Here is a 72,089-nt window from a genome sequence, read left to right on the forward strand (position 1 = left end):
CTTCGTGCATTTCCTTCAGCATAACCGGGATTTCTACCCCAGCCAGGCACCGCAACAGATCACCTCTGAAGCTTTTGCGATACAGGATCCCTTCGTGAAACACGAACTGTTTGGCCTTTTGCTTCATCTTGAAGGCATCCTTTTGTCTAGCAGGAGTTTCCCCGTCGCGGAGATAACTAACATATGGCTCTCTCTAGTCCCCAGTGTGGCTCACACTAAAAACCTTCAATTGGTGTGGTGGCGCTTGACAATTCGAGCAGGACTTCTGAAGTAGTCGAGACTGAGTCTCCATCTCTGGCCAGTAATAGCCCAGGTGTTGAAGTCGTCGATAAAGCGTTACCACTAGTGATTGTCCACAAATTTCGTTGTGAACGCGGTTAAGCTGCAGCTATGCTTCATCATCCCCCAGACATCTTGATAGGGAACCGTCCGGGTTTCGATGATATAGCATACCATGAAGCATGAAGAAGTTTTGCAGGGTTTTGAGACTGACCTTTCCTTGGAAAAGTGAGATGCTGAGCTCCTGAATGATCGGAGTTCGCCAATCGCAAATCTCGGTGCCTTTGTATTGTGACAGCCATCTTTACTGTCAGGGTTTCTTTTAATCTTTCGAACATCAATTTAGACGCCAGCGTTGCTAGACAATCGGCGTGTTTGTTGTTGCTGCGACCAACATGGGTTATGGTTGCATCATAAAAGTAGTTTAGTAACCTTTGTGCTTCTGATCGGTATGAGCTAGCGTCACTTCCTTTAATGCATATAATCAATTCATCTGATTCACCAGTAGCTTGGAGTCACCTCTTATCTCCAGGCGCGTGACTCCTACTTGCTTGGCTATTGACAGCCCTACGAGGAATGCTTCATACTCTGCTGAATTTTTGGTACATTGAAAGTCCAGCTTGAAGGAGTGCGAGAATACTTCCCCTGTTGGAGATACTAAGACTGCGCGTGCCCCTCCGGTGTTACTGCTAGGAGTGGCGGAGCCGTAAAAATATAATAGCCACACTTCTTCCTCGATAACGGAGATGTCTGGAAATTCTCCAGGAAGATCCTCGTGTAGTCCCGTAGTGCCTTCCCTAGGGAATGCTGCTAGTAAGTCTGCGACTACTTTCCCCTTGATAGCTCTTGGTGATGCACACGTTATGTCTAACTCTGACATTTGAAAAAACCACTTGGTCGTCCTTCCCATCAGGACCGGTTTTGAAAGTAAGAACTTCGCAGGGTCAGATTTAGATATGAGTACCACCTTGTTGGACAACAGGTAATGTCAGAACTTCTGAATGGAATGGATTAGAGCTAAACATGCTTTCTCCGCCTTGGGATATCTGAGTTCAGCATCTCTTAATATTCGACTGAAGTAGTATATGGGACGTTCGATTCCCTCATCGTCTTCTTGAGCGAGCAAGGCCCCGACGGCGGTGTCACTGAAGGAGGTGTAGAGACAAAGCGACTTCTCTTTGACGGGAGACTTCATGATAACTGGAGATGACAATATTCATTGAATCTTTCGGAACGCTTCCTGTTGAGTTGCGGTCCAAACGAAGCTTGTTCCCATCTTCAGCAAGGGGATGAATGAGGAAACAAGATGGGCCAGGCCAGGTATAAAACGTCGAATGTAGTTCACCTTGCCCATGAAGCTTTGGAGTTCCTTCACAATTCGTGGTGGCGGCATCGTGAGGATGGCTTGAGTCTTGGACGGGTCCACCTTGATCCCTTCTGCAGTCACTTGGAATCCCAAAAATTTGCCTGAAGAGACACCGAAAGCGCATTTCAGAGGATTCATATTCAATTTATATTCACGACACCTCTCGAACACTTTTCGTAAGACTCCTGTGTGGTCTGCTCGAGCTCTTGACTTGACCACAATATCATCCACGTAGTCTTCTACTTGTTTATGCATCATGTTGTGGAAGATTGCCGTCATAGCGTATTGATACGTTGCATCGGCGTTCTTTAAACCGAATGGCATAACGGTATAATAGAAATTTCCAAGAGGGGTTCGAAATGCTGTCTTACTTGCATCGTACTCAAACATCCTTATCTGATTGTAGCCACTGTAACCATCCATGAAGGAGAACATGCCGTGTCCACTGGTGGCGTCCACTAACATGTCGATGTTGGGCAGAGGAAAATCGTCCTTGGGGCAGCACTTGTTCAAGTCTCTGAAATCCACGCAGCACCGGATCTGTCCGTTTTTCTTCTTTACCGGAACCACATTATCTAACCAGGTCGGATGATGAATAGGTTTGATGAAGCCGACAGCTAGCAACTTCTGAATTTCGGTTTTGATTTGCTCTTCCACTTCGTGTCTAAATTTCCTCAGAGACTGTTTGATCGGCTTGGATCCAGGTACGACATGTAGATGATGGGTGACCAATTTTTCATCCAGACCAGGCATTTCCTCATATGTCCAGGCAAATACATCTTGATACTCCTTGAGAAGTTGGACAAGATTCGCGCGTTCGTCCATGGACAAAGTCGAACTGATAGAAACAGGCCTGGAAGATTCTTCATTCCCGATGTTAACAATCTCGAGCTCGTCAGTTGTGGAGTTGGTGCCATCTTGTAGCTGTCGTGGAGCGTCCAATACCTCCTCTTGTGGCTCGCCGTTCTTGAAGCACTCAATTGGGCGGAGAGACTGGGTACCAGTCTCCCCTGTTAATTGCTAACAACGGCGTCGGTATATCGTTTTCCCCTGCTGATCAAGGCTTGCCTCGAAAGCTCGTTCCCTCTTGGTGTGGACGTGGGTTTCGGTTTCACCGGATAAAGAAGAGTGCCTGGGCAGCAAAGGTGCATCGTGGTGGATATCCCTCAATGATGCAAGTCGGTCCTCCTCCTGGATTAATGCCCACGTGGGGAGTGGGGTGCACAAGACTTTGTCTGATCCTTCCCGCGGAGTTTCCCTTGGCTCGAACAGTTCCACCCCGCATATTGGTGCGTAAGGAGACAATGATGCAGGAATACGAACGACTTTCTTATTCAGCATAGTCTTCAGGCACTGGTGATACGTTGAAGGGACGACCCTATTGTCATGAAGCCACGGTCTCCCTAGTATCATATGATAGTCTGGATTCTTCTCTATGACTTCAAATTTCAATTTTTACTGAACGATCCCTACAGATAAATTCAGATTGACATACCCGTATGTGCTGGTCTGGTTTCCTTCAAAGTCTATCATTGTAGTAGGCTTCCGTATGATCTTGCATGGGAGAACCTTGGCTGTCCTGAGAGTCTTGGGAGTGATCACATTCGAAGATGCTCATGTGTCGATGAGGGCCCTCTTGAACTCTGAACCCTTGATGCGTCCGGTAACATGTAGGGCCCGGTTGTGACCTTCCTCCACCATCACGTCGTCCTCTGTAAATGTAACATTATTTACGAATGTTTCTGATGCGTTTAGGACTTCTGGACGTGAAGGGGCCAGGTGTACGTCCATGGCTATCTGGTTAGTTGCAGCAAACGTCTCCGCCCGCTGATTCTTCGAGAGGTGTAAAAGTTCACACAAACTTTCCACTAGAGATGTCGCTTCCTGAACCACTGAGCTCTGTGCTTTTATGAATATGGCGAAATTACCATGTTATTTCTAACACCTGAGCTCTGTGCTTTTATGAATAGACTCTTTAGGTGTTTCCATCTACTCAGATTGGTTCCTCAACTCCTACAACCAAGATGCTTCCATCCAATTAGATTGGTTAGTTCCATCCTTAATATGCATAAATTTCTAGGCTCTGGAGTTTTATTTATTTATTTTTATAAATTTATTATTAAAAACTAACTCAAAGTTTTTCCCTCACCCCCAAACTTAAATCTAACATTGTCCTCAATGTTTCAAAATGAAAGTGCAGTACCAAAAATATAAGTAACAAGAGGAAACAGTAAAGAGAAAAGTCACAAAGATAGTACCTGGATGAAGCGTAACAATCCATCCATGGGGAATAAGACAAAAATAAAAGCAAAAACAAAACTATTGTACAACAAGAGGAGGGTCCTACAGAGGGACCTTAATATCACCATGTATGGGTTGCCTCCCTACAGCGCTAAGTTTATTGTCTTCAGCCAGACTTCGGTAAAATTATTAGTCACCACATAAAATCATAAAGTAGTAGTCGGAACATATGTGGGTTATCAAAACCAAATAAAGCTACCACAAAAAGAAGAAAACTGCAGCAGACTAAGAAAGTGAACCTACCAAATGCACCCTTATCAAGTTTCCTATTTAAGAAAACTATATCTAGTTGTGGTTCAGGTTCGGGTTCTATAAAAGGATCTAGATAAAATATTTTCATTGGCTGAGTTTCCTCATAAGCAGGATCTGGGGGATCAGGTTGTATAGTCTGGAAAACTCAAGTAAAAACTTAGAAGCACATAATAATAACCTGAACAATTGTGGATCCTCAAATTCAATTAGATTTGACTTACATAGTTGACAATAATGGTGGTCATTCTTAAGAAAATGTGTCGAAGATTCTAATTTCCTAAAACAATTAGGTTCAGCTCTAAAAACTACATAATGATACATTTAAAATTGAGATACTCCAACATTTGCTAAATAAAATCTTGGTGGGACAACAAATTCAATTAAGGTATCATGGACCGGATTAACCACATCAACCAGAGGATGGGTTTCTATCAACTGAGTTTCTTTCTGGACATAACTAGGTTCAGGAAAACGTAGATGAAGATAATCTCTTAAGATAGTAGAGGCATATACGTCGAGTCCCAAGTTAGGGATTTTTATAAGAGTCAAAGGTGAACCACGCGGAAAATGATATTCACCCCCAAAGCTAGAGTTGTCAATATCCTTGGATAAACTAGTCACAATTTCCTTAATTTCTAAATTATCAGATTTAGGAAAATGGTCTTTTATTTCTTCTAGGTTGTAATCATGTGGTTCTACATTTCTATAATCCTCAGCAGAGACTATTGTTTCCAAATCGGTAGACTCTAAAACATTAATCTCGGGATAAACTCTTTCCTCTAAACCATCATCGGTTTCATAATCACAATGATATACTACACCGTCTAAAAAAATGGTATCCCTAGTCAAATCCCTATCCTTTTGAATAGGTGAATAATTATTAATAAAATTAGGATTTGAACTAGAAACAACATTATCATCATAAGGCTCAATTGGTGTAACAATTTCCTCATCACTATGACTATATATTTCAAATTCTTCATCGACACTATCCTCATCATCATAACAATACGAGGATGGTTGAACCTTGTCTAAACATGCAGTGTTATCAGATCTAACCTCATCCTTTAAATTAGGTGAATAATTATATGTATTATCAAGGGTAAGATTGGAAACACTATTTTTGAATTCAAGGTCATTATGAGCAATATCCTTAGGTGTATATTTTTCCACATACTTATTAACAGTCTCACACATTCTATCCAGGATTATTCGAGATTGACGCGCAAATTCACGTGTAGTTTCATTGAACTTCTTAAGTGATTCCTCTAAAGAAAGACTTGAATATTCATCACTACGTGATATACCAGTCACTTGTTGAAACTGTTTGAGTGCATCTTCTAAGGAATGAGTTTTATATTCATTAAGAACTGGTGGAAATTGTTTTATTAAATCCTCTAAAGATGGAGAACTCCCATTTTTTCATTATAATAATGCTCATCCGCCCGCTCGTATGATTGGTGGACGTGCGAATAGTAACTGGGATCACCATGGTATGAACCATAACCCTCAGAAGGTCGGTAGTGGTCCCAATTACTATCCACACTACAGGCATAGTACGGATACTGTCCATCTAGATACTCGGTTGAATAATCACTATATTGGTCTTTATAATACCATCTTGACATTTTTTTTTGTGCACGTGCAAATGTTGGGTCGACTAAAATTAGTAGGCTCAGGTTACCTTAAGCTGAATATACCTACAGTCAAAGACTGGTCAACGGTAGTGGGCTAAGGTTTGTGGAATTTCGGCTGGTAACTCCTTAAGGCCCAAGGCACGGGTTCAGCGTACTTTTCCACGGGTTTTCCTAAAATCGGTTGTCTGACGATGCAATTGGTGTGTGCAACGTGTTTTTTTATAAAGTAAACAAAAATATTTACAAAGAAAATAAAAATTCTAGACTAATTATGTACAAATAAATAAAATATCTAAAGAATCAGTATATTTCCTAAAATGAATATTTACAAAAATAAATAAAAAAATAAAAATAAAACTTGGATACTTACCTGTTTAGTGCGCAAATCTTATTTTCACTTTAAATCTCCAAGTATCCTGCACAACAAAAATAAAAAGATACCCAAGTAAAATCTAGCAAAAAAATATCTAAACTATCCTAATATTTATAATTTAATAGAAATTAAAAACAACAACTTTTTTTTTAGTCCCCGGCAGCGGCGCCAAAAAACTTGATGGGATTTTAATTGTGTACCGCAAGAGCACGGCAGTCTATTGGAAAGTATGCAAGTACAGTTCGTTCCACAGGGACTAAATTTGTGTTACTTTCAAATCTAATAAATATTAAGCTAAAAAGATTAAATAGTAAAATATCAACTAAGGCTAATAAAATTAATAAACCAAATTGAATGAAACTAGGGTTTTAGGATTCCACCTGATTAATTATGTAAAACACCCAAACAATCTTCAACAAATATCCATTTTTATAACTCAAGACTATCGAGACCCAACCGATACATCTCGGAAGATATAACTATTAAAACAAATAGTACAACTTTTTTTGTAAACCAAAACATTATAATCTCCTTCGCTTATAAAAGATCAACAACCTAAGGCTATTCAAAAAAAATAAAGAACGAAGCTCATATGGAAGAGAGATTAATAAAAAAATTATTGCTCAAAATAATATTTTATTAAAAGATTACCTGAATATTGTACATAATAACTCGACTTCTTCCTCAACCCCAATGGAGAAATTACTCCATTATTACAAAAGAAAATTAAATGAATGAAATAAAAACTCTATTATTTTTCTCAGACTCCGGACTCCCCTCCTTGATTGAATAACACTGTATATATAGGGACAAAAGAATTTTACCTTCCATTTTAATTCCTATTATTACATCGTCAACCCAATATAAGTTTGCCACGTGTTAAGTGATAAAGTAATTACCAATTGTAGTGTGCCACATCATCCCTTTCTGCATCACTTTACACCATTTAATATGTGAGAAAATATTTTGGATTAATTCTCATGCAAACTTATTTTCTCAAATCTCCAAATCTTCGTGTATTTATTTTCGTGATGCATGTAGGCAATTCCTTCCTAATTCATCCTTTTTTCAACCATAACTCCTTTGGATTTCCTTAATGCGATAAAGGGAAGGATAAATTTTCATGGTCAAGGTGTCGACATTGTTACAGTTACGTCCACGGTTCGACCCATTTGCTTCAATATTTGTTCCCTTCCAAAGTCCATATTTTCTGCGCACAAGCTCAGTTTTAGCCGTTTTTCGAGTCATAGCCCATTTTATTCATGTACCTACAAAAATAAGCACCAACAATATATATTACCAGGACTAGTTAAGACAAAAATATGTCTCTATCATCCAGCAGGAGAAGAAAGCTCATGCATGTTGCATTGGAAGATATCGCATTCAGCAACAAACTTGAAAATGTCTTCTTTCATCTTGGGCCAATAAAAATAAGATTTAGCTCTGTTGTAAATCCCCATCATGCCAGAATGTCCTCCTACAGCTGAGGAATGTACCGAGTGCATAATTTGATGCCTAATATGATTGCCTGAACCCACATACAATCTTGTCTTATATCTCAGAATGCCTTGCTTCAAAGTATATAAGGAATCAGATGGAGAAACAAGTAACTGTGACAGAAGCTGTCGAGCATGAGGATCTTAAAAATAGCTAGAGATAATGTCTTGAGTCCACTGAGGTTAAGCTACTGATAAGGAGTGACAAACTGATCCAGAGTGAGGCATTCTGGACAAGACATCAGTTGCTTTATTTTCCAAACCTTTCTTGTATTTAATCACATAGTTCAAGCCCAATAATTTCATAAGCCACTTATACTGCAACACAGTAGTAATTCTTTGTTCCATGAAGTATTTAAGACTCTGATGGCCAGTATGGATAATAAATTGGTGCTGAGACAAATAATGCTTCCATTTTTGAACAACCATGACAATGGCTAGCAACTCTTTTTCATAAGTGGATAAAGCCAGAGCTTGAGGGACTAATGGTTTACTGTAGAAAGCAATTTGCTTGTCTTCTTGCATTAAAACTGAAAAAGCGGGGGTCTAACAACACCACCCAATATTTCGCGTAGAAATCTGTAAGGACTAACTCCGAAATACTTTGCTAGAGAATCAACTAGACAGTCATACTCAATCTAGATAAAAGTATCTCAAGGAGTTAATATCTCTCTCTTGATTTGATTTTTACTCAAGCTAAAAACAATAGCGAGTCTTTATCAAATACAAGGAATACTTGGACGGTACCAAAGACCAATGTCCAAGGATCAATTAATATCAATCAACAACCAAAGGTTGGATTTCAAATTGATGATCACGAACGCACAACCTATATTATTTCAATTATATATAATATAATGCGGAAAAGAAATAACACAGACACCAAAAATTTTATTAACGAGGAAACCACAAATGCAGAAAAACCCAAGGACCTAGTCCAGATTGAATACACACTGTATTAAGCCGCTACAGACACTAGCCTACTGCAAACTAACTTCGGACTGGACTATAGTTGAACCCCAATCAGTCTCCCACCTATCCAAGGTACAGTTGTACTCCTACGCCTCTGATCCCAGTAGGATACTACGCACTTGATTCCCTTAGTTGATCTCACCCACAACCAAGAGTTGTTGCAACCCAAAATCACAGACTTGATAATAAACAGATCTGTCTCACACAGAAAAGTCTATCAAAGGATAAATCTGTCTCCCACAGATAAACCCTAGGTTTTGTTCTGTCTTTTGATATAAAATCAAGGTGAACAGGAACCAATTGATAATTCGGTCCTATATTCCCGAAGAACAACCTAGATTAATCAATCACCTCTCTACAATCCTTCCTGACTACACAAGAGGATTGTCGAGGAATCACTAACAGTGAGACGAAGATGTTTGTGACTTCTTTATCTTGCCTATCAGAGAACTCTCACAATCTCAAGCCAATCAATCGATTGTACTCATACGATAAAATATGCAAGATCAGATCACACAACTACGATAAAGTAGTATCGGTCTGGCTTCACAATCCCAATGAAGTCTTTAAGTCGTTAACCTGATTTTAGAGAAGAAAATCAAAGGTGATGGAGATCGACTCTAGTAGCACACAGACGTGTGGGGATTAGTTTTGCACAATGCTGGATGTCTCCTTTATATAGCCTTCAAATCAGGGTCTTGCCTTAGTTACAAAGCAATCCTTATTCACCGTTAGATGAAAACCTGATTTAGATTCAAGCTAATATTTCTCAACCGTTAGATCGAAAACTTAGCTTGTCACACACACTTGGGTAGACGTTTACTGGGTTCGTGAAAACGATGCCCAAACGTGTACGTGTATGTTGGTTCAATATAGTAACCCAAAAGGTAACATATGAGCATTTCATATTAACCTTGTTCTTCTTCACCATAACTAGTTCAATTGACTCAAATGAACTAGTTAAAGAGTTGTTCAATTGCTATGAGATCTTATGTAACTACACAAGACATAATTGAAACAAAGATGATTCGATTCGATTGAATCAGATCATGAACATTATAGCCACGGTTTGCATAAAGCATTCCTTAGTAATTTAATGTTTCATGTTCAGATCACATCTTTAGATCATAACCTCTTAAGTTCACAAACAAGTTCGCAGACTTAAGTTAATCGGTTGAGTTTTCCAAACTCGACAGAAATTCTCGGAAAGAGAACTTCCGCCAGTTCGCGGACTGGGTTCACAGACTGAGTTCGCGGATTAAGCACACAAACGAGTTTCGGAAAATCCCAGCAGAAATCCTCGGTCGAGAACTTCCGACAGTTCGCAGACTGAGTCTGCGGACTGGGTTCACGGACTTGGCAAGCCAATTCCACAATCCTCCCAATTTCTCTTGAGCAACAAAGTTCAAAAACTTCGGTTCAAGGAATACATGGTTATGTAATCTAAACTCTCATTTCAATCATTGAGGCATTCTCAGAGGACGCTATGTAGCCTTTATTCACAGACCGATTCACGTCAGATCAATTCTCAAAGTGATTGAAACTTTTCATGACTTTCGTCACTAGGTGAAGATAAAATTGATCAAAGCGAAACGCCTTACCAACACACGATTTCGAGATAAAAGATAAGCAATGAATGCTCAGCTCGAAATATCAAATGTGTCTGATCTAGTCTATATAGCATACGACTTTTGTCTCACAAGAAGTAGGATATACAAGAGATAGACTTTTGAGTGATAGATAAGTTCAAGTCTCCACATACCTTTTTGTTGATGAAGTTCCACGGTTCCTTGTATAGATCTTCGTCGTTGTATGATGAATCGCCATGAAGTCCTTGAGCTCAACTAAAATTTTCTATCCTAGTCCGAGACTTCGTTATGTAGGCTAGAAATCAAGACTTATATAGTTTTGATCACTAACATTGACAAACATGCTTGAGATAGCAACGCATGCGAGGTTGACCGAGCTATGCTCTAACAAAAACTGCACCCACACCTGTAGAACATGCATCAGTTTCTAGAATAAAAGGTTTGGAAAAGTCTGGTAAGGCGAATACTAGAGCAGTGGCCATTGCAGATTTTAGAGCTACAAAAGCTTGGAGTGCTGATGGTGACCAAGAAAAAAGAGTCTTTCTTTAGCATATCAGTTAAAGGTTTGTTGATATTGCCATAAACTATTAATACATATGGAATACAAAAAATATAAACTTTAGTGGCTCCTATTCCATAGTCTAATCTTCAACGTTCCTTGAAATCTTCGTCTTTCCAAGTACTCCAATGATCCCAAAGGTTGTAAGTTTAGCACCATCGTTGTTGAAGGTCCGTAGCTATAACAATGAGAGAAATCGAGATTCTCGATCATTATTATACAGTGTCATAGTATTATTATATAACATCAACGTCCAATTGTATCACGACTTTAACAATAATACTACGGCGATATGTATCACTCCCTCTTAGTCAATACTCCATCTCGATCATGGAAACCACTCCTCCTTACACAATGATCCGAAAACCATATGTATTTGTAGTGTGAACTACAATATTTCTCCCCCTTTTTGTCAATAAAATTGGCAAAGTTACAAGAATGGGATCATAATGAAATTTCCACAAGAGACATTTCATGACCAAAAGAAAAATACATACCAACTTAATTTAGATGCAATATAATAGCCGAAGCTAATAACATTCATCAAGGAGTTTTAAGATACAAGATAACCCCTATAAAATTCCACATCCGCACTCCCCGCAAGATATTACCATTAAGCACAAGTTCAAAAGAACTCTCCCCCATTTGATGTCATTCCCGAGAGAACAACAAGAGCGACCTTAATTTCGAAAGAAAAGAAGGATTTTTTATTGGACACCAAAAACCGTAGGAATGATTTTCTATATCCAAAGCTCAACCAAATTAACCACAATTAAACCCATGATTAATTCAATTGGAATACGCAACTAAATCAAACCACAAAAGTGATCAATTTAATTGAAAGTGCTCAACATAAGTAAACTCACGGAGCTACGACTAAGTCAATCACACGGAGATGACTAACTTAACCGTTCAAATACTCAACATAAGTAAAACCTTACGAAATATATGACTGCATTAACCAAAGAACATGATAGCGTAGCCTTTCATATACTCAACACAAGAACTTGTGGAATATATGAAAACTCAACTAGATTAATTACAAGAGAACCTATAATTAATCTAATTGGAATACAAACAACCAAACTAATCACTGAAGTAATCAATTTAATTATTTTGGGCTCAACATAAGAGAACTTATGGAACCCCGACTAAGTTCATCATAGAATATGACAACCTTAACCGTACATGTACTCAACATAAGAAAGAAGACTTATGGAGTACTAACTAAATAACCAAACTAGTTGATTAATTTAGTTCCTAATGCTCGACATATAGCATCTTATGGAACAACCAACAAAGCCAAGGTAAATCGACTTAGTTGTAAGGTGCTCAACATAAGACACACAATGGAGCCTCCACGGTAAAACATAATAAAATGGATCAATGAAGATCAATACCGTGGATAACATACAAGGATCTATTCTATTTTCCATCATTACGACATAATAGACTTTATCCTTGTTGAACAAAAGATTTTATCCTATTTTCCATCAAATACATGATTGCATAGGCATAACTTTTGTATATGTTAAAAGTCCATTCGTCCTTTCATCAATACGAATATTGATTCATGAACGACTTTACTTTTGACTGCAATATGGGACATTCAAGTTCATGGACGTAAACAATACATATCCCACAAAAATATTGCAATATCACAAACCATTAAAATACTGCAATAAACATCCTCCTCCAAATATTTTTAGAATTTAATAACCAATAAACCTAAAAAATAACATAAGAAGATGAAGACAAAAATAGCTATGTGTAGTCACAATCATCGCTATTCAAAAGTTATTCTTCCAACTAATCCAAAAAGAATACATACTAGATACCTCTTATCAATCATGTCACTTACCTTGAATATTCTTCTCGTATTCCCTATATTTTTCAAGCTCATCTTCGATTAGGTCAATCCTTGATTCAAGACTATCCATTTTCTCCTCAAGTTTTTTGGAAGACACTTCAAGTTCATTTTTCAGAGCACGAACTTGTTTCAAAACGAGATTCATGGTTAGAGAGAGCTTATCAAACTGAGAGACAGAAGGGTTCTCATCAGAAGAAGAGACATGTTTGTCATAGCACATCTCATTGTCAGAAGAATCGAAATGAATCTTCTTTGAGGGAAATAGAACTGTCCATACATCACTTTATTTACTTGAAAGACTAGAGGAGGACATGATAGAGAGGATGAAATGAGAGTGCTGAAGAGGTAGAGCCTTTTAAAAGGAATACAGGTATAGAATTCCCAAAAACACCCTTTTTACCAAATCCTAACAGAAGTTGGTTATCAAAAAAGCTGAAGCCGTTCACGAACAAGACCTGAAAAAGCACAAAAAAAAATGTTACAGTCCCCTTGTATATTATGATTCTTGTATAAGAGGAAGAGAACACAAGAATCATTTTTCAACAAGATTACTGAGCATAAGGCCTCCAATCCAAGATTGGACTGGGATAATCTTTGCAAAAAGAGAAACCACCCATTTCACTAGGTTTCTGCTTATCCATTGTGATCAGAGTTTTAGAAAACTTGACTGCAGATCTTTGCAAATTCTGCACCGTTTTTGAAAACACCTTTTGATGAAAGGTAGACTTCCTTTTTGTTTTCAGCATACTACGGTTAGCCAGGAATGACTGTTTTTGATTTGACGTGCTAAGATGATCCTGAGGTGAACTCAACTGAACAAAGCGATTTCGTAGAATCTTTTCCGATAAACTCCTGGAGTTTAACACAAAATCAGGAGAGGTTTGTTGATCCAACACAGGCGGACATGTCACGAAGGAATCATGAGAATGATTTTCAACAAAAAGACCGAGAGAGCAATCATAGATTTCCTCAGGACAATAATCAAGAGTATTCATCCATGCTTTAGTTATCTCTCTTATCTCCGTTTCAGGATTTTTCGAAGAGGCTTGAACACACATAAGACCAGTTTCATTAGTACGGGTCTTCTTGGTATTCTTATCCTTTATATTGACTAACGAAGTTTCCTTTTGAGACTTTCTTTTACTACGTCTGAGGATCTTCTTAAGTTTTTGTATAAACAAAGACAACGTAGAAATAAAGAAATTCTCACTTTTCTCTTTCGTCAATTTTGGATCACAAGATTTATGATCAGGAGATGTGACACGGTTTCCAAGCAAATGATGATCGTCTCTTGCCATATATTCGCGATCGAAAATTCTAATTTTTCCGACCAGTGTGTTTCGTGAAAGAGTATTACGGTTATTTCCTTCAACGATGGCATGTCTTTTAGATTCGTATCTGGATGGTAGCGATCGAAGGATTTTCATCACAATTTCCTTTTCATGAATGTCCTACCCAATGCACATAATGCATTAACAATTTCAGACAGTTTGTGATAAAAATCGTCGAACAAATCTTCTTCTGCTATAGAAAGGTCTTCCCATTCGGAATTAAGGTTTTGAATCCTAGCTTCCTTTTCACCGGGGTTACCTTCAAATACGCTTTCTAAAGTATCCCAAGCTTCTTTAGACGTAGTGCATGAGATCACTTGATGTCTAAGGTTTGGGGAAACAACATGTAGGATGGCGTTCAACCCGTCGGAGTTTTGCCTTGCAGCAACTAACTCGGCAGTATTGTACATACATAAATCTTTTGGTACAAAAACATCTATTTCCATAACAACGAGAGTCTCATATCCATTCACAACACATATCCATGATTGGAAGTCACGCGACTGAAGAAAAGTGTGCATAACAACTTTCCACCGTATATAGTTTGAGCCATCGAGGACTGGTGGTACGTTAATAGAGATAACACTTCTGTCCATAGAGTCAGATCGCTACAAACACAGACTTGTTAGGTCTTAAACATGTTTTCCTGCTCTGATACCAATTGAAAAAGCGGGGGTCTAACAACACCACCCAATATTTCGCTTAGCAATCTGTATGGACTAACCCCGAAATACTTTGCTAGTGAATCAACTAGACAGTCAGACTCAATCTAGATATAAGTATCTCAAGAAGTTAATATCTCTCTCTTTATTTGATTTTTACTCAAGCTAAAAACAATAACGAGTCTTTATCAAATACAAGGAATACTTGGACGGTACCAAAGACCAATGTCCAATGATCAATCAATATCAATCAACAACCAAAGGTTGGATTTCCAATTGATGATCACTAACGCACCACCTGTATTATTTCAATTATATAACATATAATGCGGAAAAGAAATAACACAGAAACCAGAGATTTTGTAAACGAGGAAACCGCAAATGCAGAAAAACCCCGGGACCTAGTCAAGATTGAATACACATTGTATTAAGCCGCTACAGACACTAGCCTACTGCAAACTAACTTCGGACTGGACCATAGTTGAACCCCAATCAGTCTCCCACTTATCCAAGGTACATTTGTACTCCTACCCTCTGATCCCAGCAGGATACTACGCACTTGATTCCCTTAGCTGATCTCACCCACAACCAAGAGTTGCTGCAACCCAAAATCACAGACTTGATAATAAATATATCTGTCCCACACAGAAAAGTCTATCAAAGGATAAATCTGTCTCCCACAGATAAACCCTAGGTTTTGTTCCGTCTTTTGATATAAAATCAAGGTGAACAGGAACCAATTGATAATCCGGTCCTATATTCCCGAAGAACAACCTAGATTAATCAATCACCTCTCTACAATCCTTCCTGACTACACAAGCGGATTGTCGAGGAATCACAAACAGTGAGACGAAGATGTTTGTGACTTCTTTATCTTGCCTATCGGAGAACTCTCACGATCTCAAGCCAATCAATTGATTGTACTCGTACGATAGAAGATGCAAGATCAGATCACACAACTACGATAAAGTAGTATCGGTCTGGCTTCACAATCCCAATGAAGTCTTTAAGTCGTTAACATGATTTTAGAGAAGAAAATCAAAGGTTAATGGAGATCGACCCTAGCGGGCGCACTAGTAGCACACAGACGTGTGGGGATTAGTTTTGCACAATGCTAGATGTCTCCTTTATATAGCCTTCAAATCAGGGTTTTGCCTTAGTTACAAAGCAATCCTTATTCACCGTTAGATGAAAATCTGATTTAGATTCAAGCTAATATTTCTCAACCGTTAGATTAAAAACTTAGCTTGTCACACACACTTGGGTAGACGTTTACTGGGTTCGTGAAAACGATGCCCAAACGTGTACGTGTATGTTGGTTCAACATAGTAACCCAAAAGGTTAACCATATGAGAATTTCATATTAACCTTGTTCTTCTTCACCATAACTAGTTCAATTGACTCAAATGAACTAGTTAAAGAGTTGTTCAATTGCTATGAGATCTTATGTAACTATACAAGACACAATTGAAACAAAGATGATTCGATTCGATTGAATCGTCTCATGAACATTATAGCCACGGTTTGCATAAAGTATTCCTAAGTAATTTAATGTTTCATGTTCACAGCACATCTTTAGATCATAACCTCTTAAGTTCACAAACAAGTTCGCGGACTTAAGTTAATCGGTTGAGTTTTCCAAACTCAGCAGAAATTCTCGGAAAGAGAACTTCCGCCAGTTCGCGGACTGGGTTCGCGGACTGAGTTCGCGGACTAAGCACATAAACGAGTTTCGGAAAATCCCAACAGAAATTCTTGGTCGAGAACTTCCGACAGTTCGCGGACTTGGCAAACTAATTCCACAATCCTCCCGATTTCTCTTGATCAACAAAGTTCGAAAACTTCGGTTCAAGGAATACATGGTTATGTAATCTAAAGTCTCATTTCAATCATTGAGACATTCTCAGAGGACGCTATGTAGCCGTTATTCACAGACCGATTCACGTCAGAGCAATTCTCAAAGTGATTGAAACTTTTCATGACTTCCGTCATTAGGTGAAGATAAACTTGATCAAAGCGAAACGCTTTACCAACACACGATTTCGAGATAAAAGATAAGCAATGAATGCTCAGCTCGAAATGTCAAATGTGTATGATCTAGTCTATATAGCATACGACTTTTGTCTCATTATAAGTAGGATATAGAAGAGATAGACTTTTGCGTGATAGATAAGTTCAAGTCTCCACATACCTTTTTGTTGATGAAGTTCCACGGTTCCTTGTATAGATCTTCGTCGTTGTATGATGAATCGCCATGAAGTCCTTGAGCTCAACTACACTTTTATATCCTAGTCCGAGACTTAGCTATGTAGGCTAGAAATCAAGACTTATAGTTTTGATCACTAACATTGACAAACATGCTTGAGATAGCAACGCATGCGAGGTTGACCGAGCTATGCTCTAACAAAAACTGCACCCACACCTGTAGAACATGCATCAGTTTCTAGAATAAAAGGTTTGGAAAAGTCTGGTAAGGCGAATACTAGAGCAGTGGCCATTGCAGATTTTAGAGCTACAAAAGCTTGGAGTGCTGATGGTGACCAAGAAAAAAGAGTCTTTCTTTAGCATATCAGTTAAAGGTTTGTTGATATTGCCATAACCTTTAATAAACCTCCTGTAATAACCAGTTAATCCCAAAAAACCCATGAGTTGTTTAAGAGTAGTTGGTTGGGGCCAATTTTGCGTAGCTTCAATCTTATCAGGGTCAGCAACAACTCCCTCAGAAGTGATTAAGTGTCCCAAATAAGAAAGTCTTGGTTGTGCAAAGCAACACTTGTTCTTGTTAGCAAAGATAGAATGGTGTCTTAACAATTGTAATGTTTGAGAAAGATGGACAACATGCTCTTCAATGGACCTATTATAAACCAAGATATCATCAAAAAATACAAGGATGAACTTTCTTAAAAATGGTTTGAATATAGTGTTCATCAAGGACTGAAAAGTGGCAAGAGCATTGGTTAAACCAAATGGCATAACCCTGAATTCATAATGTCCTTGATGGGTTCTAAAAGCAGTTTTATGGATGTCATCTAAGTCCATCAAGATTTGATAATAACCAGATTTCAAGTCAATCTTAGAAAAAATGATTGCACCATTTATTTCATCTAACAAGATCATCTATCAAAGGAATATGGAACTTATCTTTGATTGTCATATCATTGAGTTTTCTATAATCACCATTTTTTCTTGATCAACAGAATAGGTGATGCAAAAGGGATGTGACTCTCTTGTATAAATCCAGCATCTAACAGCTCTTGTACCAGCTGGTCCACCGCTATTTTTTGTAAATGAGGACATCTATAGGGCCTTTGAGAGACATGCTCAGAATTGGGATTTAAAGGTATTTTGTGATATAATTCCCTTTGTGGTGGTAATGATGTAGGGGGAGAAAAAACATCTGAGAAAGACTCTACAATTGTAGCAATGCTGGGGTGAATTGGCTCTAGAGGTAGAGCTGATATAGAAAAAAATTGACCAATAAATGCAGGGGTATTGTCCTTGAGAAACTGTAAGAAATTATTACCACTAATCATATTACAAGTGGGTAGAGAAGAGCTTCCCTGATGATTAATGTGTTGGCCCTGATAAAAGAAGGAAATCCTTAGCTCAACTAAACTGAACATAACATCACCAAGCTGCTTTAGCCAATCGACTCCAAGAACCATGTCGCAACCTCCCAGTGGTAAAATGCGTAAATCACTGACAAAATCGTATCCCTGCATATCCCAAGCTAATTTAGGGAATATACCTTTACTGATGGTAGTATCACCATTAGCCACTGTCACCAGCATGTGACCAGTAGGGGAAACTGGCAGTTGTAGTTGCTCAGCCAACTTGGCATCCACAAAATTGTGGGTACTACCAGTATCGATCAGAATGAAGATATCTCGCGACTGCAAATGACCAGGAACTCGAATTGTATTCTGTGTAACCAACCCTGTCAATGCATGAAGCGAAATCTCCATAGGAGAATCCAAAGACGATGTTGATGGAGAGGTAGTATCATCTTCGAGCTCTTCAACTGAATATGGAGAGCCGTTGTCTTCTGAAGCAACCAACATAAATAACTGCTGAGTCTTGCAAATGTGTCCATGTTTATAAAACTCATCGCAATTGTAACATAACCCTTTTTCTCTTCGAACCTTCATCTGAGCTGGAGTGAGTCGGTTTATAGGGGGGAGTGAAGGTTCCAATTTAGTGGGTGTTGCTGGAAGGGTAACAAGTGGCTTAGAATTAGTAAAGGGTGGTTTGGGAGGAGTAGTAAGTGGAGATAAAACAGGTCTGATAGAGTGGGTGTTGGAGGAATAAGTTGTATGAGAAGGTGGAAATGCTTTAGAAAATGGTCGAGAACGATTCGACTGAAAGTCGACTGAAGCCTGTTGCATTCTAGCCAAATAAAAGGCATCTGTATCTGTAGAAGGTTTAAACATCTGAACAGGGTGGCGGATCTCATCTTTGAGGCCACTGATAAAACTCATTGTAAAGTAATCATCAGATAAACTTGGATTACGAGCTTTCATTATGGCTTTTAAGGATTCGTATCTATCAAAATACTCCTCTACAGTTGTGAGTTGAGACAATTTGTTAAAACTTCCTACATAATTATCAGAAGCTATATCTTCAAAACGACAACAAATATCAGAAGAAAATTGATGAGACCATTCTATCATGGGTTTACCTTCTTGGTAGTCTAAAAACCATGAATCAGCTCTACCATCAAGATGAATGGATGCTAAATCTACTTTATGAGCATCAACAACCATATTCAACTGAAAATATCTAACACATTTACGAATCCAACCTCGAGGGTTATTTCCATCGAATATAGGAAAGTCAATCTTAGGGTGACGAGAGAATTTACCAGGTTGAGAAATCATTGCAGTAAGCTCAGGAGGAACTGCATCTTCACCGGACGGATCTGGCTCAGTCTCAGAAATTGGATCAGTATGAATACCCATCCGTCGACAAAACAAAACAATAGTAGAGAGTGATTCCTTGACATGAGTCATCTCAGCAGAAAGAGCACGAAATTCAGAAGTAAGGGTCTTCGCCGATTCCTCCAAAGTAAGTAATCGATCTGAATGAACCTGCAACTGAGTTGCAGCTTCTTTTACTGTAGTAATCTTTTCTCCTCCTCCGGTCATTACTTAAGGTAATCAGGATCGTTAATGGCTGATACCAATTGTCATGAACAGAATTACATATTCAATTACTAACAGTAACCTACTCTCCTAACTTAAGGAAGAGCCTATCAAATTTCTTCATTAATTTCAACATAATCTCTTACACAATTATCTGGACAATAAATAGCCGCAAACACACACAGTTCACCATTGGGTGATAACAAAACTACTAATCTCACCCATGGGGTGGTAACAAACAAACCAGGTGCCCTAGAAAGAAAATAAGCTAAATGGGTATTGCTGATGCTAATGCGTTTATAAGGTCTCCAGGCCCATGACAGACTTAACAACTAATGACCCCTTTAGTTACATGACATGCCGATTGTAAAAAAAAAAAAAAAAGGATGAGTTTTTACATAAAAATACATCCATAATCGGTGGATAAAGTTCCCCCCGTGTACCGATTATAAAAAACTAAAATTAAGAGTTTTTCTGTAATTTATTTTTTCCATGGAAAAGCGGGGGTATTACAACCACACCCAAGAATTCGTTTGGCAATCTATATAGACTAAACTCCAATATAATTCCGAGAGCACCAGCTTAAAAGCGAGCTCAACCAAGAGTTATATCAAAGAGCTTTATCTCCATTTCTCGATATAACCAGAAAATCGAACAAATAGAAATCCGTGAGCCTGATTGATGTGAGAAATAACTTGGACGGTACCAAAGACCAATGCCCAAGTGTCAATCAAGTTATATCCAACAAACAAGGTCGTATTTATCAACTGATTGAACTACGCACAACCTGTGATATTTTAATTATATAAACAAATATAATGTGGAAAAGAAATAACAGAGACACCCGAAATTTTGTTAACGAGGAAACCGCAAACGCAGAAAAACCCCGGGACCTAGTCTAGATTTGAATACCACACTGTATTAAGCCACTAAAGATACTAGCCTATTACAAATTAACTTCAGACTGGACTATAGTTGAGTCCTAACCAAGTCTCACGCCGATTAAGGTACAATCGCGTTCCTTAGGCCTCTAGAACCACGTCGGATTCTGCGCACTTGATACCCTTAGATGATCTCACCCAAAACAGAGTTGCTCCGACCCAAAGTCGAAGACTTATAAACAAATCTGTCTCCCACAGATAAGTCTATTCTGATAGATAAATCTGTCTCCCGCAGAAGTACCTATGAAGTTTTGTTCCGTCTTATGATAAATCAAGGTGAACATGAACCAATTGATAATCCAGTCTTATACTCTCGAAGAGCAACCTATAAATATCAATCACCTCACAATAACTTAACTATATGGTGGTAGAAGAAGTTACTGCAGAACCACAAAGTCTGAGACGAAGAATTTTGTGATTACTTTTTATATCTTACCCATCGGAGATAAATCTCTAGCAAATCTTAGAGAAGATAATACTCAACACGATAAAACAAGTAAGATCAGAATACACAACTACAGAGAAAATAGTTGGATCTGGTTTCATGAATCCCAAATGAAGTATTCAAGTCGTTAACCTAATATGGTTTCGGAAAAACCTAAGTTAAAGGAGAATCGACTCTAGTTTGCAACTAGGACACAGGAAAGTACCGGGATTAGGTTTTCCAGTTTCTAGAGTTCTCCTTTATATAGTCTTTCAAATCAGGGTTTGCTTACAATCAAAGCTAAGATAGCTTAGTAACAAAGCATTCAATATTCACCATTAGATGAACTACTGATTTAATATTCAAGCTAAGTCTGCTTTAAAATAAAGCAATTAATCTCAACCGTTAGATGGTCTTAGCTTGTTACACACAAATGAAATATACCTTCATTTAGATATGGGTAACTGTACCTAAACGTGTACATTGAGTTGGCTCAATAACAGTTAACCGAAGTTATCCATATGAACACTTTTGTCTTAACCACATTCATCTAAAATTTTTAGATCAAATATGATGATCAATCAATCATGAAAGATAATCAAATGAATCTAATTGTGTTTCAAATAGAGTTGTCCAACTGTTCACTATCTCATAAAATATATATGAACAAATTGAAATAAAATCGGATTGATTCGTAATTGTACAAAGTACTTATACAAGAATCAATTCATGAACATTAAGCCACGGTTTGCAAAGATTGCATTCCTTAATTCATAAATATTTTATATTATGAGTATGAGAATCATACTTAACCGATTTTAGAACTTAACCACTGTGTTTGCAGACCAGGTATGCAAACAACAACTCTGGACCTTGGTCTGTCCAGCCGTTCGCAAACCAGGTACGCGACCAGCTGTCCCGGACCCAACTCAGGTGAAACCGTTTGCACACTAGGTACGGAAATAAGGTTCCCGGACCTTTACAGGTAAAACCATTCGCATACTAGGTACGCAAACAAGGTTCCCGGACCTGAATCATACCAATACAGTTTGCATACTAGGTATGCGTACTATGTTGTACCCAGACATGGTTAATTGTTCAAAACTCCCATTTCAATCATTGAAACATCCTTGAAAGACGACAATAGCTGTCTCACACAAACTATTAGCTTCAAGTAATTTTCAAGTGATCGAATGATCAATACGAAACATTCCAAGTCGACATCAAATGATTGTCTCATACAAATCATGTAAGATGTTTCAAGGCAATTTCCACATGACCATATTTTGACTTAATATTTAGTTTCCAACAAATATATTGTTTCCAACTAAACTCATCAAGAATATGATGAACATAGTTAAAGTAAAAAGCTTCCAACACATATTTCGAGAAATAGATAAGCGAGATAAACTTAGCTCGAAATATCAAATGTGTATAATATAAAAGTTTATATAGTTACACGACTTAGTCTCATTAGGAGATAGAATAGAATAAACTTCTGAGCGATAGATAAGTTTTAGTCTCCACATAACTTTTGTTGATGAAGTTCCTCCAATATATCCTCAGTAGATCTTCGTCTTTAATCGATGAACGCCATCAAGTCTAAAGCTCAACTACACATTCTATCATAGTCCGAGACATAGCTATAAGTAGACTAGAAATCAAGAATATAGTTTTGATCAACTAAACTTGACAAACAAGCTTGAGATAGCAACGCTTGCGAGTTTGACCGAATAGTGCTCTTACATGCCTGAATCAGATTAGATAAATGTCTTTATCTACTGATTACAAATCTGGACATTTCTTCAATTGTTTAGATCATAACTTTTTCATCTGACGTCGGAGTGACCTCATTCTTTTTGGAGTGAACTCGTGTTTTTATTCTATATAATATAGAAATAAAAATCATGTTGGACAAGTCCTAAATTATTCTTGGATCCAAGGATTCCATATTTGCATCTCATACTCTTAAATCAAGAAAAAATGGGCACTTCCTTTAACCATAACGGTTTATATTAATGTCCACATCAACCGATTCTGGGTTTGATGTTCTTCGTCGGTCCACGTGGTCATGAACATCGACTGGTTATAACAAACATCGGTCAATGCGGACATGAACATCGACCGATTCTGGTTAAACACAGAAAACCAAGATTCTTTGTGAATTCCAATTTTGAATGGATACATCAATCACAAATATAATTAAGAGTAATGGGTTGCAGTCGACAATGTTTAGTTTGTTTTTCTTAAAAGAGATGATGAAATTTCCTTTAAATCGATCAATATATAGTTAGAATTAATTGATGAAGTTGGGTTTTCATTTTAGTCTGTGAGGGAAATGATTTGAACAATTTTAGTTTTGAAAAAATTTGAATAAGTTTCAAATTTAGAAAAAGAAAGCTGATGGAATTTTAATAGTGAAGATATCGCTTAGTCCAGGTGGGTGTCGAAAATGGTAGTCCTCCTATAATTCTTATAGGCCTCGGACTTTTTTTTTTTTTTTGATGCAAAGAACCTTTTCATAAATGGAAATTCAAGGTTACAATGGGTTTAAAACCAAAATTAAGAAAATACAAATAGACATGCCATACAAGTATACCGAGAAATCCGACAAGAGAGAAAGAAGGATTGTCGGTGTAGAACAAATACAAGCATGAATAAGAACCGATCAAGTCGGAGGAATAATAGTTTTTTGCGGAATTGTATTCCAACCATTTTGTTTGTTTTTCTTCTTCGTAAAGATGTACTCCAAAAGTTGGAGTGATTTGCTCAAATTTCTTAAAACTTGTGATGGAGATTTCGTCGTAAAAAACATCAATCATGAAGTTTCCGTCGCTGAATAAATAGATGATGAAGATTCCGGTGAAGATTCCGTCGCCAAAGCTAACAATGATGAAGTTTTCGTCGTTGAAAATCATCCCAAGTGATCTTAAAATCCATATAACACAAGAACCGAGATAAACCTCTCTAATAAAGGAGATAAGAACACTATAAGGGTGTACATAACTTACCAAAAGGTAAGAAAAACCATAATAAAACCTAGATTAGAACAAAGATCTAACCTAAAACAAGAAAAAGAAAAGAAAATCCCGCTCAGATCTAGCCCAAAATACCAGATCTGAGCCGGAAGAATTGCCGGTGAGGAGAATTTTTTCTCTGTGAAGAAGAGTGAAAGAGGAGAGAGGGAAAATTATGGGTCGGCCTCAGACTAATAAAGCTAAATAATTTGGAAGTGATTACATCGAGAGAAGATGACAGAAAATCATATCCACCAACTAAAGTAGGGTTTCTCAATTCTCCCACGAGACTCAAAATTCAATGGGGTTCCTGACCTTTCCACTTCATTATTTCTTATCGATTGATCAATATTTCCACGTGTCATTTTGTCATCACATGGGTAACCCTGCTTCTCGTATAGTACGAGTACTAATTAGAGCTTCTCCAATGGATTGTGTGTGGGGAAAAAAGTATTCATCCACGTAGGATGCACTACCATTTTTCCAAAAAGGAATCTCCAACCCTAACTTCTTTGACTAACATGTGAATGACATGGCATATTTTTAGTTATACATCCTCTTCCCCAACCTCTTGTTTTAGAGGTTTACCAAGAGGATTTGTTCCCATCCTAGTCAGCTTTCTGAAATTAAAAAATTGATTTAATATATTAATTAACTTTGATTTTAATCTGAAATTAAGATAAAGAATAATGATTTTTTTCTCTAACTCCCTCATTTTAAGAACGAAAGAAATTTGCTTCTCTTTTATAAAAATATCAAGAGTCATTATCTCGCTACTGTGGCTGGGAATTGATCATATTTCTCCCTGTGAGAACAATTCATTACGTTAGAATTGGTTCATATCACGACAGAACAGACAGGTTCAATGCTACCATCTATAATCTCAACATGTATCAATAGCTTAAACAGATTCACTAACTATTATGTACCCCATCAACCATCCATGATCAATGACTCGTTCATTGTTATGTACCTCACCAATCGTCCATGATCAATGACTATCCGGACAAACAATTTATCTCAATTGATGCTATGTAAATTAGATAGAACCATAAATCTAGTGTTGATTTGCAACATTTGAGTGATCATCACGTATTCGGCATTGCGCAAACTTGGTTTCTTCTGTTCGAAGATGTTAAGAAAAAAAAATGTTAACCAGCAATAAAGAAGAATCCAATGCATACAGTTCAGTTCACGGGATATCGAACAAATTTTTTTTGTTCAATTTGAAAATAAGTGACAACTGGAAAAAAATACAGATGACAATTGTTGAAGAATAAACCAAGATACTATGAAGAAGACAGAAGGGATCAACAAGAGTTTTTGATACAACAGTGTGGATCAACTATGAGAGTTGACGGAATATGGTCGGATCAACTGTTACAGTTGACATGAAGTGAATGGATCAACAAGAGTTGTTGATCCATGGTACGATATTTAGAAGTTTACTTGGGTTGCAAGTATTACTGGTTTTAAGAGTTTGTTTACGTGAGAATTGTCTAGAAGTTTCTTATTAGAGTTTGTTTTGATTAAGAAAGTCTTTTTACTTGAGAGTCAAGTTTGTGAGTCATATAAATAGGCTGTTGAGCCATGAGTCGAAATATATCAATTAAGAGAAGTTTGTTTGAGTTTAGTTTTGTGTTCTTTTCATTAAGTCTTTGATATCAGATTTTCTATATCTGGTATCAGATGGAGAATATTTTCACATACCAGGAAGTATGGGATATTGTGAAAGACGGTTATGCTGAACCAGCAGATGGAGTAGTACCTGAAGGAGCCGCGCTAACTCTATTAACTGAAAACAGAAAGAAGAATTCTAAGGCAACATATATTCTTCATCAAGGTATTCATGAATCTCTCATGGATAGAGTTATCTACATCAAAGAAGTAAAAAGAGCATGGGATGGTTTGATAAGCTACTACATAGGATCTTACAAGGTCAAGAAGGTTAGATTGCAAACTCTAAAGAGAAAGTATGAATTATTGCAGATGGAGACAACTGAAACAATTTCAGAGTTTTTCTCAAAGACATTGAATCTTGTCAATGAGACGAAGGCTAATGGTGATACTGTAGAGGATTCAGCCATTGTGGAGAATATTTTAAGAAGCTTGCCTGAGAAGTTTGAATCAAAGGTTACTGCTATAGAAGAATGCAACACAGTTGCAACAATGACTCTTTTTAATGAGTTGTTGGGTTCATTACAAGCTTATGAACAAAGATTGCTAGAGAAAACAGCTGCTGCAAAGCAAGTTGAAGAGGCACTTCAGAGTCAAGTTAGCTGGATAAGTAATCAAGGAAAACCTAATGCTGGAAGCTTTCAAGGAAGATACAACAATAATGGAAGTTATAGGAAGCCATTAGACAGATCAAGAATACAATGTTATAATTGTGGAGATTTTGGACACATTGCTACTGAGTGTCCAAAACCAAGAAAGACAGTTGCTAATAATTACAAAGAAAATTTCAAAGCTAATATTGTTGAAAGTCAAGAAGAAAAAACAGAAGAGCAGAAGGATGAAAACATGCTACTTGCATGTCATACAGCATAAGAACAACCACAACTTAAGTGGTACTTGGATACTGGTTGTAGCAATCATATGTGTGGCAGAAAATATTTATTTGAGAAGCTTGATGAGTCTGTCAGATCTATAGTAAAGTTTGGTAACATCTCTACAATTCCAGTTATGGGAAAAGGAAGAATTGGAATTGTTCTTAAGAATGGTTCAAAAGCATACATCATGGATGTATTTTATGTTCCAGGTTTACATCAAAATTTGCTGAGTATGGGTTAGTTGTCTGAAAGAGGGTATTCTATGAATATTTATAATGGTTTATGCTTCATCAGAGATAGAAGAAGAAGGTTGATAGCTAAAGTTCAGATGACCAAGAACATGTTATTTCCTTTGAATATTCAACATCAAAAGGAAAGTTGTTACAGTAGCAGTGTTCATGATGATTCTTGGTTATGGCATAAAGGATGGGACATGTGAACTTTAACAGTTTGCAAACTTTAGCAAAGAAGGATATGGTGTCAGGATTACCCTTTATTGAGGTACCAGAATCAAGATGTGAAAATTGCATCTTTGGCAAGCAGCACAGAGATCCATTCCCAGTCAACAAAGCTAGAAGAGCTGATCAACAATTGGAGATTGTTCATAGTGATCTGTGTGGTCCTATTGAAGTAACTTCACATGGAGGTAATAATTATTTTATAACTTTCATTGATGATTTTAGTAGAAAGGCATGGGTTTATTTGCTTAAACAAAAGAGTGATGCATTTCAAGCTTTTAGAAGTTTCAAAGCTTATGCTGAGAAGCAAATTGGTAAGAGTATCAAGATCTTGAGAACTGATAGAGGTAAAGAATATACTGTTGTTGACAAGTTTATGGAAGAGCATGGCATTCAACATCAACTAACTGCAAGACATACACCACAACAGAATGGAGTTGCAGAGAGGAAGAATAGAACCATAATGGAGATGGCAAGAACTATAAGAAGAACAAAAGATTTACCAAATTTTTTTTGGGGTTTTGCAGTTGAAAAAGCTGTGTATTTACTCAACAGGTGTCCTACAAATAGTTTGAACAATATAACACCAGAGGAAGCTTGGAGAGATGTAAGACCAAGTGTAAGACATCTGAAATTTTTTGGGTGTATTGCATATGCACATGTACCCAAAGAGCTAAGAAATAAATTGGATGACAAGAGTGAGAAGTGTATCCTTGTTGGTTATAGTTCAATAACCAAAAGATATAAATTATACAACCTGGAAACAGGAAAAGTGTTTACTAGTAGAGATGTGATCTTTGATGAAGATTCAAAATGGAACTGGAATAATGGATCAACAAATAATGTTGATCCACATAACAATGGATCAACAAGGGATGTTGATCCACATAGTATTGGATCAACAAGGAATGTTGATCTACCTGCTGCTGTCAGAACAATTCCAATTGTAGTTGAGGAAGAAGTGCAAGCTCAAGACAATGTTGAAGAACAACATGAAGAAGCAAGAACTGAAACAACAACACAATAAGAAAATACAAGACCAAGAAGAAAATATATCATACCAGCTAGGTTGAATGATTATGTTTTAACAAGAGATGATGAAGATGATGATGATGTAGTGAACTTTGCATTATTTGGAGATTATGATCCAGTAGCTTATGAAGAAGCATCAAAAGAACAAGGTTGGATTCAAGACATGAATGAAGAACTAAAGTCAATTGAGAAGAATGATACATGGGAATTAACAGAACTTCCACCAGGGAATAAACCAATAGGTGTTAAGTGGGTTTATTAAACAAAATACAAGTCAAATGGTGAAATAGATAAACTGAAAGCAAGGTTAGTTGCTAAGGGATATAGACATAGACAAGGAGTTGATTATTCAGAAGTATTTGCACCAGTTGCAAGACTTGATACGGTAAGGATGATCATTGCTTTAGCTGCACAAAAGCATTGGAAGATATTTCAAGTGGATGCGAAATCAACATTCCTAAATGGAGTATTAGAAGAAGAAGTTTATGTAGAGCAACCAGCATGTTACATTATGGAGAGGAAGGAGAATGAAGTATACAAGCTAAACAAAACTGTGTATGGTTTGAAACAAGCACCAAGAGCTTGGTATACAAGAATTGATTCTTATTTCATTCAGAAAGGGTTTAAAAGATGTCCACATGAGCATACTTTATATTTGAAAGATGATGCTCTTGGCAATCATATTATAGTATGTTTGTATGTGGATGATCTTATTTTCACTGGAAATAGTTCTGAGATGATCAAGGAATTCAGGGAGGATATGGTGAAGGAGTTTGAGATGACAGATCTTGGTTTGATGTCGTATTTTCTTGGTATTGAAGTATAACAAACTGAAAGAGGAATTTTTATTAATCAACAAAGATATGCTGAAGGAATTTTGAAGCGTTTCAAGATGGATAATTATAATCCAATTTTAACACCAGTAGAAGAGAGACTAAAGTTAACAAAAGATGGATCAGGAGAGCTTGTGAATTCAACAGAATTTAAAGGTCTTGTTGGATGTTTGAGATATTTGACTGCTACAAGACCTGATATCATGTATGCAGTTGGGTTGGTTAGTAGGTTCATTGAATCTCCTAGACAATCACATTTACAAGATGCAAAACGTATCCTGAAGTATGTAAAAGTAACAACAAGTATGGGAATCTTTTATACTGTCTCAGAAGATCCAAAGTTAGTTGGTTTCACTGATAGTGATTGGGCTGGAGATACAGAAGGTAGAAAAAGTACATCAGGATATAGTTTTCAGTTGGGAACTGGTTTTTTCTCTTGGTCATCTAAGAAGCAACAAGTTGTTGCATTATCTACAACAGAAGCTGAGTATATAGCTGCTAGCAACTGTGCTACACAGGATGTATGGTTAAGAATGACGCTGAAATCATTATTTCAAGAACAAACAACACCAACAACAATAGTTTGTGATAATAAGTCGACAATTTCACTAACTAAGAATCATGTGCTTCATGGAAGAAGTAAGCACATTGATATTAAGTTTCATTACATCAGAGAGCTTGTAAGCAATAAGGAGATAGCTGTGGAGTTTGTTGAGAGTGAAGAGCAAGTGGCCGATATTTTCACCAAGTCTTTGAAGTCTAACACCTTCTTGTACTTGCGTGGAAAGTTGAGAATGATTAGCAAAGAGTATCTTGGTTTAAGGGAGGATGTTGAAGAATAAACCAAGATACTAAGAAGAAGACAGAAGGGATCAACAAGAGTTGTTGATACAACAGTGTGAATCAACTATGAGAGTTGACGGAATATGGTTGGATCAACTGGTACAGTTGACATGAAGTGAATGGATCAACAAGAGTTGTTGATCCATGGTACGGTATTTAGAAGTTTACTTGGGTTGCAAGTATTACTGGTTTTAAGAGTTTGTTTACGTGAGAATTGTCTAGAAGTTTCTTGTTATAATTTGTTTTTGATTAGGAAAGTTTTTTTACTTGAGAGTCAAGTTTGTGAGTCATATAAATAGGCTGTTGAGTCATGAGTCGAAATATATCAACTAAGAGAAGTTTGTTTGAGTTTAGTTTTGTGTTCTTTTCATTAAGTCTTTGATATCAGATTTTCTACAACAATGCATATGGGTTGGAGAAGATTTTTCTTTTTCCCTTATAATTTGGAAAATTGGTCACCAAATAAGATAGAGGAAGTCTTTCCATCATGCCACATATGAAGCTGACCACATGACCATTCGAGAGGCTCTTAGTAATTAGTCAAGCCACTTTCACATCCTTCACGTGGCACCTTATTATTGGCTATATGTCTAAATTCAGAACGACCATTAATTGATGTGTCCCACATTCAGTGAGTACCGAATTAAAATGAGACACGTAGATGCTAAAAAGGATGCTTTACGCACATTTGTTGTACACAAAAGAGGTTTGAGTGTGTCAGAACTGTGTCAGCTCAACTCTTGTCTTTAAATAATACTCCAGCTGAGGTAGAAGTTTCTGTCTCTCTCCCTTTAACTTTACATACTCACCGGAAATTTTACATCTTCTCTGGCCGAGAAAACCAACTCATTTCGACGGTAAAAGAGTAAAATACAAACATCATGGATGTTGATTTCTGGGGTTCTAGGGTACACTCTTCTACACACCACCTTACTGCTATGCAATCCTCAAGATTCCACTCTGGTATATACCCTCTCTCTCTATCTCTGGTAGCTTTAATGAATTGTTCATCTGGTGAAGAATATCTGATTTTGATTAATTTTGTTTTCTATTTTTTGTGGGTTTCTGTGAATTTTGGCTGTTTTTCGTTCATAAAAGTGGTTCCTTTTTCTTGTTTCTTACTTTTGTTTCTTTCTGAGATCTATAGGGTTTTCTGTAAAATTGTACAATAATTCATATGTGAATTTCAGTAGATTGTTTATTTAACAAGGGCTTGTACTGATTCTTAGTGGTTTTTGATGTTGAACAGAGAACAATTTGGGAATGGTTGATTCTGACGTGGATGAAGATGCTCAGTCTTGTTTCCCATGCCCTTTTTGTTATGTTGAAATTGAAGTTCCAATGCTTTCTACACATCTCCAGGAAGAACATTGCTTCGACGTGAAAAATTCAGTATGTATTCATCCTTCTTTTTGTTAAGGAATAGTCTGCTCTAATGACAAGTTTGTTTCACTTTATAGGCTTTGTATTTTAGTCTTTTAGCCGATTTGCAGTCGTTTTGGTCGGCCACGGAAGAAAACGAGTAATTAAGAATCTCACGAGTGCCAATCCGGTGCAGTGACGTTTAGTGCCAATACTTGTGATTAGTGCCGTCCTGGTTCACGTTAGTAGTTTCTTAATTGGTTAAGAATCTCACGAGTCGGCACTTAGTAGAGACTACTTAATGGCGGATGGGATGTTATTATCTGTAGTCCACTTCTAATTATTAAGCTTGTTGACGTTCGAAAAGTTAATTAGTTCAAATTCATAAGAGAGTTAGACAGAATTGCCTATTATTTTCCGGTTCCCTTTCATTATTAACATAGGCCACCTCATATCAAACAAACAAAGCATGCTTATGATCTACCGAGGTTTCCCCAAGGAGTTTACTTGATTCGATACAGCTCATACTGTATTTTCTCTGCTAAGTTTCTTTGATAAGTAGCTCTTATCCTACCTACACAGCCGAATTGCAATTTCATAAAACCATTGTTACTTGAGATGAGCTTTAGTATTAGACTAGTGTCGTACCTGCGAACCAGAAGCATACGAGTTTAATGTTAACAAGGTTTTTACCCTGTTCGATATCTTCTCAATATGGTTCCAAACTTTAATGGCTTGATTAAATCTCCATGTTGGTCTTTGCAGGTATGCCCATTGTGTGCAGAAAATCTAGGCAAGGATATTGTTGGACATTTTATAACCCAACATTCTCATATGCTAAAGGTGTGGTAATTCGCAAGCTAAAGTAAATGAGATTCAGTAAAACAGTAATTTATATCTAAACTATTTGAACATAATGTTTTTACAGCGGAGGCGAAAATCTCAAAGATCAGGGTCATGTACTAATAACAACTTACCAATGGTCGGGAAAGAATTGCGAGAATTGACTTTGTTTCTTGGGGCAAATTCACACATGAGGGGAAACACATTTGATTCAATACCAGATCCACTTCTATCACCATTTCTCTGCGGTATATCTCCAACAGGGCCTAAAGTTGTTGATGAAGATACAAACTCCAGTACAGAAACAACAGTCACTTTGGATGTTAAAAGGTAATTCCTACTAACTGAGAGATTTCATAAAATAGTAGCAGATGATATCTTCTGGATGTATACTTCCATGTTGGTGCATGTTTATCTCATTGCTTTTCAATGTTCGTGGTTAAACAGTTAATGTCTGCTAAAATGTTCCACTTTTTAACATTTATTCTTCTGCCTGTATTTATGTGGTACTTCACTTCAGTTAGCTTTATTTCAGCAATCTATATCTGGCAAACAGTATAAAAATTTAAGTCGAAAAGGATTACCTAACATATCATTGAGAAGCATGAATACAAAATTATGGCATTGAGAAAGCTCATGATTTATATCATTCAACTTTTGTTGCACATGAATTTCTGATTTCGTTCTACAAATATGATCTTGCACATAATTCTTAGTTTTTTGGGTCCACCAGCTCTCTTTTCGTATGATGTGGCAAGTTTCAGCCAAAAATTCTTGTGACCTAGGCAAACATAACATGTTTTCTGAAATTGGTGAAAGATATTATTCCCTTCCCTTATTCAGTTGTTGGAATTATTGCGATGGATGATGAGATAGCAATAAAAAACCATCAAGGACAATATAATATGATTACGTCTGGCGATGTTTGATATCGGTCACCATGTCATGCGGTCAGCTAATTTGGTCTGTAAGCATTACAGAATAATAGCTTAGGAAAATGCTAATTTTAGGTACCATATGATACGATTACGTCTGGCGATGTTTGATGTCGGTCACCATGTCATGCGTCAGCTACCATGTCATGTGGTCTACCAATTTGGTCCATGTCGCATCACTAGATAAGAACCTTTTTTTGACAAGTAATCTTAGGAAAATGCTAATTTTAGGATCCCGATCATGGTCCTGAGACTCATCTACAGGGTGACATTTTTTTTACACCTGGCCTAGGTGTGAGACACCACATTTCAGGAACCTCACCACTCAGAATTTAGACTTGCCTATGTTCACTCTCAGGCTCCAAACCAATACTCGATTATTGTAAGTTCAACATGTAAATAAGAAGCCTAATGAAATGGTCTGAGATTAATAAAGATCTGGTTCATCGTTTATGTAATTGCAGGAAAGAGACATCTATGTCGGATGAAGCTAGAGAACAAGATTATCAAGAAAAAAGTGAGAAAGCAGAGTTCTGCCAGCAGTTGGTTCTGTCTACAATTTTCTAACACCTAGGTCAATTTCATTCCTTATCATCCAGCTCCAAGTGAGCCAGTTTCTACAGGCACCTTATTTTTCCTGCTGGAGTTATCCTTTTAGTAACTCGGATAGCTGTTGTCACATGATATATATGATATGTAATATCTTAACTTCAACAAAAATTATGTGGAAAATATCCGCAGAGTACAATGTTATTCTGGGTCATGTATATCTATGTACGTATGTGTAAAATCTCTTCACGTTGAAACATTACGAACAAGTACAATGTCTCTTTATCAGACGTGAGGCCAATTAGTGTTATTTATAAGCTTCACTTGTTTCAAACGTGAATTCATAGATTCAGTTCTCTGGATTTCATCATATAGGGATGTGATATATGTTCACAATTACTGGTTGGGGGTAATATATGGATCACGGTAGGCAGCATTTAGACTGAATGAGGAGAGAAATGGCATAAAGGTAAATGGATTCCTTGAAAATGTTGCGACCTTTATACATACATGAGAAGAGAGAAAATACATAGAGGTGTATAATCCGCAGAACATTGTTCGCAACAAAATCTAATCAGATAGAGAAACCAAAATGCTTCGTGGACTCCCCAATAGTGGGATGTTCACCATACGTTGCTTAAATTGATCCTTATCCGAGCTAATCATAGCTTCGGCCGCGTCGCAGAGGTTTGATAAATTTAGAATTATGGCTTCCTGTGCTTCAGCCTGCAAGCGACACAAATATTTGGATGAAATCAAAATCTCAAAGAACAAAAACAAATGACATTTTAAATTTGAATGGTGGCGATCAATCTGTGGGAGCATACCTGCAATAGGAGTTCATCTATAAACAAGTTCTGGCAAACGAAATCGTCCGAGAATTTCTGCGATTTTGGCAAATCAGAATCCATTACAGATGATGACTTTTGGATTTGGGTTTTCTCTTGATTTATTGTTGATAGAATATTTGATAATTTTTCCCATTCTTGAATCTCTCTCTTGTACTCGTCTCTCAGCTTCATCAATATCATCATCTTCCTTTTTTTTTTGTTCTTCTTAAGCTGATCCTCAGTTGCGATATGATCAGCTGGTATATTTATCTTGCTTCTTCTCCTCTTGCAGACGAAACCATCATCGTTCCAGATCTCCCACTCATCTCCTTCCGGTTCAGCCATGGCTAATGTAAAATTACAAAATTACGTTTTCTTTACCAGATTAGATTATGATCCAAACGGACACTTTTTCCACCTGAGCGATTTTTGGACTTTTGAATTTGAACCCACTAAGACTGGTAGGTCCCACTCAATAGATCTGATTTCCTTCCCCGGTCTCACCGAGGCGCGTGAAGGGGTTAGATAAATCCAAGAGTAAGGAACTAGTCTGAATTCTTTGCTCTTTGATCTAATTTCGGGAGTTCAACAAGTTTATGTGACATTTTGATGAACCCACATTTTGGGGATGAAATTGGGGGTACTAACGGTTACATGGGGATGGGTTAAGGGTTATTTTTTCTTAGTGATGAAAGATTAAAGGACGACACTGCCCTTTATTATTATAATAATAAAAAAATCCTTAAAACCTAAGTTTAATAGTATCCGTTTTATCTTCTTCTGCTTTCTTTTCTTTTTCACTTCTTTGATTCATTGTTAATTAATTGAGATTTCAAAAATGAAGTAGGATCATGGACACTCTCTTAAATGGACAAGGTCAGCCAAGATTTGCGCAATTTTTTTCGCAAAATGCAAACAACGGTGAATTTAAGTGTAATATTTTGATGATATGTTCCTCTTATAATTTTCTGCATTCCTACAAAAAATGAACGCAATTCGAGATAGCAAACCTCACCATCTACCAATCTTAATTTCAACCGGTAAATTCGAACGACTGATATTCAAAGGGGTAGATGGTCGTTTTATACATCTCGAATTGTGTTCATTTTTTGTAGGAATGTAGAGTCTTATAAGAGGAACATATCATCAAAATATAACACTTAAATTCATTGTCGTTTGGACTTCGCGGAGAAAATGGCGCAAATCTTGTCTGACCTTGTCCATCTAAGGGTGTTTATGGATCCTCCCTCTTCAAAAATTTCTTGGTTGATTAATATTTTTCTTGAAAATGAAATAAACTTTTAGGCCTTGCTTTGATGCTGAGTCAGAATTGCAGCTCAACACAAAACAAAACAAAACAAAACAAAATCTCAAAGATAAAATTGCATGCAATTGATAAATTGCAAAAGCTAGGTATAATTTTCAGTTGCAAAGTAATTAGTGGCATTGATTGGTTGATGAGTGCAATGCCGATTGCAGTAGTCGGTATTATTTTTTGGATGAATGCAGTGGCGACAGTTGTAGTCGGTGTTATTTTGTGGTTGAATACATGCCGACTCCAATGTATGTATCAATTAAAGCTATGCCGACAGAGGTACAATACCTTTGTTATGAAATTACTCTTTGTCGGCACAGTCGCTTTAAATCCACCAATACTGATTATAATTTCCAAATGTCGGCATTGTTGGAAAATTTCCATTCAATGCCGCCTGTGGTAAACGTATCTGTTTTGAAATTTACGAACAATCGGCAACTCGAAATTTCCATTTGTTATTCTTCTTAGTTCTATTATTACATAGTTATGTATCTTATTTGAATGTTGTTGACTTGTTATAATACAGATATGAAAATTGAAGAAGATTGAAGATAAGAGAGTGACAATGCATACTTAGTGTTTCTAAGTCTCTTACTTTTAGCATTTTCTTTTATGTTTCTTTTCATGTGTGTGTGAGACTAAAATACATAACTACTTAAGAGTAATGTTTTTAAGACTATTTATGTGTTTGAATGTGTGTTTGAAGACAATTTGGATGGTATGTCTGAAAAATAGAAATTAAATTTCACTTCTGAATATGTTTTACAGGGTTTTTAGATTTTTTTTTGTCAGAACCGGATATTATCGGATAAATATTCGATATCCAATAACTTAGCCTATCAAAATCGATATCTGATTTTTGATATCCTATAGGATATTATCGGATATCGAATATCCGATAGTAACCTATCGGATATGTATTTCTAAATATCCGATGGATATTCATCCGTTGACAACCCTAGTTCCCGATAATTATTTAACTTTAATAATATGAACATGTGGTTAATTTTTACTTTAATGTTTTTCTTGAATCGTTATCATGTCGTTATATTTTTTATTATTAAGGAATGTTATTAATAAAATGATTTTATTTTATTTGTTCTTGTTGTAGTATTGATAGGCAAGAGAATAAGAATGTCATGTACCCATGGTACTAGTATTGGGCTTGAGCTGGTTATTAGCCTAATGGTTTTCTTGTGAGGGTAATTTAAGGAAAAATATGTTTAAATGTTTGTTAGGTTTCATTTCCTCGAGTTTAATGTTGATGATTGATCATAGATATAGGCGACAATTATTTATGGTTATGTATTAATACCAATCATTGTAAGACTTTTATTTCATCAATCAAAATTTTATTGATTTCAAAAAAAAGTTTAAAGCTCCGATTTCAGAGAGAAAGTAGCTTAGCTACTCCTATCATCACCTTCATCCTGTAATTGTGCCTCAGGTACATTGCATTTGGTATCAAATTCAATTCTGGGACCTAAATCATGCTTATCCCTAATAAAACCTACCGTAAAAGACTTGGCCATCATCGTTCATCAACAAAAAAAATCTTGAATGAGTTGAAGAATTGTTTCACCAGATTAGATTCTACTTTTTCAAACCTTGGATACTAATCTCACTGGTCTCGGTAAAATATTGGGATTCAACCTATATGCATGTGTAACTCCAAATTACACAAGTCAGGTGCATGTGTAACTCATCATTAATCAGATGCATGTGTAACTCTTGATTACACACGCTAAAATGAAAAAAGTTTGTAAAAAGAAAGTACACATGCCAGTACACAAGCTTTTTTTTCTAGAATTTTTATGAATAGTTGTATTTTGTGTTCAGATATATGGAGAACGTTCCTTTTGCATGATTAACTTAGTAACATTTATGAAACATAAGGTCTTAGTACGCGTCATTGTTTACAATAGTTGATGATTTTAATAGTTGTTTACTGGTTTACATCACTGTTTAAATAACGATGGACTGTCGATGTGATAGTGCTTTCCCCTCTCAAGTTAGTAGACCGGCGAAGGGTGTTAAACTGTTGGGTCGGTCGGTAGTTTGGACCATGATTTCTGCAGTAGCATGGTCCGAACTAAAGTACTCAGGGTTAACCGCTTTGATGGATGCAATGAAGAAATTGGAGGATCCGCAGTGCGAGTTACATTTGTTGAGGAGTTACGCCGGTGTGTCTAAGTTGTACTTTTCTATTAGGACAACTATGCCATAATACTTAGATGAGTCTCAAACTATTTTCGACTCTCATCTGTCTCAGCATTTGCGGCATATTGTTACGAATGATGGGTCGGGTTGGGGATTGTTGCAGCAACGTATCGCCTCTATGCCGCTTAGGTTTGGTAGGCTTGGTCTTTAATTTATGGATGATGCGGTGCATTACTGCTATTTGGCGTCTCACATTTAGACTCAGCCTCTCCAGGACATCATTCTTCGCAACGCATCTCTTCAATGGCATGAGTTAGGTTTGCATCGCGCCGTTGAGATGTTCTCAAGTGTGTGTGGCCCTAATGCTAACGTTGATCTTAATGCCCTTAATCCCATGAAGACCTTGGCAGTTAAATATTTCGACATTGTCATGAAGGAGATGCCAACCAAATTCTTTATGACTACACGAGATACTGCGTTTTGGAATTGCAATAAGTCTAGTCATGCTTAATATTTTCTCAAGGCGTTACCTATTGAAGGAATTAACCATAGGGTGGGTGCGAGACAATTTAGTGATGTGCTGAGTTATCTTCTAGGTATCCCCTTATTCTCAGAAAATAGTGTATGTGTCTTCTGTAATAGAGATATGGACTGCTTTGGGGACCATGTTTTGCACTGTGCGTATGAGGTAGGCCTCAAATATCGGCATGACCTTGTTCGTGACACCATTATAGACATGTGTTTTCCTGCAGGGGTCCCAGCCAGGAAGGAGGATGCGTTAGGTTTCATATGTAATGAGGGGAGTGGTTTTCGGCCGACAAATATTCTAGTTAATTTATAATTGGGATAATGGTCGTGATGTGTGTTTGGATGTTACTTGGTTTTCGCCATTCACGGGGGAGGAGTTCGTGCTTTTCAACCCAGGTTAGCTTTGAGCAATGGGATTTCTCGTAAAAATAAAAAATATTTGGATAAGTGTTTGGCTCAAGGTTATGGTTTTGGCGCTTTGGATTTTACGACGTTTGGAGACCTGGGGGAAGATATGGTTGATTTATTAAGAAGATTACATAATCACATTTCTAGGTTTGATGTTAATGTTAAGAAATGTAATTTTTTTTTCCACAGATTAGGCATTGTTATTCAGAAAGGGGTTGGAGCCCAACTTGTTGCAAGGATTTCTTCCAATTTCTTGAAATAATTTCGATTTTTGAAAAGTAGGAATGTTATAAATACCCTCCATTTTGGTCAAAATAAATATTTAAACTCTATGTCTACCATGTAACTTCGGGCATAAGTCAGCACATAACTAAATTGGAAAGAACCACAGACCAAAAGTTCTAATTTTTCTTGTCTCTTGGTATGCTATTATTGTGTGTGTAGATGAAGACATGTGATGTTTCAGACATGTATAAAGTTTCAGACATTATTTCCATGTCCCATATGTTATATGAGTACGAACCTTCTGCCTTATGTCGTTGTTAATAATCTTTTGTTTATCTTTGGTATATAGAATAAAAAATGTTGCTTATTGGAGTAATTAATGAACTCCGCATACACCCACAAAGGGATGACTTAAAACTGTACTTTGTGGACACCAAAATGCATAGTCAATAGACTTCTATTGAACCATAAAAATAGAAACTCGAGGTAGCCAGTCACATTTTTTTGTTCTCTCTATTATGAAATTAGTATTTTATGACTTGTTGGGTTTCTTTTTCCAGACATCCACAACATTCTACAACCAGTTGGAGTATATCAAAATGCCAAGAAGCCTTATGGAAGGGACAGATTTGAGAAAAACCTAGAAGTTAAGCTCACCATTGATGTTACTAAGCCCTTAAAGTTTGGTATTGAAGCTTTTGAAACACCAACTGTTTCCCATTGGCTTGAGTTTGCTTATGCTCTCAATGGTATCAAATTCTGTAAAGTTTGTAGAATTCAAGATCACCCATCTCCACCCTGCCCCATTCCACCTACACCTTCAAAATCTCATTACTCACACTACAAAATCCTACCAACACCCCAGCCTTTACCACTACCACAAACTGCCCTTCAAAAAACTGTTCAAGAAGGAAGAAATGTCATTCACAGAGGTTACACTGATGCTGATGCAGCTCAAGTTTTTGAAATCAAGATGATAAATGCTAAGCAGAAAGAACTAGAAATGACAATAGCAAAAATTTCTCCCTCAACTTCTAAACACCTCACCTTTGGAGCTTCCACTAGAGATGATCCCAACTCACCCCATCCAGATGTCATTGCTAGTCAATTAAGAAACATAAAAATTGAGCTTTCTAAGAAAATCTCTAACAATTATAAGGCACGTCAAGCTAAGATAAGGATCAAGGATGATGCTAGATTCAAACACCCTACCCAAGCCAACACCAGGCCAAACCATAATATAGATCCTACTGGTATCTTTCCAGCCATTCCCTCTCAAACCATACCAACAATCTCTGAAATCAAAGATAGGATGAATGCTGAAACTGCTCAGTTTAAAAAGAAGGCTTGGAAGGATAGAAAGACAATTCATGTTTTTGCTGAAGAACACCATCCGTCAGATTCTGATACTACTAATGATGTTGATAAGCTTAAAGCTTTATCAAAAAGGAAACAATCAACTTCTACTGTTGTTCCTATGTAAACCACCAATACTGATAACATCAAAAGATTCAAGGACTACTCTGACAACTATGTTGAACCTTTGGACTCAAGGACTAATGATGATTCTGGCTCACCAACTTCAGCTTCTGAGGTACATATCCTTATCTTTTCTTTTCTTATAATCTACCCCATGAACCATTCGTATGCTTGTATTTATTGGTGCATTCTAGTTTACTATGATCCTATAACTAGAAGACTAACCTCAAAATACCCCCCAGTTTCATATTTTTGGCAATTCTTTATCTCTATAGCTTGTAATTGTCAAGGTCTTGGGCAGATACATACCAAGAAATACCTTAGTGATATGCTGACCAAGTTCAATCCTGACATCTGCTTTATCTCTGAAACCAAACAGAAACATGGAAAACTCTTAAACATTATGCAACAGCTTAATATTCAGAACTTCTGGCATGTCAATCCTGGAGGGGCTAGTGGTACTGTTGGAGGGCTAGTATTGATATGGAAGCACAATCTTGATGTTGAAATTATGGATTGCTCCATTAACCATATCAATGCTACAATCAAGCATACCAGTGGCCCTTCTTGGCTCTTTACTGGTAACTATGGCAGTCCTTATGATACTGATAGTAAACTTATCTCTTGTAAAGTTTTGGAAAATTCAGCTCTCAATCACTCCCTTCCTTGGTTGGTTATTGAAGATTTCAGTTTCATCTTACATGATAATGAAAAGTACAGTACCCAACCTTTGGACAATATTGAAGCTAATATCTTTAGCAACAAAATTGTGGATTTGGATCTAAATGATTTGGGCAGTGTTGGATGTCCTTTCACTTGGTCTAATAAGAGAAGTGGTCCTGCTCTTACTGAACAGAGACTGGATAGAGGATTAGCTAATGAACCTTGGCTGCTTCTCCATCCAAACTCTACTGTAACAAATCTTCTAGCCATTGACTCTGATCACCACCCCATTCTTTTAAACACCAACCCCAATTGGCGTACTGGTAAAATACCTTTCAAGTTCTTTGGTCCTTGGTTGGATCATAAAGACTGCAAGGGCATTGTCACTAAATGCTGGCAGAGGAATCTATCTGGTTCTAGTGCTTTTCTCATTGCTAGAAAGCTCAAAGACATTAAACTGAAACTCAAAGTTTGGAACAAAGAGGTGTATGGCAACATTAAGACAACATAGAGGAAAGTAAGCAACATCTAAATTGGTTACAAGAACACTACTTCAAACAGGACAGAAGTGAAGCTTTAAAAACTGCTACTCAAGTGCTTAGAGAATGGCAAGACATTGAGGAAAAATTCTGGAAGATTAAAAGCAGGGATCAATTCATCAAGTTGGGAGATAAGAACACAAGCTATTTTCACAGAACCACAAAATGCAGAATAAGAAGAAACAAGATAGATTCTATTCAAGATAGTGCTGAAAACTGGATTGAAGACTACCATGAAATAAAACACTGTTTCACTAAACACTTCTCTAAGATGGCTATTACTGAATCACCTGAAATGAACCTTGAAATCATCAATATCATCCCCACTACTATAACCATTGCTGATAACAACAATCTCAACAGAATTCCTGAAGATCATGAGGTCAAAAGTATTATATTTAGTATGGCAAAAGACAAAGCACCAGGGATAGATGGATTCCCCCCTAGTTTTTTCCAAGCCAACTGGGATATTGTTGGAGAGGATCTAATCAAAATGGTTCAACATTTCTTCAAGTCTGGGCACCTTCTCAAATAAATGAATTCAACTTTCATATCACTGATACCCAAAACTGAGAATCCATCAAACCCCAGTCATTTCAGACCCATCAGCCTCTGCAACACCACATACAAAATCATATCCAAACTGTTAGCCCAAAGAATGAAACCTTACCTCAACAAAATCATATCCCCTTACCAGTCTGCTTTCATTCCTGGAAGGCAAATTGCTGATAACATAGTCATTGCCCATGAAACCATTCACTACATGAGAACTAGAAGAGGTCAAAAAGGCAATAAAGGAAGTATGAGAATTAAGATTGACATGGAAAAATCTTTTGATAGAGTGGACTGGAAATTTCTTATTACTATTTTGGGAAAAATTGGCTCCAACTTTGACTGGTGCAACAAGATTATGCAGTGCATTTCAACCACCTCCACTGCTGTGTTAATAAATGGTTCTCCTGATAAATTCTTCAATCCCTCTAGAGGGATGAGACAAGGGGATCCCCTATCTCCCTACCTATTTCTATTCTGCATGGAAGCTTTGTCTAGAACCTTATCTCATGTTAAAGACCTGGGTATCATTTCTGGAGTTCAAATTTGCAAGAATGCTCCTTCTATAAACCATCTTCTATGTGCTGATGATTGTATGGTTTTCTGCAAAGCTAATCTCTCTGAAGCCCAAAATCTTAAGGATATTCTAAACCTCTTTGGAAATACTTCTCGTCAACTTATAAATTTCAGCAAATCTGGTGTTTTCTTCAGCAAGAATACTGATCCTGCTCTTATGCCTAACATCTACAATCTTCTAGGAGTTCAATCTCTTCCTATAAATGACAAGTATTTAGGATCTCCCCTCTTTACTCATAAAAAAAAAATTCAATCTTTCAAGCCAGGTGTGGAAAAGATGAAGATAAGTCTGTCAAGTTGGAAGAACTCCCCCTTAAACCCAGCTGGAAGAGAGGTTGTCATCAAATCTGTTACTTCCACAGCCAGCATCTACCAAATGGAATTGCTTCAGAATTCCAAAGAAAATTTTCCAAGATATGAACAAGCTTCAAAGAGACTTCTTCTGGGGTACAAACTTATAAAATCCCACAGGTTATTATCCAAAAGCTTGGACAGCTATATGTAAACCAAAAGATATTGATGGTCTTGGATTCATGAACATGGAACTCTTCAATAGTGCCATGATAAAAAAAATAAGGTGGAGTCTGGAACAAGATAAGGACTCTCTATGGTACCAATTGATGGATGCCAAGTATTTCTTGGGAAGAAATGTACTCAACATGGATACCAAAGCCAAAGATGGAGACTCCTGGATATGGAAAGGAATTCTAGAAGGTATCCAAAACATTCAACAACATTATGTCTGGAGCATAGGCAATGGCAACAAAATTATTATTTGGGAAGACCTATGGCTACCTAACTCAACAGACAAGCTTTCAAAACCTGCAAACTGCCCAAATAATACTCAGTTTCTAGCTCATTTAATGACAGACCGAAAGAAATGGAATATGCAGTTTATCCAGCAACTCTTCAGCCCTGACATTGCTCAAGCCATCACTAATCTAGCTATCCACCCCAGGGAAGAAGACAACATACACTGGAATCTCAACAGCACAGGAAAATTCTCTGTCAAAGCTTTGTACAAAGCCAAAATAGAGAACCTGTACAGGAATGATCTCAACACAAGAAATTGGAGTTCTATTTGGAACATGAAAGTGGCACCAGCTATCAAAATCTTCCTCTGGAAATGTGCTCATGAAATCCTCCCAACTAATGCTAAAACTGCAAGCATTCTACACTACATAGATCCCATATGCAAAATTTGCAATAGTGGGGAGGAAACAATGACACACTTGTTCCTCAATTTACCTGCTGCGGTTGAGGTTTGGCATCAAATGCTAGGTGAAAATCATGTTCTCTTTGACCATCACACTCGCTTCATGGATTGGTTTAATACTTGGTTCCACAATCCAAGTAATAATGGAAATAATTCCACTTATGCAACCACCTGCTGGTTCATTTGGAAGGCCAGATGTGACCTGGTATTTCAAAACATCACTCCTATTGCTAAGAATACTTCTCTCAGCATCAAACAACATCTTTGTGAATATAACAGAGTTCACAACCTGCACCATCATGCTCTGAATACCCGGGGCCAAAATTATGATATTGATCCTCAGATAACACCAACAGGAATCCATGTTGGGGTTTACCCACAACAACAGAATTATGGTTACTTAACCAAAATCCGCACTATCCAGAATCCTAACAGTTCTCAGTACTTTTCAGCTCTGACTATAACTGATTTTGCAGGCAACTATGTTGATAGCATAGGACACACATGCCAATGGGGAGCAGGAGGAGCTACAGGAGGATCAGACTTGGCGTTTGCATGGGCAGAGGACAAGCAACACATGAACATTGAAATACATGCTGAAACCACTGACACCCTGGAACACTTCAATGCTCTCTACATCAAAGCAATCAAAGGAAGATTTAGCAGAAACTTCCATAGGGAAAAACAGTTATTGAGTGCCTCTTCAGTTTTAAGCATTAATCCTGTAACTTTTGTCTTAACAGGTCTTAAACTTTTACATATAACCAAAAATCTCCAAGCCTTAAACTTGGCTATTATATGTAAGAACTATAGTAGTGGGTATGATGTTTACCTAAACAACGACACCACTAGCACTACAATCAATCTATGTCCTTAGGCCTTGCCTAAGTTTTCTTTAAAAAAAAAGGTTTCTTTTTCCAAGAAATCGCATGCTAGTTACTAGTTTTGTTGGATTTATTTTTCTTTTGACAAATTAGCTTGGTAGTTACTATAATATAAGTAGTAATTCGAGTAGTTCTTTCTTAAACTTAGTTTTTCATATTTGATTGATAAATATAAATTGATTTTCTTATTAGAACTGCCATAAACTCGTGCATGCTGGTAGTAGCGCGTATAACAGTGTAGTTTGGGTAACATATTTAATACTAGGTTTCTTCTCCCTCATTTGGGTGGAGTTTCCTTAATGTTTAATAGTGAACAACAAATGCAGAAGTTTGATGTGTAATTTATACATGCATTTCGTACGTTTACTTTTCCTTATTTTCGATTTAGATGCTTCCTAGTAGACCTTCTGATATACACAAGTAATATATGCGTCCTATTATACTAGTCAAATACATGTGTAACTCCTAGTTATACTAGTTAAATGCATGTGTAACTCCTAATTACACACACTACACCATTTTTCAAGATTCGCAACAATCCAACAGCTGTTACGAATTTTCCTGTTACTAAAATCCGTTACAACCCAAACAGGCATGAGCCGTTACGAATGTCTTTCATTATTAGTAATAGGGTTCAGCCGTTATAAACCATATTAGGCTAATTTTTTGTGCGTGCCACTCACACGCTTTGGTCACACTAGGGCGGTAACACATGGGTTTTTTCTGGGCCCACACTATCTAATCATCCATCTACACCGTGTATTCCTAAACTAATATCTATACCCACATTATCTAACCATACATGTTGTACGCATGTGTCATGCCATGCACATGTGTAACTGTTTGATGCTATATGGATGTGTAACTGCTGAGTACATATCCATATACATGTGTAACTTCACATTGCACATGTCATATGGATGTGTAACTTTTGGATACACATGACATATGCATATGTAACTTCTGAGCACATATTCATATGTTGGTAGTGGGAGGAAGTGCTCGGTGGTGGAGGTTGGAGGCGGTGGTGGTTATGGTTGTGGGCGGCGGTGATAGTGGTCGGAGGTGGTTTTGGTTGGTGGTGATGGGCAGTTGTGGTTATCGAAGGTGGTGGTGGTACTTGGTGGTGGTTGGTGATGGTGATGGTGGTGGTCGGAGGTGGGAGGCGGTGGTGGTCGGTGGTGTGGACATCGTTTCTCTGTATTTTAATAATTTTAGGATTAAATTTAAATTTAATTTAAATAGAGGCTTGACAATATACATAAGGGTATGAATATTTTTTATTAATTCAGGGTCTAGGTTTAAATTTATTTTAATTAAGGACTTGATATTATGGGTAATTCATGGGGACTTATCTTAATTTCCTCTTTAAATTTATTTAAAGAATGGGTGTCGAGGATAATCTCGTATGTTACCGCAAAAGAAGATACTGTTTAACGGAGTGTTACTCAAATCCATCACATATGTCTGTTGGGAAAAAATATGTATTAGTTTTTATTTTAAAGTTTTTTAACTAACTAAAATTTTTGAATAGAAACTATAATAAATTAATAAATTATTAATCTGATTTCAAAAAATACAATTCAATCCCTTCAAGAAATTGGTTGGAAGCTTCGCTACAAGCTGAGATCCAGCCCCTTTTTGAATAACCACACCAATCCTATGAAAAAGAAAATTCCCAACACGAACGTTAGCATCATGACTAGCCATAAAATTACGCAACTTCTTCAGGAAATCAATGGTTTCGTGGCCTAACTCACAAAGAGTAGTAAAGGCAAGTGTACTAAAATTATAACCTTGAGCACTATACTTGTCAATATACTTAGCTTGCTTGCGAGCAACAACACCATTAACGAACTCCACCTCTAGTGAAGGGTGAGACACCTGTAACATCCATACACGTATCACGGCCGTTATCCAAGTTATAAACCATGATGTCCGCAAGTCTCAAATCTGTCCCATCATTCGCAAGAAGATCAAGAGACACCTCCTTTTTTGCAGGCACACCAGCACGATAACACATATCGACTAAGGTGTATCGAACAAGATCATGTCTGAACTTGAGACCCACCTCACTAGCGCAATGAAGAGCATGATCACCATATGCATCCATCTCCCTGTCACAACAAGGACATGCTCTAGGTTCTTCAAAGAAGGGAATCCCAAATCGGTAGCGTAATATAGCGCTGAACTGTCTAGGCCCAATCTTCTAGTTAAGGCTCTCAATGGGGATGGCCATCAAAAAATTATGCGCATGAGCAGTTCTATTACACTACCATAAAACCATGTCCCGCTAAGTAATGACAAAACTAGTTGGCATAGATTTCTTCACTGCATCTAAGTATAAAGTTTTCAGGGAACTCATAGAGTGATGGGGGTGGGGGGGACCACCAACATCGACACATGGGGAAGGAATTTCCGCTCCACAAATTTTGTTAAAAACCTGTAAGGCCTGATCAATATGTGGACAAGGCCCAACAAGCCTAGCCATCCGGAGAATATGACCTTGTAATGAGAAGGACTGCAAACTAGAGGCTAGAAAACAGTAATTCATGGTGTCATCCATGGTGCAAACACCAAGACTATCATGCTTTACAAGGAAAGTCGTAGTCTTTGCTGCAATAAACCATAACCTGGCCCATCTCCCATGATTATATGCCTCAGGAAACGAAACAAGTGCGCATCAAAAATACTAGCATCATCCGACAGAAAACATGGTTTGGTAGTTCGCATAGTGAAATACAAACGTGAAATACCCGTGCAATTCCAAAGGAGGAGAAGTTCACACTATGGATCTTCAAGCTTCATGACTTCATCCATAAGAACCATAGTTTTCTGAACCCGACCTAGCACCAAATCCATGCAGTATTGAGAATCCAAACTGAGAGGTCCGCCTAATAGCTTAACCCCTCTCTTTGGTCTGCTAATATTGGAAGGAAAACCCCAGCATTAATATTGTTTAGAGGGACCCCAATTTTATTTTATTTTTTGAATGAAAATCTTATTAGTCTCATGTCGTGGAGTTTCCTATCTTAAATTGTTTTACTAGACTATATAAACTTATTAGTCCCACATCGGGGAGATTCCTCTTCTTAAGTTGTATTACATTACTATATAAACAAGTTTTTCTTATCATATATATAATTCAAGGGAAAGGGATTTCTCTATATTTTAGAGGGACCCAAAAGAAAAGTATTTTTATATTATTTTCTTAAGCGTTTGTGATTTTCCTTAAGGATTTTCTCGGAGTTGCCAAGCTCAAGCTGAGCATCCACTATCTATGCTAGTGGTAGGTATAGTAGGGTGTTTTACCCTGGAGGCATCCGCCCTGTGGAGGCTATAACATCACTTTTGGGTATAGACGGACGCTAATGTCTTAAGGACAACGTGTTGAATACGTGACTCACTCTTTTTTCCAAAGTTTTCCATGTTGCTGTTGCGGAGACCTGGGGAGCTCGTCCGTTGCGTCAAATCGATCACTTCCATTATAAATAAGCTAAGTATCATTAACTTTTTATTATTTGATTTTCCTTGTTTTTGATTATTGCACCCAATAATCTTAATACATTAATATTTGTAATAATCTAAAATGGTGGTTCTATATTGGAAAAATAAGGATGGAGTGAAAAACAAAAAAGAATTTTTCGTCAGCTGTAGAGTTTTGAGTTTATCTCTTAACCTAGAAAGATTTTTGGTTAACCCTTTTAACATGATTTAGAAGATATCCTGATAGTTAATCACACAAAATTTCAGAATTTTTGGAGTTGTAAAAATATTTTTTTTGATCTTTTACAAAACCGAAAAACGTTTCTGAAAAATTCCGAAGAGCAGAAAAATGTTGTTGACTAAATTAGATTTTCTGGGGTAACCATGAGTTTTTTAAAATGTTGATTCAAATGAAGTTTGTAGATATAGATGTTATCTTCAGAATTCAAATTTTATTTTCCGATTCGGAACTAAGGTTTGTGATATGTGGTGTTTTAGGTGATTGAGAAATTACAGTCTCCCTAGTCAGAGTATAAACGAAGATTGTGACATGAAACTGGAAAGGGACATGGATAACATGCGCATGTGTATGAACACAAGTATTCCAAAGATGAGAACATAAAACGCAACTCTAAGCGTAGTCTTCAAAAGAAAGGTGTGTTTCGTAAACCTGAATCTAGCATTACTTTAATTAAGGGTGATTATTATGTTTGTAAAATTCATGGCCATACAGAAGTAACTTGTAGACAGCAAAAAAACCTTAATAAGTAGAAAGTTAATTCTAATGTAGTTGAAACAAACTAGAACGAGTTTAGTGGCATGATGTCAGAAGTTATTTTAATAACAAATGTGAGAGACTGGTGGGTGGACTCTGGAGCCATCAAGCATGTTTGTTGAAACAGAGACTTGCTCACCTCCTATCAGAGAACATGGGATGTAGAGAAACTCTATATGAGTAACTTATCTGGGACAGAGGTTGCATAAAAGGGAAAGGTCGATCAGAAGCTTATAGATGTATATTCTCACATTGAATGAAGTTTTCATGTTTCGGACATATGCAAGAATCTTGTATCGTGTTTCATTGTAGATGGTAATATATTTAAGATATTAATTGAATCTGGAAGTTTGTTGTAACTAAGGGCAGTGATTTTTTAGGCAACGGTTATAAGACTTTGGGTCTATAGAAGCTTAAAGGAAAATCTGATGAAGTGAACATAGTTGATTCTTATGCTTTCTTTTATGTGTCTTGAATATTTTGCATGGTAGACTTAGATTTATAAACTTATAGACCAATGCACAAACTAGTTGCGTACCCAAAGTTAGTTTGGATACTTGAGCACAAAAGTGAAAACTGTGTAGAATCAGAATATGCTATAAAACCTTTTAGCAAAATGCACAGAGTAATTCTAAGCCCTTAGATTTAATTCAGTTAGACCTAGTTGACATGAATTCAACCCAAACTAAGGTGGTAAAAAGTGGTTCATAATTTTCATAGATGATTGTACAAAGTACTATCTTGTATACTTGCTTAGGGGTAAGGATGATGCCTTAGAAGTCTTAAAAGTATAAACTTGAAATTCAAAGCCAAGTATATGTTACCACTAAAAGGGTTAGGTCTGAACGTGATGGCGAGTATGAAATTCATATAGGAGAACTTTACTAGTTAAATGGAATTATTCATGAGATCGCACTTTCTTATTCACCACAGTATAATGGTATATGTTGAACGTAAGAACAAAACCATTAAGGAGATGATATATGCCATTATTGATTAAAGGATTAACCGCCAACTTGTGCGGGCAGGTTGTCCTCTAAATTTGTTATGTCATGAATAGAGTATCCTTTAAATGATTAGTTAAAGCTCCATATGAGTATGGAAAGATATATAATATTATTATGCATACGTCAAAGTATGTGGATATTTATATTAGGTAGCCATTTCTCCTACTAAGAGCACTAAGATAGGATCCAAAATTGTTGGTTGTGTCTTCATAGGGTATCATGAGTACACTACTGCACATAGTTTATTGGTTGTGAGTTTTGATTTTTCTGACACTGGTATGAATACTATTCTGGAGTCTAGGGATGTTGAGTTCTTTAGAGATGTCCCTCGTTAGAGATGTGTTGTTGATCCCATGGATTTCTTTTCAACTAGTCAGAACTTACCTTTAAGGAGGATAAAGTTGAGGTTGATCCTAGGAGATGTAAAAGAATTATAATTAAGACTTCTTATGGACCTGAATTCATAATATTTCTAGCTTAGTGTGAACCCCAGACTTGTAAAGAATCCTTGACATCTACTGAAACCCCATTCTGCTAAGAATTTCATTTAGTGAAATTGACTCGGTCTGTCAGAAACATACTTGGGAGATTGCTAGTTTACCTCCAAGGATTAAGACCATTGGATGGGAATGAGTCTTTATGAGGAAACGTAAGGTAGATGGAACTGTGAAAAATATAAGGTTAGGCTGGTAGCTAAAGTCTATAAACTAAAAGAAGGTGTAGATGCTAATTGTTATTGCCTCCATAAACAACTTAGAGATACATCAGATGGATGTTAAAACAGCTTTACTAAAACCGTTAATTAGACAAAAAAATTTACATAGACCAACCTGAGGACTTTGTAATGAAAGGTTGTGAAGACAAAGTTTGTAAGTTGAACAAATCTTTGTATGGTTTTAAATAAGAATATAAACAGTGACATGAAACTTTTTGTTCATCTGATAATGAATAGCGGATTTAAGTTAATGAATCCGACAATTATATTTATAGTAAATTTGTAAGTATGTCTGCGTGATTGTATGCTTGTATTTTGATGATATGATTATACTTGATACAAACATAGATGTGATTAATTTCACTAAAAGCATGTTGAATGAGAACTTTGACTTAAAAGACTTAGGCCCCATTTATGTGATCTTAGGGATGAGGTTTAGAAGATATTATAATGGTTATAATCTTAGTCATTCTCATTATGTTGAATCTGTGCTTAAGAGATACGATCGATTTGATTGTAATCCTGTTTATACTCTATACGCTCTTTCTAGTAGACTCAAGAAAAATAAGGGTATGGATTATCATAACTTGAATACTCAGAGTCATAGGATATCTGATGAATTTAATGAACTGTAAGAGTCCATACATCGCATATAGTGTGAGTAAGTTAGGTAGGTATACTTGTAATCCAGGACATGAGCATTGGGATGCACTTATTAGAGTATTACGGTGTCTAAAATACTTTATGACCTTTTGTTTGAACTATAAAAGGTATCCTGCTGTCCTTGAGGGATTTTGTGATGCAAAGTGGATAGCTGACTCAGAGGAGTTTAAGTCTAGGAGTGGATATGCACTACACCAAAAAACAACCGATTTGAGACGCATATACACGTTGCAATTAACATCAGAATAACATTAAACTAACATTACATACAAACTCCCAAAAGCACCATGTAAATGTGTCTACCTCTTTGGCCAAAATCACTCCATGTTTCGCAATCTTGGGGGAGCCATACTTTCTTTTCAGAACAACATTCCTTACATTAGGGCCACTAGTAACTCTAGCAAGTTAGCTCACACCAAATAGTAAAGTCAAAATACAAACAGATAAACATACCACAAAATTATGTGCAGCTTCTTAGTAGCTGACCCATCCTTGTTGAAATACAGCTTCCGATCTTCAGTAGTTGTGATGTGCAAGTGGGTACAACTAAGTCAATGCGGAAAATTAAAACAACAACATCAAAAGCTTCAAACCTAAATTTGAAACAACGGAGGAGCTGTGAGTCATTAACCAAGTCACCTCTTGGACTCATGAGTGACCTTCCAAGACATTTAGTCCAATACCCAACAAAACAACTTCAATTTCTGAGAAAGAGGAATGTAAAGTCCAAATCAAAGTAAGGAGAAGTCAAATTACAGATAAGAAAAGAACCCTAAGAAAAACAATATCCCTAAAACTAAGAAATTAAGACTAAAAACTACATGGGATAGATTTAAAATAAGGATTGAAAGCTACGAATTGGAATTATCGATCTCCATCTCTTGATTTAAGAAATAATTAGGAAAAATAATTACAAATCTAGGGATTTAAAAGATAATAATAAGAAATAACAACTAAATCTTACAAGGGTAACGGATCACTATAAAATATTTACCTCGTAGGCTCCATTAGTTCATCACTGGAAGAAAAAAACTAGGTTGGAACCAAACACACCATACAGAATCGTTTAACTACACAGTAGAAAATTGAACATCACACACACATACACACTGAATCAATGAATGAACATAGATAAATTAGAGTACCTGTCTTTAAACCATCTCAATTCGGAACGATTTCTACGAAAATGAGGGAAAAAAATTATTCATCAGAAAACCCACAAATCTCATATCTAAAGGATTTCTACGAGTTTTGATTAATGATATTAAGTTTTACGAGAGACATATTTTGATTTCTGAAAATTTGGTTATGATTTCAAAGACCTCGAATTCTCGATCTAGGTTTAGAAAGAAGAAAACAAAGAGGAGAACAAGATAACGTTTTCGGAGAGATAAGAGTTTTAAATCATGAGATTAAGGTTCAGGATAGAAAGACTCTGGTTTCTGCAAACCTTATTTTGGTTTCGAAGATGTCGATTTAGGTTTAAAAAAAGAGAAGGAAAAAAAGGAGCAGAAGAAGATAATATTTTGGGAGAGAAAAAGATAATAGAAGTAGAAGAAAACGAATACTATATTTAGGCTGCAGTATATATTTAAGTCCTCAACTTTTATTATAAAGACAAGCGTGTCCTTTTTTCCATTTTTTTTAATTAATAATCGGGATTTAGCGCAACGAATTTGGTTGATGAGCAACCGAAAAAGGTCTGCAAAGTCTTTCACACTGAAAAACTAAGGCGTTGCAAAAACCTGGATATGTTGTAGTGATGTTTTCACTCCAGCATGAGGGTTTATTTTTGGAAGATTTCTAAACAGACATATGTATTGCTCAATTCATTGTGGAATCTGAGAGTATTGCGTTAGATAAATCACGAGAGGGGGCCGAGTGCATAAGATGCTTTGTAGAAGACATTCCTCTTTGGTATAGCCATGTGCCAACTATATCTATACATTGTGTTAGCCGAGCTATAATAGCTAAAGCTAAAAAACAACTAATCTCAACAGACTTTATTTCCATTGATTGGATAAAGTCCAAGGAGAATATCGCAGACCCTTTGAAGAAAGGTTTGTCTAAGGAGATAGTTAGTTTGGCATCCAAGGGGATGGGGCTGAAGCTCATAAATTAAACTTGCCATGAAGGATACTCAACCTTACTGACTGGAGATCCCAAGATCAAGGTTTCGAATGAGACAACTAATTTTTGGTGGATAGAGGTAAACATTATCAAAGAATTCCATTCTCCGTCCCTTCCCTATGGTGTAGACGTGATAATATGAGTGCATGTGGAGGATGACTTTTAAATAAGTCATAATTAGTTCTATAGTTTCAATTTAAGATTGAAGTGGGGTGTAGCGTAAATACTCTGATGGAACTCACCTATCTGAATGAGGAAGTGGGTCGCTTCCTATGAGTATATGAGCTGATTCTCTAGAGCATTCTGAGAAACGGATTATGTTCAGGGCCGAAATGGACACAACGGCACAAGCTTGGCAGCAACCTTGGAGATACCATGTGTGGTTTTTATCGCGAATTACATCAAATACTAGCAGTTCAAGACATCGGTTCACTGTCTCTAGAAAGTAGTTCATGTAATATCTCACTAAGCAAAGGTTCAATACCTCATGGTTGGATAACAACTAATCTCAATAGGCGTTATTTCCATTGATTGGATAAAGTCCAAGGAGAATGTCGCAAACCCTTTGAAAAAAGGGTTTGTCTAAGGAGATAGTTAGTTTTGCATCGAACGGGATGGGGCTGAAGCTCATAAATTAAACTTGTCATGAAGGATACTCAACCTTGCTGACTGGAGATCCCAAGATCAAGGTTTCGAATGAGACAACTAATTTTTGGTGGGTAGAGGTAAACATTATCAAAGAATTCCATTATCTGTCCATTCCATATAGTGTAGACGTGATAATATGAGTGCATGTGGAGGATGACTTTTAAATAAGTCATAATTAGTTCTATAGTTTCAATTTAAGATTGAACTGGGGTGTAACGTAAATACTCTGATGGAACTCACCTATATGAATGAGGAAGTTGGTCGCTTCCTACGAGAATATGAGCTGATTCTCTAGAGCATTCTGAGAAACGGTTATGTCCAGGGCCGAAATGGACACAGCGACACGAGCTTGGCAGAAACCTTGGAGATACCATGTGTGGTTTTGATCGTGAATTACATCAAATGCTAGCAGTTCAAGACATCGCGTTCACTGTCTCTAGAAAGTAGTTCCTGTAATATCTCACTAAGCAAAGGTTCAATACCTCATGGACACCTCTGCCTAAAATGATATTTCTTGCGCTTTTATGTAATTTTCGTTTTTTCTCGAAATTTAATTCATTTTGATAAAATGAGTTTCATGTTGTTTTGATGGTTTTGGTATTACTGGAACTTAAGACCTAAGGGTTACTAAGGGTTCACTAGTTCATGTATTTTCACTTTGGTGAAAGAAACCTTTAATCTCACATGTGAGAAACTAAAAATGAAAGCTCTGCACACTATTATGATTTATGTAATCCATGGTATGACCCCTGGGGTCAACACACTTTTGTGTGATAGAGAGGAGGTTGAAATGACTAGTATGATTTCAACACACGGACAGTCTGTATGTTTGTTCGGTCAGGCCGGCGCGTGGGAATTGGGGCGTTGATTTACCAAGATGTATCTGTGTTTTTCATGTTTACCGAGGTTTTCATTCATGTGGGGGATTGTTAGGAAAGAATATGTATTAATTTTTATTTTAAAGTTTTTTAACTAAATAAAATAAAATTTTTGTTTTTTCTGTGAATGAAAATCTTATTAGTCTCATATCGGGGAGTTTCCAATCTTAAATTGTTTTACTAGACTATATAAACTTATTAGTCCCACATCGGGAAGATTCCTCTTCTTATGTATTACGTTATTATATTAGGGTATGACCCGTGTTGTAACGACACGGGAATTGATTTGTTCTCTTGTTGCTGAAAGTTAGCTTTTCTACATGTTTGATCAACGTCCTATTAGAACAAATTGCGATTTGTAGAAAGTGTAGAGAAATCATTTTTTTTTCCTTTTTGATTATATAGACCATCAACGTCCTATTAGAACAAATTGCGATTTGTAGAAAGTGTAGAGAAATCATTTTTTTTTTCCTTTTTGATTATATAGACCAACAGTACCTAGTACACCTCCTAAGTCATACATTTAGGATTTTTATACATCCCCAACCTCCCTACTTGAGAAAGCTTGAGAACCACCGGAGCACTTGATAACCTAACAATTTTATTTCTTTGAAAGAGGGGCTACAGATGTGCCAACTATTAAAGATAAGCAGCAAGGCAGAGATGCAGTTCAGCACTAATACTATTAATTTTGAAATATTTGTATTTTGCATATTTCGTTGTTAAGTGTTGTAATCCACACTGCCTAATTTTATTGATAATTGCAGTAACCAAGTATACATGCCCATGATATGGGCAACACTCCTCAGGTTTCACTAATACACACGTCTAAACAAAACATGAATAAACCCTACCGAACAAATTAGTCAGTGCCAGCAAATTAGTCTTAAAGCGGAAAAATTAATGATAAAAGACCAAGCCTCTGCCAAATCACCAGAAAGAACACCAATATCTTGCATCCCAACTTCACCCGACACGGCGGATACCTATAAGGCATGAAAAAACCATAAAATTTGGTGAGCTAGTTCTCTTATTATCTATATAACAAATTGAAAGGACAAATCAAAATTGTAGTAGCCTACCTTGATGATCATCTCTGCAATGCATATAGAGAATGCACCAGAAAGTTGCACGAATCAATCTATCATCTGGAGGAAATGTTTTTATTTGAGCAAGAGTAACTGCATCTCCCCCAACCAAATTAACCTGCTAGTTATTTCCAGTGTGCCTTCTAAGTGTGTGAGGAACCACTTATATGATAAAAATATCATCACATCTTGATTAACTGCCCATCACTTGGTCACCTAAAAATGGTATTAACAACTCTTATTCCGCAAGGATCTCATTAATACAATAATCAATCAAAATCAATCCATTACTCAAAAATACGCAACCATTCTCTTAATCCAAAAATGTTAAAATGAAATGCGAAAGTTATGCAACAAATTGGTTTTTTTATCTTGGCAAGTGGATCAACCTTATCACAACTCTTAAGCACCGATTGTGGGTAACCACCACTCCATATTAACGAAACCGCTTAATCGATTGTTTGTTATTGCTTTTCAATGTTTTCATCCATTTCCTTCCGTGCAAGAACGTAAGAAGTTCATGGAACTTAGTGATGAAATCCATAAGAACCTCAAAAATGCCCCCTTGAACGGACCAAGGGGTGAGAATGGATAAGCCTATCATTGGCATATTTACTGGAAGGCCTTGAGGAGCAATCATCACCTCATGAACTGCTGACACCCTTCAAAACAGTTGCAGAGAAACAGAAGTCATATAAACTAAAATTGGGATACTTCATGCTCAAGCCAAAAACTCAAACTTTTGTATGCCGTTAAAATGTGAGAGTTAAACACGGACTGTTAGCTTTCATATTCAAATAGGTACACATCTTTATAAACTCGAGATAGAATCCCATGCCAACAAAAATATAGAGGAACCTCCCTGCATAGTGTGGCACCATCCATGGAAGAAACCGCTGATACGATCTTGACACAGAGTATCTACAGTTGCAATTAAGCAAACTACCTTAAATCTTCTTCATTCAATCGTTTCAGTCATGTGCTCTCTGTCCGATTGGTTTAGAGAGAACCCAAGCAAAATCCGACTCCCAACTAATGTGACCTCCATGCTGTAACCAACTGCCTTATAACTAATGTGTTATTATTTCACCAAGCAAAGTATGCCAAAAACTAAAATTGGGATACTTCATGCTCAAGCCAAAAACTCCAACTTTTGTATGCCGTTAAAATGTGAGAGTTAAACACGGACTGTTAGCTTTCATATTCAAATAGGTACACATCTTTATAAACTCGAGATTGAATCCCATGCCAACAAAAATATAGAGGAACCTCCCTGCATAGTGTGGCACCATCCATGGAAGAAACCGCTGATACGATCTTGACACAGAGTATCTACAGTTGCAATTAAGCAAACTACCTCATTCAATCGTTTCAGTCATGTGCTCTCTGTCCGATTGGTTTAGAGAGAACCCAAGCAAAATCCGACTCCCAACTAATGTGACCTCAATGCTGTAACCAACTGCCTTGTAACTAATGTGTTATTATTTCACCAAGCAAAGTATTGCGCCTACATCTTTATCATTAATACAGAAAACGAAATCTGGACTATGATTTGTGTGTGACCGGATCTCTAAAACATCTTCAGAAATTTTAGGATGTATGAAATTTATTTGGGGACCATCCAAGTTGGGGTTGTGAAGAATGTGAAAGCCATACTCAGCTAAATGCAAGAAGCATAAAAAACAACAATGGTGGTGAGATATCCTTGCGTGCAGCTGCTTAACAATCATGGAAAAGTTGGATAATACTGTAGATCAAATATAGTACCATCATTCTATTCAATAACACAAAACCTTATTTGTAAACCTAAAAAAAAAAAATTTTGCATAAATCCCCAGACATAGCAATACTACTCAATTACCTTGGCATTGCTTCAGCCATCTTGGTTCACGTAATGGCCACTGTTATTTGTTGTATTGTTTGCTGCAAGTCTTTTGCGCATGAAATGGATATAAGAGATGACTGACCATCAGTTGCATCTTTGATGTGAACTGAAAATCTAGCAGATAGCAGATTACCAAACACTTTGACAAAATTATATGCAAGTTTGACAATGAGCTCAAAATACTCACTGTTTTTATTCGAATATCTTCTTGTGTAAAATCACATAATTGCTACTACTGATAACGATGAATGAGTAATATCTTCCTTAATTATTATTACAATCTGCAATCCCATGTCTTTTTACAATAACAATGACGACTCTTGGCCACCTTTAGAAGGATTTGTGTTCCTGAACATTGCACTAACTATAAATAACCATGTTTAATGCTTTCTCAATAATCTCAACATCCAAGACTTGGATTAGGCTGAAAATCTTACTATTTGGATTGGCAGAGTAGGCAAAATGGGGAACTGGGAAAGCAGAAGATATTTGGCAACCAAAAGAAGAAAAAAAAAACTCAATTAGTCATAGATTCAGTATGAAATGAAATTGAACTTGAAAGAAAAGATAGTAAATTTACTTCTAAATCAATCTTTTACCTAATGACCGTGATAATTTCGATTGCTTTTAAGTCAGTAGGAATTACCAATAGGTACTAATATAGTAGTCTTAGTTAGTGGCAGGTCCATCCACTAAAGCCCAGTAACCGGAGGTCCAAAGATTTAAATAAAAAAAGAAATTGGACCAAAAAGTTTAACTCCATGTCCATATACGTGTGAGAAAGTCATGTACTTTTTTTGATATCTCCAAAATACCCCCTAGTGTAATAGAATATAAACTTTAGATGAACCATTTTTTTTCTAGATTCGTTTTTTTTTTCTCTTTCCTCTCGCTGCTAGTAGAGAAAATCTTCTTCTTTTTTTCGTTCTCCTCCGTTTTGTCTATCAGAGAAGAGATAATCCCATGAAGATTTTTGCAAGATATAGATCGATCCGCGAATCCAAGCTCGATTATTTATATGAAGTTTTTGGTAAGTTGATTTTCTTACTGTTGATGTTAGTCTAGGCTTTTTTTTAATCAATTTTCTTCTAGTAATGTTTATCTTAGGGTTTCTAGTATCTAATAGTTTTATGGATGTTTGATTATGTTTTGATCTCTATGCTTGATTGTTTATTTTTTTATAAAATAGTTCAGATCTAGACGGATGATCACCTTTTTTGTTCATTTCGTCAGTAGATTTGATTATATCAGTTTCATTTTATTGGTTCTAGATTTTTTTCAGTTCATTTTTGTGTATGAACCAACAGTACATATCTGCAGTTGTGACAAAAACCTAGCTTTATAAACTGATTTTGATGATTTACAGTTTTTTATTAATTTATTAGGTTTTAGATCGGCTTTGATTTTGTTTTACTCATGGATTCATCACTTAATTTGTATGATTCAGCAGTACATATATCTCTTGATTCCTTGGAGAGAAATTAAGACTTAAGATTTTTGGGTTACGGAAATAGGAATTGAACTCGGTTTTATGTGTGTTTACGATCTTTATTCTTGATTCGTTAATTTTTTTACTTCAATTTTTATAAAAATACTTCAGATCAAGATACATAATCATGTTTTAGGTTCATTTCATTAGTATATCTGATTTTTTAGTTTCATTTTGTTGGTATTTGGTTTGTTTTTAATTTGCTTTTGTGTATTAATCATCAATACGTATATGATGTACTAGTGGTTTTTGATGAAAATAGTCCAGATCTAGTTATAAAATCAAGTTTTACGTTCGTTTCATTTGGAGATCTGATATTTTAGTTTCATATTGTTGGCTTTTGGTTTTGTTTCTGTTTGGTTTTGTGTATTAACCATCAGTACGTATATGACGTACTGATTTTCTGTGTTTACTATGCATCTATATGTTTTGCTTGTGTATCAACCATCAGTTTGTATATGACGTACTGTTTGTATGAATCTTAATCGTAATTATTCGATTTTTTGATTAGATTATGACGTTTTTAGCTTATTTGAACTCTCAATTTGATTTTCTTGTTATTTTCGTTCTTTATTTTCTAAGAAAATCATGCTTGTTTATTGTTTCAGGGGTATTATCTAGCAGTACATATGTCGCATACTAATACAAACTACTTTTGATTCTGTTTTATTCTTACTTTTATCACTTGTTGTTGTTTAATCCATAAGTACATATCTTCCATACTGAAATAATACTCTTCCGATTCTGTTTTTTTATAGATTCATTCCATGCAGTTGTTTTTTAGTTCATGAATCAGCAGTACATATGTGGCATACTGATACAAACTGCTTTTTGATTATGTTTTATTCTTAGTTTTATCACTTGTTGTTGTTTCGTCCATAAGTACATATATGTGATACTGAAATAAGACTCTCGATTTAGTTATTTTTCTTCATGGAGTTGTTTTAGACAGTGAATTAACAGTACATATATTGAATACTGGAAAAGTTGCTCTTTGAATCTGTTTTATACATAGATTTTAGCCAGTTAATTCTTATGATTTTGTCAGCACATATATGGAATACCAAAATAAAACTGAATCATCGTTAGGTAGTATTAATCTTGATGTTGTCATATTACTTGTACTGTTCATTTTTGTTCTGTTATTCATATATGGATTGTTGTTGTGTTTTAATTGTTACATTTTGGTCACATTTACAGGTTCAATATGTCTGATGTTAAGAGTGTTGGCGCTTTTTGGAGGAAGTGGTCCAATGGGAGTGGAGCACTAGAGAGATCCTGTTTTTTTTAACCTGTAAGCAGTGTAGCAGATATGTACTCAAATTATGTAAGCAGTGTAGCGGATATGTACTCGAATTTCATAAACAGTGTAGCAGATATGTACTCGATATAATGAGCATGTAGACACACACGTTTGGTAGTCAGGGTATTGTGGTCATTTCCATGTTTTAATTAATTGTGGACCTTCAGATAAAAGAAAATTCTGGTTGGACCCTACTATAAATAACCTTATGGGCTTAGGACCAAACAAGAAATTTTCCTTTAAGTTATTATTGTTGTTCTATTGAATGAGTTACAACGCCGGATGTATTGTAGCCACAACAATTGCTTCCCCAATTTTAAAGCAGACAAAATCGTCACTCATTGAGTAAAAGATGTCAAAATGACAGATCAGAAAGAAAATAGAGGCAACATTTAATCATAAGAAAATCCAAACCCTAAAGAACCTGTTACTGCGGGAATAATCCTGAGCGTAACTTCCACCAAATCCATCAACCTAAATTTTGAACAACGAAATGAAATAAGCTGGTTAAAACAAACTCTAATCCAATCACCAAAAGAAGTAGATGAAATAGGCTAAGTAGAAAGAAATCTTATTTATGCATCTACCAGAGATTCAATATGAAAAATCCAATTGAGTGATCCTTGTCTATGTTCTTCGATTCATAGATTTAGTTTTACATTGGTTTCTGAAGTGTAACGCCTCACATTTATGGGTGAGATAATCGGAAACAGTTTGAAACGCATGGAGTTGAATGTGAACTGTAATGAGAAGAATAAGACGTGGAAAGAGTTAGATAAGACGTGGAAAGAGTTAGGTCGAGCGTAAGTTGGGTGTTAAAATATCTGGTTCGATCTTCACCGTCTTTTATCTCCCCAAAATATCTGGTTCGATCTTCACCGTCTTTTATCTCCCCAAAATATCTGGTTCGATCTTCACCGTCTGTTAAAATATCCGGTTCGATGTAGAAAAACTGATTGTCCCTTATAATATAGATTAGGGTATGATCCGTGCCGTAACGGTCGGATTATAGTTTCTTAGAGTAGAGGTGTATGATTTTTCCTTTTTGCAGATAGGGTACATCCATATATTTTCTTCTTGTTGAAGATATGGTGGCCAGTTTAAATGGATCATCAATATCTGTTAGGGTGTAGTGATTCTTACAAAAGTGCCTAGAAATGGTTACATAGAATGGCATTTTGCGCACTTCAAACTCCAAACTCAATCTCTGATATGTTATTCACAAAATACATAGTAATAGCCCAAGAAGGTGTTCCTGTCGACAATTATCGGTCGATAAATTTAATCGACCATGAAAAATAAATAAATAGTCTCAATGCAAACAGTGGTCAAAAGTTGCCGCTTGTACATTTTGTGGTGGCTCAACATCGAACACCTCCATTTATAATTAACGGATAAACCAAAACACTATAGCCAAAAAAATCCAAAGACATTTGAAGTAAAATCGCAGTAACCATATTCAGTGTTACGTGGTTGTCTACTATAATGGGGCAATTCCAGTTACTCGATTAGTCAGATAACATCTTCCTTCGCCATGGCATTGTTAAACAGTCTATGGACTATTTTCTCCCTACTTACCATTGTTCAGTGGTTTCCCTGCTTTAGATGTTTTGCAAATAGTCACACCATTTTGTCATGCAATTATTGCCTTTAATATTTCTTTGACATGCAATGAACAGAGCCCAGTTGAAAGAAAAAAATGTTGGAACGTCTAGATCCAAATTCGCCAAAACAAAGAACGATTTTTTTTGGGGATCATGATTTTTATGGGGACCATGGTTTTATTTTTGGTAAAGATATTAGAAGTAATTCTAGATTACCCCATATCTAGTTATTTATTTAATACCTAATCTACCTTCTTAATTAATTTAGGTTATGATTAGTGAAATGATTTAGTTAAAAACAATTAGTGAGATTAAATTAAAAGATGGGTTTATTATTAGTTGAGTAGAATTATTGTGGGAGTAGAGTTACAGAAGATGAAGGAGAAAAACATGGAAAATAAAAAAAAATTCCAATTCACCCCCTTTGAGTATTCAAGTGATGAAAACTCATCTGATTCTTCATCTCCATCCTCTCCTAGAATATTTGTTAATCTTCAAAATGATCCGGATTTGGCTTATTTCTTAGATGGTGATTGTATTCTTCCCCAAAATGAAACTCAAGATGAAAATGATGAATTTTATCAACCACAACCCGAGGAAGAGTATTTGGATGAACAGGTATGCTCCAAACTTAGATAATGTATGTTGAATTGGTAAAAACTTCCCCAAAAATGTAAATTTTTGAACTGGATTTTGCACAGTTCGGTTACATTATATGAAGAACATGTAACCGAACTGTTCTGAAGGTGTAGTTCGGTTGCCTTGTGAGATGAATACCGAACTCATTTGAAGATGTAGTTCGATTACTTTATCCAAACACGCAGGTTACCGAACTCCACATTAATGGAAGTTCTGAGATGCAGTGTTATGTTCGGTTGGTTCGCAACTAACCGAACTTTACGTAAAAATAAAGTTTAACTAAGTGTATACAGTTCGGTTGGTTCGCAAACGACATGTACCAACTATCTAACCGAACTATGTTTAATAAGTTTGGTTGTTTCGCAAACTTGAACCTAACAGCATAACCAATCGAACTTAACAAACAAAAAAAATCTGAAGTTCCAGTGTCTAGTTCGGTTATCTACATAAAATACAAAGTAACCGTACTCTGTTCCTTTTATTAGTTCGGTTGTTGCGATAAAATTCACATGTTACCGAACTCGGTTCCTTTTATTTGTTCGGTTGCTTTGCAACTTGCTTAACCAACCGAACAACGAGTTCGGTTTCCCCGATAAAATTATTATGTGACCGAACTTATTTGTGATTGCATTGATGTTGTTACATTTCTTGTAGATGGAATCACAACCTATACCAATGCATGATCAACCTTCTTCGATTGGTATGTTGTTCGAAGATACATCTACTCACTATGCAAATGAGTTGGTATTTGACTTACCTATTGATGCGAAGAATTGGGATAGAGAACATTCCAAGAGAGTCAATTGCGTCTTGGTTTTGAATGGAAAATAAAGCAACACTCGTTTTGAAATGGTTTGTGAGAGAAGTGGAGATCCCGATGTTAGTCACAAGAGGAAGGGTTATGAGTATAAAGGAAAGACGACGAGGAAGAACACAACGTGCTCAAAGAAAATCAAATGTCCGTTCAAGCTAGTATTTAGCAAGAGCAAATTAACGACGAAATGGTTTCTAGCTATGGATAAGGTGGTAGGTCGTCATAACCACCCTCGTCCGGATGATCTTGAAGGGCATGCAATGGCCGCAAGGCTCACTCCTCGAGAAATGGAAAAAATAGCCGAGTATAGGAAATTGTGTATTCCACCTTCCATAATGCTTCGCTTATTAAAGCAAGATAACCCGGGTAACGTATCATCTTTGTACACCATTTACAATGCAATTGAGACGATTAAAATGAATGAATGGAAGGATAGAAAAGTAATGCAACAATTATTTTTTTTGGCTCAAGAGAAAGGCTACGCGGTTCAAAAGAAGGTAGGTCCGGAAGAAGAAATAACTCATCTCTTCATTGCCCATCCGAAGAGTGTTCAATTGGCTCATTCATTCCATGAAGTTCTTATAATGGATTGCGCTTACAAGACAAACAAATACGAGATGCCGTTGTTGAACATTGTTGGTCGTACGTCGACGAAGTTACCGTTTACCGTTGCTTTTTGTTTTCTAAAGGACGAGCAAGAACCAAGTTACACTTGGGCGCTACAACAAGTGAAGGCGATCTACCGAGATGATGAGATCCCCGGGGTTATCATGACGGACAATGACGTAGCATTGATGAACGCAATAGAGAAAGTCTTCCCATTAGCACATAATATGCTTTGTACATTTCATATATGGTGCAATGTGATGAATAGGTGCAAGCCTCAACTTTGTCCACCTAAGAGGAAAGGATTGGAAGAGATTAGTAAGCTACCGGAAGATGAACAAGCGGATGCAAAAGAGGAATTCGATAAACAATACGCCATAAATCACACTAAATGGGTTGCCTTCTCCGGGGAATGGGAGGCATTGACTTGGTCTCTCACCGAAGAAGAGTATTATCTAAATCTTGCCGAATTTATAGAACATTGGTCTAGCCCCGAATATCCGGAGGATATAATAACGTATGTGGTGGAGCAATGGTTGGAACCGCACAAAGAGCGCTTCGTTTATGCTTTTACCAACAACTATAAACACTTTGGGAATCAAGCGACAAGTTTGGTAGAATCGGCTCACCACCGGTTGAAGAAAAATCTCTTTGGATGTGTCGATAATTTTGTGGTTGTGTTTAACACAATGGAGAGTTACTTCAAATGCGATATTGAGAGAATTAAAGAGAAGTTCCAAAAAAGCCGCATCATGAAGTACACAAAGATGGTAACATCAAGAAAATGGCGGACCTTCGGTTGCTTAAGGGACTCCACTATAATGTTTCACATGCTTGCATCAAGAGGTTAATGGTTGAGGTGAATTTGATTGACATATGGGGAACCAAGCCGGACGAGGTGTGTGTTTGCAACATGATGAAGTCTATGGGACTCCCTTGTCGCCACATGATATCTAAGTATGAACATGGCATAATCCCTTTAAGCAATATTGATCCACATTGGCAACAATTAAGTTTTGTCCCTCCTCCAAAGGGCGATGTCGGTGAAGAGTTTGGTGACAATGAAATGGGAAGAGCGGTTATCGAAATGTACCGGAACATGAACAAACTCGAAAGGAAAATCTTTTGGGTTGACATGCGGCCAATCGTTTTCCGCATACTTCGGAGAATGTGCAAGAACCGGATAAAGGCAAGGGCAAAGGTAGGCCAAAAACCAAAGAAACAAAAAAAGAAGTTAGAGAATATGCAAAGGTGTTGGCTAAGAAGGCAAGTGAAATGACCCCTTTTACTAGAGAACCTTGTGGTCATGAGCATACCGCGGCGAAGTACCAAGAAGATTCGAAGAAAAGGGGAAGGAATATTATTCAAAAGGGCGAGTCAAGTGAAAGAAATATGAAAAACAAAAATAAGAGTAAATATCTTATCGCCGAATTCCACAAGATCAAGGCCTCATCACCACACATAGGGGTAGGCTTCATAATCTTCTGAGCCTCTTTCTCCATTACCGTCGCTTTTGCTTTATCAGCACGGGCTTGTTGGACATTGTTTATTACACGAGGATGAGAAAAATGTTCATACCATTCCATATATCCATCGTCAGTGGCATTTGGCTCATCAAACGAATCTTGTAACTCTTCGAATGGAACAAGATAATCCCCAAAGTTCTTCCAGTGGTCCACTGATGGAGCAGGATCGTATTTGGGGATGAAATTCTTCTCGCTGTTCTTAGTTCCGGCCTTCTTTACCTTGAAGTTTTCCACTTGTGGGACACTTTGGACACAAGAAAGTTGTCTAAGTACTCTTCGAGGATTATACATTGTACAACCCCCATGATGAAACAACGGTTCATTATAACCCGCAACAGGTGAGAAATCAATAACATCAATATCCTCCTCGTCTTCATCTGATGCAATGCTGTAAGGATGGAAAACCACATCTTCCACTGTTAACTTATCCAATGTCTCCCTCAACTCCAACACCTTTTTTCCCTTATTCTGTTCATGTGAGTTCAAAAATTCATATTTACCAGCTGTAGGCTTCCCAAAAGGCCAAGGAGTGCGAGCATTAGATAATTGCAGTTTAGGGAAGTGGTCGTACACCCAAACCTATGAGAAGAGGCAAAAAATAATACATTCGCAATATGATTAGTAACAATACACATTCATTCACTTATATATTCAAACACACAAACGATAATTTAACGGGGTACCTGAACAAGGGTGTATAAGCCTCCAAAATATAGACTCCTAAGCCTCGAAGCTTTTCTGAGTTCCACTTGAACGAATGAAAGAACCGCAATGCCCCAAGAGTAGTTGTTCACCTCATCCAAGGGGTCCAATAGCTGGAGGTAATGAGCATTTACCACGTGGCCTGAAGTGTCAGGGAAGAAGATGGTTCCAAGTTGATATAAAAAATAAGCAATCACATGGTGCTTAGTCTTCTCCTCTGTCATCACCAACTTTCCTTGAGCAACCAAGTCTTTCGTCCCTGAAAACTCATCAAACAAGGTTTTGAGCTTGATCTTTTTAAATTTCTTCTTGTACGTGCGGTCTTCCTCAAACTCATTATACTCATCACCTTCCTTAGGCTCTTTGTTAGCTCGCCTAAACTCACATTGTGCCTTTTTATCGCTCCATCCTAGACACCTTTCGACTAGTTTTTCAAGAACTTCATAACTCATCGAGGGATCGTAGCCATCTCGAACACTTGTTCCTGTAATTGGTAGGGCTGTGATTCTAAAACAATCATCCGGAGTTATTGTCATATCACCAAAAGGTAGATGAAAGGTATCCGTTTCTGGATAAGCCCTCTCGGCAAATGCAGTAACAGTGACAACATCAAATTTTCCCGTTCCATAGTACACAATCAAATACCGCCAGGCAGACCTCACCACACTCATTTTCTATATTCCATACCTTGTTCTTTTGACGTTTCAAAACACGAACAACATTTTTATGATCCTAAAAAAACAACATCATATCTTATATACTAATATATATAGAAAAGAACAATATATGTCAAAATATAATAAAATGACTGAGAAATCTAAATCTTGATGGTTAAGATTGAACCATACCTTTGTTGCAAAGATCTTGGCAGCCCATGAGTTTTTGTAGCGCATCAATACCTCCCCGCCATCTCTTGGAGTACCATATGTTGGATTCTTTGGCGGCAAACACAAATCCTTATGAGGAATGTACGAATATCCAGCACAAGGCTTTTTAGGCGTCTTTCTAGGTCTCTTTACCACTATGTCTGCTTGTTCCTCTTCTTCTTCCTCTTCATCCGAGCCCTCCTCTGATTCATCATCATCCTTATCTCCATCCTTGTCTCCACCTTCCTCATCTTTTTCACCCTCATCATCGCCACCCTCATTTCCTCCTCCTTGAGCTAGTTCATCTTCTCCACCTTGATTATGTTCTTGACTGCTCATCTCTTCCACGATCTCTTCATTAACTTGTTGGATTACGTTGTCGACATTATCTCTATTGACACCATCTTGGATGACAACACCCGGTAATGACCCACCTCCATACTTAGCATTTTTGGTACCACGCTTATCGACACCTAAGTGTTTTGGGCCTCTTGGCGTGGGAGTTCTCAAATCTTCCGGTAATGGTTGGTTAGATTTCTTACCTTTGCCACTAAACAAAAAAACAAAAGAAATAAGGAATAATTCACGAAAAAAAAAACAACTCAAGAAAAAAAAATCGTGTTCCAGGATAGAGTTCGGTTACTCAATTATTTTTTTGAGAAAACCGAACTCCACATATATATGTAAATAGCCAAGAGTTCGGTTTGTCAAAGTTTTTTGCGAACAAACCGAACATATTGGAACAAGTTCGGTTATATGGGTACATATAGGGAAAAAAAGAACAGTTCGGTTACATGGCCAATTTTCTTTTTTTGTAATAAGGGTACAGTTCGGTTACATGGAAGTTTTAAACATTTATGCGAAACAGCCGAACAAAGGTGCTAGAGTTCGGTAGTGTGGGTACTAGAAATTTTGGGAAAAATCAAACAGTTCGGTTACATGGATTTTTTTCCTATTTTTGGTAATATGGCTATAGTTCGGTTACATGGCAGTTCAACAAATTTTTTTGCGAAACAACCGAACTCACGAGTTCGGTAACCTAGTTTTCAATCCTATAAAACCGAACTGTTCTTCGTGTTCTTCGTTTCATGGAGTTCGGTTAATAAACTAGGGCAACAATAAAAGACGCTCTAACCGAACTAAACACTGTAACTTCAATTTGAACCCTATTTTGATGATTTCTAATCAATTGAATCGATGAAAATCAAATTAAAAGAAATGGGTTTCTCGGGAAATACCTGCGAATCGGTCCCATGGAAGAATCAGGCTTCTTACTGCGTCTATTATACTGGATTATGGATTCACTTGGCTCTTCCACTTCTTTATGAATCTCAAAATCACTTGGCTGATTTGCTAGATGTCCTAATGAGGGACCTGTTCCTGGGAGTCTTTTGGTTTTCTTTCGAAGAACCATTCTTATAGTCGATTGATTAATCGACGATGAAAATTTTATGAATCGGCGATTAATCGATGAAGATGACGTTGAAATGGGGAAGAAGAGAAGAACAAGAGGGAGAATAGTTTTCTCCTCAAAACTGTTTTCTTTTTTTCCTTTTTTTGGGTGCGGCTAGGTTTAGTTTAGGTTTTGAATTAGGTTTTGTTTTAGATTAAATTAGAGACAGTTATTAAGTTAGGATTAATTTTAATTAGGGTAAGGGCCAAATTAGTAATCTCATGATTTTAGGACATCCCTTAAAATTGTAGGGTAGGTGGCCTAATAGGACCATGGTCCCCCAAAAAAACCATGATCCCTAGAAAAATCGTTCAAAACAAAGAAGATTCCCATGCCTTCCAAAGAGACCCACCTGGCTAAAGTTGATCTACTAAGAATAATCAAGATTCAAATCCATGTAGGAATCCAAATGTTAGTTGGTTGCCGTTTCATGATAGTTTTTACTCCGCAAACGTAATCGACACAATGCAAGTAGTTTGTGAGTCTTAAACTTTATTTGCTCAACATTTTGAACGACCAGCAATACTCCTTGGACCTGCAACAAAAACTTCATATGAATCCGCACTTATGTCTTTGTTCCTTCAAAGTATTTGAAGGACAACTAATAATACTGTGTAGGCAGGAGTCCTCAACTCGACTCCTAGATACTCACTGATTGCCCCTATGCATGGTACATTGGGTCCCTTTGACATGTTACACTTGTTGGTCTTTCAGTTCTCTCCACTCCGAATGCCGAATGGTGAGGTACATTGAAGTACAGGCATACTTAGAGACACAACATTATATCCAAAATAGAAGTACAGGCAATATGATGAGCTATGAGCTAATTAGAAATGTTAAACATATCAGGGGTTTCAGATGCCAGTGGCTACAAAGATCACCCGTGTCAAGCAAGACGAAACAAATTGGTATATAAGCAATCACCCAGTTGGTATTTCAGGTAAAAAACCTCAAGAAATTAAGCCACAAAAACAGAAGTGTTATTTTTTTCTTTTTCCATAGTCTATTTCTGTGAATTAATAAAGGAACCAACCTGGATGAAGCCTAAAAGATAACACAGAGTAATAATCGTATATCCACAGAACCTTACGCTAAACTGCAACCCATCGGACCAATCTGTAATAGAAATTTAAGAATATGCTTACATGTATGTACAAATTAGAAGAAAATTTGTATTAGTGAAACTATATTGAGGAATGTCACCAGCCAAGGGAAAGGCACTCACCAACGATTTACGGTGAGTCGGTGGCTGTGGAATGGATTCCTTCTTTATTGATCCTCTTCAGAGCAACCATTGTGTTTGTTCCATGCCTTCCGGCTGTAATGACGCTTTCTAGTCACCCCCTAAAAGCTGAACCAACCTGCATTATCCCAATAGAAAGTCAGGGCAGCTATTAAGTTATTACTAAGATAAAAGAACTAAAAAGACCATTAATTTTCAAATTATGTGCATAATTTGGTTATCAATGATGAATCCAGAGAAGAAAAAAACTGTCATTTTGGTACGCCATCTTTGGCACGGATATTTCCGCTTCCAACCCTTAAATTTATAGTAACGCAAGTATTTGTCCCGAAACTGCCATTTTGACGTAGTGTGTACATGGACCTTCGAACATTTGCACTTCCGGGTGAAAAACATCAATGGCCCAATTTTCAAAATGTAGGATCATGTTCATAGTTCTTCAAAGTAACAACACATAAAATTAAAAACTTATGGTCAAAATGCTCCTTATACAAAACCATGTTAACCACAAACTTCCTTGTTTGGGTTGTCATAACTCATGTATTCTCCAAGATTATGAGAATCTTAATAACAAAAAATTGCATAACATCAAGAGATAATGATCCATACTATCACTAACAGGGGTTAGTCCACGAGTTTAATGTATTTTGAATCTTGGGAATTTGGAGGGAGTGTAAGAGAGTATAGGGAGTTTGAGAGAGTTTGGTGTGTTGAGTGTATGGAGTTTGAGAGACTCTCCCAAAATCTCCACTTTTTTGAGAGATTTGGAGTGAGGCAAAAATACACTATAAACTCCCTAGAACTCCCCAGAACTCCCAAAAAAAAAAAAACTCCATATCATTCTAATTTTTACCACTAACAGAGAGTTTAAGAGTTTCTTTCAAACTCCCCCGGGGTTTTTTAGGGAGTTGGGGAGACTCTTCTAAACTCTCCCACGACTAACGGGGATTTTGAGAGACTCACTCGAACTCCCTCACGACTAACGGGAAAAAACACAACTACACCCAACTCCCCCAACTCCCTTGAGGACTAACACCCTGTAAGCATATCACACAAATTGAAAGGAAAACCACATTTTATTCATTTCTTTAGCAGGTTAAAAGAAAAGGACTCAATGTACACTGACCAATTCAAACTTATCTCATCAACTTCACTTCCAGTTATTATATATATCCAATTTTATGATTTTTCGACTATCGACCATTTTTATGAGTTCCACAATGGACTAATATCTATAGAGTTCAAATTTAAGCTTCATACCTTTCAAGGAAATGAAAAGGATGGACGGGTATCAACAAAACGAACTTTTTCTGACCTCCTAACTTTATAAATCAGAGTGAAACAACGTCCAGACTACAGAAAAAGAAATCTTTGTAGTTCAATATGGCACCTGCTAGTGATTACTTGAATAGACGATTTTTCCCCAACCAAAAAAATATCCACAACTTGCAAAGTTGTTCCATAAGAAATATCAGGATGACTAAGTTCTTCATTTTCTTTAGAGAAGTGCCATAGTAACAGGAGCAGAAAGGCTACTCCACGGGATATAGAGTAGCATCAAAAATTTTCCCCTGAAC

At 36.8% G+C, this 72,089-nt stretch overlaps 4 protein-coding genes and 1 long non-coding RNA gene across 7 annotated transcripts in view; 1 reads left to right on the forward strand and 4 right to left on the reverse strand.

Moving 5' to 3' along the window:
• Nucleotides 1–17,860: 17,860 nt before the first annotated feature.
• On the reverse strand, nucleotides 17,861–19,831 carry LOC113295889. The gene has a single exon (XM_026544223.1). The coding sequence runs from the start codon at nucleotides 19,829–19,831 to the stop codon at nucleotides 17,861–17,863; it is 1,971 nt and encodes a 656-aa protein (XP_026400008.1).
• Nucleotides 19,832–30,663: 10,832 nt separating this feature from the next.
• LOC113299489 (protein DEHYDRATION-INDUCED 19 homolog 5-like) lies at nucleotides 30,664–33,940 on the forward strand. Its single transcript, XM_026548511.1, has 5 exons — nucleotides 30,664–30,891; nucleotides 31,178–31,320; nucleotides 32,056–32,133; nucleotides 32,219–32,463; nucleotides 33,533–33,940. The coding sequence occupies exons 1-5, from the start codon at nucleotides 30,810–30,812 to the stop codon at nucleotides 33,633–33,635; spliced, it is 651 nt and encodes a 216-aa protein (XP_026404296.1). The 5' UTR covers nucleotides 30,664–30,809; the 3' UTR covers nucleotides 33,636–33,940.
• A 136-nt stretch (nucleotides 33,941–34,076) lies between these two features.
• On the reverse strand, nucleotides 34,077–34,987 carry LOC113299490. Its single transcript, XM_026548512.1, has 2 exons — nucleotides 34,445–34,987; nucleotides 34,077–34,343 (listed from the first exon to the last, which is right to left on the reverse strand). Exons 1-2 carry the CDS (start codon nucleotides 34,790–34,792, stop codon nucleotides 34,188–34,190), a joined length of 504 nt encoding a protein of 167 aa, XP_026404297.1. The 5' UTR covers nucleotides 34,793–34,987; the 3' UTR covers nucleotides 34,077–34,187.
• A 31,099-nt stretch (nucleotides 34,988–66,086) lies between these two features.
• On the reverse strand, nucleotides 66,087–67,242 carry LOC113295890 (protein MAIN-LIKE 1-like). Its single transcript, XM_026544224.1, has 2 exons — nucleotides 66,932–67,242; nucleotides 66,087–66,827 (listed from the first exon to the last, which is right to left on the reverse strand). Exons 1-2 carry the CDS (start codon nucleotides 67,172–67,174, stop codon nucleotides 66,087–66,089), a joined length of 984 nt encoding a protein of 327 aa, XP_026400009.1. The 5' UTR covers nucleotides 67,175–67,242.
• Nucleotides 67,243–69,230: 1,988 nt separating this feature from the next.
• Nucleotides 69,231–72,089, reverse strand: part of LOC113299491 — a 5,467-nt gene continuing 2,608 nt past the window's right edge. For 2 of the 3 annotated variants that reach the window (XR_003335001.1, XR_003334999.1), the window contains exons 4-5: nucleotides 70,495–70,630; nucleotides 69,231–70,385 (exon numbers count right to left, since the gene is read on the reverse strand). This is a non-coding gene — a long non-coding RNA (uncharacterized LOC113299491). The remainder of the gene's footprint in view (nucleotides 70,386–70,494; nucleotides 70,631–72,089) is intronic. The other variant, XR_003335000.1, reaches the window with a different exon arrangement.

This window comes from Papaver somniferum, chromosome 7 (genome assembly GCF_003573695.1).
Source record: "Papaver somniferum cultivar HN1 chromosome 7, ASM357369v1, whole genome shotgun sequence".
In the NCBI taxonomy this organism is placed as follows: domain Eukaryota; kingdom Viridiplantae; phylum Streptophyta; class Magnoliopsida; order Ranunculales; family Papaveraceae; genus Papaver; species Papaver somniferum.

Bases quoted from the DNA above. Each gene is read 5' to 3' on its own strand.
- LOC113295889 (XM_026544223.1), bottom strand. From the start codon at position 19,831: ATGACCGGAGGAGGAGAAAAGATTACTACAGTAAAAGAAGCTGCAACT.
- LOC113299489 (XM_026548511.1), top strand. From the start codon at position 30,810: ATGGATGTTGATTTCTGGGGTTCTAGGGTACACTCTTCTACACACCAC. The intron at 31,321-32,055 runs GTATGTATTCAT...TGGTCTTTGCAG, and splicing joins GCTTCGACGTGAAAAATTCA to GTATGCCCATTGTGTGCAGA. The intron at 32,464-33,532 runs GTAATTCCTACT...ATGTAATTGCAG, and splicing joins GTCACTTTGGATGTTAAAAG to GAAAGAGACATCTATGTCGG.
- LOC113299490 (XM_026548512.1), bottom strand. From the start codon at position 34,792: ATGGCTGAACCGGAAGGAGATGAGTGGGAGATCTGGAACGATGATGGT. The intron at 34,344-34,444 runs GTATGCTCCCAC...TGTCGCTTGCAG, and splicing joins TAGATGAACTCCTATTGCAG to GCTGAAGCACAGGAAGCCAT.
- LOC113295890 (XM_026544224.1), bottom strand. From the start codon at position 67,174: ATGACAGAGGAGAAGACTAAGCACCATGTGATTGCTTATTTTTTATAT. The intron at 66,828-66,931 runs GTACCCCGTTAA...CTCTTCTCATAG, and splicing joins GCTTATACACCCTTGTTCAG to GTTTGGGTGTACGACCACTT.